Source organism: Arachis stenosperma, chromosome 9 (assembly GCF_014773155.1).
Source record: "Arachis stenosperma cultivar V10309 chromosome 9, arast.V10309.gnm1.PFL2, whole genome shotgun sequence".
Taxonomy (NCBI): domain Eukaryota; kingdom Viridiplantae; phylum Streptophyta; class Magnoliopsida; order Fabales; family Fabaceae; genus Arachis; species Arachis stenosperma.
The window spans coordinates 27,091,141-27,163,229 of record NC_080385.1 but is presented as its reverse complement, the minus strand read 5'-3'; the positions used below and the strand labels follow the sequence as shown (position 1 = coordinate 27,163,229).

The window sequence follows — 72,089 nt, the reverse complement described above, 5'->3', positions numbered from 1 at the left end:
TAGCGAGGAGCCTCTCGACCTGCATCTGAAAAACAACAATACAATATGGAATGAGAACCGGAGGTTCTCAGTATGGTAAAAGTGCCACGCGCATAAGAAATACGGTCCTGAGAATGCCATAGGCAATACTAGAACTCCGTTATTCAATTATCCAACTTAAGCACTAAAATAGAAGCCATAAACAAGGGTAGGTATTCTAAATCTGCCTAACTTACTCAAGTTCAAACTTAACCTAACAGCAAACCACTGAACCGAAAATCATACTTGCATTGAACCTAAATCACAATAGCCACTGAACCGAAATCACCACAACCACCGAACCTAAATCATAATAGCCACCGAACCGAAATCACCATAATCACCGAACCTAAATCATAATAGCCACCGAACCGAAATACGTTCATGTGGTTAATCCTTCATTTTCAATCCTAATCTAACACTCCCTTTCCTCCATCCCTCCATCATTCACAATGCAACAGAGACAAGCAACCAAACAAGGTCACGCACAAGTAATGAGCAGATAGCACAAATAGCAAGTATAACAGATAGCATGTAATATATATCAATTAGGCAAACCCAGGAAATGCATAGCAATCAAAACAAACAAATGCATATGATGCATGCCTGTCCTATGGCTGATGGGGCCCATCTGTCGGTTATCCAGCCAACCCGACAAGTCCGAAAACCTTAGACTGTCCCCCGTCGCGCATCCCCAAGAGTCTATGCATAGAGTTCACATTCATATTTCATAAAATCACTCAATGGGGGCTATCCATACCCGGGAAATTATGTGCGCCCGGTCGCCCTTACGACGTAGGGTTAACAGAGTATCGAGAATCAACCTGGAACACGTGGTGGCGAGCCACGGTTTTTACCCAGGGAAACTCGTATCTCAGATAACATCATTCATAAGCCATTTCATAATCATAATCATTATTCATAAGCCATGGCAATTATCATCAATACATCATCAAGTATCAAACCTTAACATTAAACTTCATTAACGCCTTTGTTTTCTTCATAAGAGCCACCATTTACAACTTTCTTACCTATAACACATACATTTGCTAACACCTCCATTTCTACCTCATCAACAGCCATTTCAAGCTATTTTTAACCAATCCAATAAGCCATACTCTTAGATTGCGTTTAGCATAAATCATATGTGAATATATATGAACAACACTTCACAATTACCATTCCACTTATGCAATATCAACCTTTCACACACAATATTCCATCAACCTATTACCAATCCATTAATGCCATCATCAACTCTCATACATGCATTAAACCATCAATCTATACCAACACCAACACAATCCATCATAAGCAAGTCCAAGGGCATAAAATTAATAACCTCAAGGCCTCCTATTCCCAATATATGATTACCAAAAATTATTCTAACAACAATACCAAGCTACTTATTAAATGCCATTAACAATTCAACTTATCCTATGGTTCTTCTAGCCTAAGTTTTCACAACACCGTAAATATTAAACGTGCGAAACTTAAACCATACCTTGGCCGATCACTTAATTCACCCAAGGCAGCTTCTCAACACAAAATTACAGCCTCTTCAAGCTCAAGTAAAACAGCCACAAACTAAGCTTTGATCACCAACAAGCCTCTAAATATTCCCAATGCATATATACCCACTTAATCTACACCTAATACATATACATATTCCAATTTCAGTTCTCCATTACTAAAACAAGATTGAGCTAGGGTTAGGGTGTTCTTACCATACCCATATGCTCAATAGCTTGAACCCACAAGTTCCGGAAGCTAACTTGAACCTAGAACACAAGAATTGAACAATTTTTAACTTAATTGTTCATAAATTTCCGAAATTAGGAGAAGCTGGCTGAGAAGGGAATAATGAGTTACCTACCAAATTGTTCCATGGGTTTCATAGAGCTCGTCACGGTGAACGCGTGGTCGCAAACGGTTCTTCAATCGGAGCTCCGGATCAAAAGTTACATGGATTTGAAATTAAAGTGAGGGTTAGGTTTTTGCTTGTGTTCTTCTTCCCCCTAAGAATGTTTCCCAGCGTGAATAATGAAGAAGAAGGGAAATAAGAAGCTGTGCCTCTTTAATGGATTGGGTTTGGTTGGGCCTTGGGCCCATTTTGGGTCCGGTTCAACCAGTTCGGCCCATCCGGCCCAATCTTGGGCCAAACTTTTCGAAATTGGTATCAAAATTCTCGTTTCAACAAGCTCTTTCCTATTTTGATATCAGTTTTGCGTATTTAATTTTCCTATTGAAAATTCGATTTATTGACTAATTATATACCGATTTTAGCGGGGTTTACAGATACTTTAATTATCAGTATATTATTACGAACAATGCTACGGATACACAAAATATCATCTACAAAATTAGTTATCAATATAAAATATATATTAAAATGTAAAATATTTAAAAATAAATAAACAGTACAATATACATAAATATATGGTGACTGATTTTTTGTGTACATATAAAATTTTTGTATTATTATAAAACACAAAAAATTCTAGTTTCAAATGGTCTTATCATCACTACTACATACTTAATTTTTACTAACATTTAAAAAATGTTACTAAATCATATTAAAATATTACCTATATATATTAGTAACATTTTAACAAATGTTAAATATACCCTATATTACTAAAGAGTTTTACTAACATTCTTTTAAAGATTTAATAACATTTAGTGAAAATATTACAAAAGATTTTCTATAGTAATAATATGAGAAATGTTGCAATAGACCATTCATAGTAATACTTAGAAAAATATTACACTAGATATTTTTATAATACTTAAAAAAATGTTACCATAGATAATTTTTGTAACACTTAGAAAATGTTACCATAGATTTTTTTTGTAACATTTAAAAAAATGTTATCATAGATATTTTCTGTAACACTTAAAAAAATATTACTATAAATTTTTTTGTAACACTTAGAAATATTAACATAGATATTCTATAGCAATACTCTAATAAATGTTACAAAAGATTTTTTTTTGCTAACAATAAAAAAATATTACAATAGATCTTTAGTAACATTTAAATGCACAAAATATTGAATTAAAATCTCTTTTTTCAATTACATATTCTACACCCACTTTACAAATTAAAATCAAAATATTTAGATATTAAAATTGGTATAATAAGTCAATTTTTCTATTTCTTTAATATGCTTGCATGATTAAATTCAAATATTTGAGACCATGAGTATATGTTTAAATTTAAAAAAAAAAGAAGTAATGGTGTTTGTCTTTCAACTATACAAGCAAGAGACACCAACAATTATAAACAAAATAATATCTCTATAACAAACATTTGATTAAAATGTTGCATCATGAAGAATGACAGAAAAATGGAAAGACAGAGCATTGAAGCACATGTTAACATTTAAAAATCTAATCATCAACTTAAAGGAACTTCCTATAAAATACCTGCTCCTTAGAACTCATTCCAACAACGTCTATTGCTCTCCTTGTAGTTATATATGTTCGTCAATTCCTTTTAACTCATAGCAATTTGATTGATTCATATAATGAAATATTTTTAGATGCCTTAACTTGTATTTTATAATCTCCTGTCAAAACAAAGTTCTATTATGCTAAATTTTTGTTACCCCATTCAAATTATCAGCTAGAGCTAATAGCAAGACCAATAATGAATAATGATGTGCTCTAAGCTTCTAAGCACTGAAAAAATGATCACAATAAATAACAACCGCATGCATTACCATAATTAAGCAAAATGGCATAATGTACAATAAACACTGTATACCTAACATGAAGACAATGATAGGAAAAGAAAATGATCTCTTATTCTCTATCGAACACTCTAGAAGTCCTATGTCGAGAATTTTTGTTTAATTATCGGTCACTCAAATGTGTGATTTCATCCAGAAACAAAATAGTGCAAGAAAAAGAATCCCACTACCTCCTACAATGTAGCGCAGAGCATGTAAAAACAGTGATAATTTTCTATATGGGTTTAACCGCTGGCAAACACGCGATCTTTCCAGTAAATATGTTCTGATAGCAGTTCTTGAAATTCTTCCCTTCTGATCAAATTGAATCTCCACAAACTTACCAAAACGACTGCAGAAGTCACAAATTATAGTAAGACAGTATGACATAAAAATAAAGGCATTTAGTGATGGTTCTAACTTTTAAATGCAAAAAATAGCAAAAATAAATAAATTTATATCACTTATGTACAAAATCTACAACATCAAAACAGTTATAGGATTCTCACAATTCAACAAAATAATTATTAATAAAGGGGATTAAGAGTATGAAATTACCTAGAAAGAAAAAAGTCATAGGGTTGACATATCTCTATGACTAAAATTAAGATTATCTTGAGACTCTTCTCCCATTGGTTGATTATCTAAGATGCATGTATCAATTGTTGCCACAGGTATATCATCCCTAGTGGATTAACATCATCTTCAACACTTGTAGATTGATAAAGCATAGAACTTGTTATTTGAGGACCATCTTTGAACTTTTCCATATTATCATTATCTAAGTCACCGTACATATCAAACAAACCCTTTGGAATGGTGTTGGTAATAACATACCAAGTATCACTTGGATCTTCTGTGTAATAAACTTGTCTCACTTGGGTTGCAAACAAGAATGAATCATTTTCATAAATTGGCTTTCTAACATTTACAAGTGTTAACCCAAAGTTGTCTTTTTTACTTTGAAACCAACCGTACTTAAATAGCACATATTTAGAATACCTCTGATAATCTAACTCAAGTATATCTTTTAGAACTCTATAATTAACAAAATATTTTTAAATATTGCTATAAAAATCTTTTCTCTCATAATTTCAGCCACAAAAAATCTTTTTAGGTGCTCATTGACAATGTCTTGCAAATCCAAGAATAATAATTAGACCAAAGAAGGATAAGAAATAAGTAAGCTGTCATTAACAGCATACTAACATGGTCTAGTGATGACAAGGGAGGAGCTGTGCTACATTTTGTAGCTAAAAGACACTATTTTATCTATTTGAGCCAGAGGATTGCAATTATGCAATATTTTCACAATAATAATTTGGATATAAAACTCTTCAGAAAACTTGAATGAGAATCATGTGTCAAGTTTTTCGACACATCCCCATATTGATGAAAATTAAGCTCACATTCCCATTTCCATTACATAGTATTTCCACACAAAATCAAATATATTAATGTATTATTATCTTCACAATCTTTGCATGCTCAAAGGCATCCCCAATAGCTCTAAAATCAAACCGAAAGAGTTTATTTTGAGACCCTTACCTGACCTTAAACCCGGTAAAATTGTAACGACCCAATTTTCAATATGTCTGGATCATACCGAAAACTGAGCGTCACCAACTTGTCTTCCTAATTATTATTTTTATTTAATTATATGAGCCTGATTCGTTGTTAAAAACGTAGTTATTTTGTGAGGTACTTTTTTTTGAAACATTTGTATTAATAAATAGAGTCATTCATAATCAATTCACAAATGATAACAGATACAACATTTATAAACAACCACACTTATATACATCTCAAGCAGTTAACAACATTCAGTTATCCAACCTTTATTAGTGTAAATATCTTTAGTTAGAACACCCCTAGATATAGCTAGATAATAACTATATACATATATATACATACAACATCCCAGGTCCTGACCTATTCAAGAAATCCCTAAGTTGGTGCCCAAGCTAGCCTAGACTCTATACTCACCTAGTCCCTCTAAACTACTAAAAAGAGGGAAGGTACGTTCTAGGTCTTCAAAACTCAAGTCAGGTAGAAAGTCGTCAAAAGGCAGAATATCGTCTACTACTCCTTTGCACGATCATACATCGTTAAAGAGCATCTCTCTGGTACTTCATTGAGTGGCCACAAAACAGCAACATCGTACGAAGGACTTACGCTAAAGTTCATAGATAAATGGGGTATAGATGTCGGGTGGTCTCATGGTATATACGTATAAACATAAAACGAATCTCGCTCTAGACTCAGTAGACTATCCAGAACAGAATCCTTTTGCAGAACGATCATCGATGGACTACGAAAGGATACTCTTGCTTCCATCTGGAGGGGGAAAGGAAAGAGAAGGGGTAAGAACTGGGGAGTTCTTAGTAGGGTCGGGGTTGTTAGTTAAGTTCATTAATTTGGTGTTAGTTAGCAGACAAATAGCAGAATACAGAGAAGCAGTAAACAGAAGATACAGATAAATAGAGAAAATAGAGAAAACAAAAAAATAGAACACAAATAGAAGAATACAAGAAAATAAAACACAGACATAGAGAATAGAATACAAACAAAGAAAACATACATTCATACAACAATCATAACAGAGAAAATGCAGAACCAAGTATGATGCATGTCTAGCCCTAGTGCAGGTAATAAGCTTATCTGTCGGTTACTAACCCACTTCCGACGTTACCCAACAACCTCTGTCTGAATAAGGCTTTCCTATTGGTAATACCCACTGTAAGCAACCTTTGTCTTGCAGGGCGGAACTTATTAGCCGATATACGCCCAACACACTCACTGTAAGCACCCTTTGTCTTACAGGAGCACACTGATCTTGATACCTCTGTAAGCAACCTCTGTCTTACAGCATAGCATTATAGCTAAGTATCTTAGGAAAGCATTCTCAGTAGTTGCACCACTATCTATCTGACTGCCTCAATGCAGCAGATGAACATACAAATACCTCTGGAGTTGCCCTAGTGCAACAAATGACCTTTCAACAGGCCCTCTGCTTATTCTTTAATCTCTTTATCATATTACTCTTTTCACTTTGTCTCTTTACTCTGCTCTGATTACTCTTTTCTCTTTGTCTCTTTACTCTGCTCTGGTTTTTCTGTTTAATGTATGTATTTATAGCTTATGTAAATTTTGGTATGAATAGTTAGCCTCTCCCAAGTATAGATTCATTAAGTCAATACTGAAACAGTTTAACTTTTCATATAATACTTGACCCTAGGTGACGAACGGATTCTTGCGTGGTCTAGAATTTTATAAATAAGCTCTCGTTGAAAGTATAGCTTCTAAACCAACAAAAATCCTTTTGTACAAAAAACTTGTTTGTCACTAAAGCAAACCCAATAAAATTTATAACCGAAGTATTTAAACCTCGGATCGTCTCTCAAGGAATTGCAGGGAGGTATAATTTATTATTGGTTATGAAAAAGTATCTTTTGGGTTTTTTGAAAGATTTGAACAAGGAATTTAGATGGCAAGAAAATAAATTAATAACTAGAAAAACTCTTGGCAAGGTATGAGAACTGGAAATCACATCCTAGTTATCCTTATCAGTTGTGATGAGAATTGTTTATTGCTCCCACTTAGTTAACCCTTACTAAATAAAGGAAAGTCAAGTGGACTAATCAGTTTGATTCCTCAAATCCTAGTCAACTCCTATGGAAAGACTAGCATTAGAGGAATCCAAATTAATCAGCAAATTCCAATTTTCAATCAGCACCGAGTTTGATAACTCAAGTGTCACCAATTACTCAACCAAAGCCAAAGGGGGAAAATCCAAAGTATTTATTATCATAAATAAAAGAAAGCAATCATAAATCTGAAATACCTCAAATTATATTAAATATAAAATCAAATCCAACATGAGAATTCATAAATCAAAGTAATAGAATAAATAAAAATAGAAGAGAAACCAAAGTAAAGGAACATTGAACCTGGAATGAAGAAGAAGTGAACCTAACCTAAGAGAAATCCTAAATCCTAAAAACTAATAGAGAGGAGAGAGCCTCTCTCTCTAAAAAAAAACTGCATCTAAAACTAAAATTGTGAATAATGAATGTTGTCTCAATGAATAGATGCATTCTCCCACTTTATAACCTCTAATCTGTATTTTTTAGGCCAAAAACTGGGTCAAAAATAGCCCAGAAATTTTTCTCAGCAATTTCTAATACGTCCAGCACGCGGCAAAGTCACGCGTACGCGTCGTCCACGCGTACGCATGGATTGAGTTTTCTCCAGGGCATGCGTGCGCGTGATCCACGCGTGCGTGTCGCCTATCTTCAGAGCAGCTATGACAAATTATATATCATTGCAAAGCCCCAGATGTTAGCTTTCCAAAACAACTAGAACCGTATTATTTGGATCTCTATAGCTCAAGTTATGGTTGATTTAGTACTAAGAGGTCAGGCTGGACAGCTTTAGCAGTTCCTTCAGTTTCTTGTATTCCTTCCACTTTTGCATGCTTCCTTTCCATTCTCTAAGTCATTCCTGCCCTGTAATTTCTGAAAACACTTAACACACATATCACAGCATCGAATGGTAATAAGAGGGGATTTAAACATAGCAAATTTAAGGCCAAAGAAGCATGTTTTCAATCATAGCACAAAGTTAGGAAGGAAAAATATAAAACCATGCAAATAGTATGAAGAAGTGTGCAAAGGCTTGATAAAAACTACTCAAATTAGCACAAGATAAACCATAAAATAGTGGTTTATCAATCTCCCCATATTTAAACATTAGCATGTCCTCATGCTAAGCTCAAGAAGACAAAAGGAATGAATGGGGGAAAGTAAGACTCATGAAATGCAACCTATATATGAATACAACTATATGCTAAGATGATTCTATCTACTTGGTCAAAAGTAAACAAGTTTTTCAAGACAAAAATAGATCAGATTCCACTAATTCAAATCATACAATAAAAGACAAGTAAACTTGTAAGAAGATATCTCATGAAAGCAGGGAATATAGAATTAAGCATTGAACCCTCACTGGTAGTGTATATGCACTCTAATCTCTCAAGTGTCTAGGGTTGATCACTCTACTCTTCTCTAGTCATGCTTTCTAAAACTTTGTTCTTCATATAACCAATCAACAAATATTTAGTATACCAATGCAAACATCATGAGGTCTTTTCAGGGTTGTAATGGGGCTAAGGTGAGGGTAAGGATATATGTATGGCTAAGTGAGCCAAAATATGAATCTTTGACTAACCTAAGCTTTCACCTAACACACACACACATATTCTATGTAACTCTAAAATCATACCTAGCTACCCATAATTTCCACTTTTGTATCACATACTCATGTACCAAATATTTCTTTTGATTTTATCACATATGCATTGACCTTTCATTAAACTTAACATTGGGGTAATTTTGTCCCCTATCTATTTATTTATTATATATATATACATACATATATATATATTTCTTTTTTTTCTTTTTTTTGTCTTTTTTTTTTTGAAAATATAAAAACAAACATAACATATCAATGCATATGGATTATTTTTTGGATTTTTCTGGTCTCACATGAGTAAGCACCCAAATTCCCAAAATTTAAATAAAGTAGAAACTTAACACATTTTCTATTAACCTAGGTTTCCCACAGTTTTCCCACACTTAGTTGACACACAATCTCTATCTTAAGCAAACCCAAGATTCAATGGGATAATTAATTATTTTTCTGTTTAAGCCTAGTGATATGGTAAAATACAGAACAAATGGGGATTAAAAGGCTCAAAGTGGCTAACAAAGGTAAGTGGAATGGTAGGCTATTTGGGATAAGTGAGCTAATAACAAATGATGGCATCAATCATATGCAAGCATGTAAATACACTAAACAATGGACATATAGAATGGAACAAAGCAAATATTATAATCATAGAGAAGGAAACACACAAGAATAAAATATTATAGTTAAATAATGTAACCATGTAATTAAGTTCAAATCTCACGGTTTGTGTGTTCTTTAGCTCTAAACCATGTTCCAAATACAATCTTCAAACAAGTTTAACACAAATTTTTCAATTTAAATTAGTGAAATATTATAAAAAGGGCCTTGAAAAGAAGCTCATTACTTTAACCAAGCAATGGTAAAATATGCACAAAATCAAGAAAATATGCAATCAAACATGTAAATGCAACAATGAACTAATAAAGAAAATAAGACATTAGTGTTGGGAAGAAAATAACTAACCCACGGAGATCGGTATCGACCTCCCCACACTTAAAGATTGCACCATCCTCGGTGCATGCTGAGATGTGCAAGTGGACGGGTTGCTATACTGATGCTTTTCTCCAAAGATTGTGCAGATGGAACTTGTTTGTTGCCCATGTAAAGGTTTTCCATTTCCCTTCCTCGGTGGCCATCCTGAAAGAAGAGGAAAAAGAAGAAAAGTAACCTAGGAATAAAGAGAAGAAAATAAATAAAGTATGGGTGGGTTAATGCCAAATAATGGGGTTTCAGTTACACGGTAGCTACAACATGCAAGTGAGAAAATAATAGAAGCACATGGCATACCAGTGGTGCAAAATTTGCAACAAAGGGGATGAGTGTGGGTAATGAAAGACAATGTAAGTTCATGTCAATGCAAAAGGAATACAGGTATCATAAAAGAATAGCATTGACTTATGAATAATAATACCCAATCAGAATAAAACAAGTCATGAAGCACCAAAATAATTCAAGAAAAAGATGTAACAGTTGAATAAGAAAATTTTAACACCAATTGAAAAATAATAAATTTAGAAAAAAATAAAAATATGCACAAAATTAAAATGCAATGAATGAAAGCATGCAAATAAATTAAGTAAAATAGAATGAAAGAAAAGAAGGATGAGAAGTTAAAGAGATGAAGAAACAGAAAGTGAGAAGGGAGGAAGAAAGAAGGAGAGAGGATAGAAGAAAAGAAAAAGGAATGAAAAACGGAACGTGACGCGCGCACGGGCATCACGCGGAAGCGTGAAAATTGAATTGGTCATTCGACGCGTAAGCGTCGCCCACGCGTACGCGTGGGTGGTCTGAAAGCGAAGTGGTGCGCACGCGTCAGGGACGCGTACGCGTGGGTTGATTTTGTGCCTCTAGCACAGTACCAGCCCCACACCATCAGAACTCTCTGCCTATACCTCCATTTATGCCGATTTCCTCATCCACGCGTACACGTGATCGACGCATACGCATGGAGCGCCAAAATTTTTGAGATATAAGCTTACCTCATAACCAGTATAATCAACCAAATATGATCTTGTATTAGTTTCCACGGGTCTAATTCCAAGGAAACGACATAAAATAACCCAAGAAACAAAAAAGTGAAGCCATTAATCATAAAGTGGATGATTAAGCAATTGTGTATACAGGTCTAGCTACTTATTTCTATATCATTTTTGTGAAGGTAGTAGATAATAGCTTCCACTATAGAGCCAAAGAACAATTCGATTTACATAGCAGAAGAGAAGAAAAGATCAAAATATGAAATATAACTATACATTAGACACGCCATAGATAATGATTAATCATGTGTGTATAAACTAAATGGGGTGCTCCATGCATCTAAGGGAAAGAAAAATATAAAACATGCCATTTAGTATATGAATCAATTGTCCTAATCGTAAAATAATTAAATTATACAAGTAAAAATGAAGAACAAGAGTTTGAATTTGACCTATATTCCTAAATAAGCAAGTATTGAAAATCGGACTTGGGATCCTCCGACTACAGCTATTTGCTTATATGCATCAACGATATGAATAAAACATAACTTTGGCAATCGATCCTTATGCTCATCTGAATGGTCAACAATAGGTGCAATCACCTTTGGCAGGACTACACGGGAAGGCAACACAACCGAAGTAGTGGTTGACGACACCAAGTTCAGTGGTGTAACTAAGTTCTATCTATAGATACTGATGTAACTAAGTTCAGTGGTGAACTTTGATCTAAACTAGTTGCTTGTTCATGATTAGTTTCTTCATGTTGAATTTCAAAGGAGGCCAATGAGGAAGCAGCCAAACTTTCTGAATAAGCATCACTACGACCAAAAGAATCCAGGCCAGGGTAAAAAAGATAAAATTACTATGCACTGAATCACATGAATTTATAACATGTTCTTCTTTCTGTAAAAAGATAAAACGCTAATCAACAATTGAAGAGCAATTCCCTTTAAAAAAGATATAACCATTAGCAATAAATCCTATACTAGTAAAACGGTTTCCTTTTAGTCACAAGTTAATATACCCTTCCCAATTCCCAAAGTCATTAATAATCCATGAATCTCTTTCTCTTGGTGTTGCTGTTTGGCCTTCATGTCTCCAAATTCACCCTTTAAAGAAATTACTATGATAGCATCCTAACTCTTCCTCTTAGTGCTGCTGTTTGGCCCCTGTGATGATGCTCATAGCCACCTCTCCTGTGATGTCGCTCACTATTGCCGGCATAAAGCTTTTCAGCGCTGCATTCACCCGCTGTCACTGCAACGAAGTCACCTTCTCCTTTTTTGTTTCGCCGCTGCCTCGACGTACCTTTGCCCAACGTCCTCCCCAATGCCACGTCCCTGCCCAGCGTGGTCGCTGCCGCAGCCTCGAATCAGTGCCAATTGTCCTCCCTGTCGCGCGTCTTCATTGGCTTAGCCCGACCTGGTTCGTCACTGTGCCACCAACCTCCCCACCGTGAGTCCCTATGTTTTTATCGCATTCGCACTTGTTTCTTTTTTCAAACCATACATTGGAGGGAGAAAAAATTGGAGATTTTCTTTGAGTGGTGTTTAATAATAAACATCCACATCTTAGTGAAAAAAATCATATGCATACATAGTAAAATGAACATTCTATGAAACATGTGCATGTATAATCAAGCAAATCAAGTAAAATACGAACGGTATATCCAAATAAACATCCACTTTAAAATGAAAAGAATCATCCACATACATAGTAAAATAAACATCTAATTTAGTTGATAAGAAACAAGTAACGAGATAGCAACTATCGGGGGCACCGGGGTCGCGATATAGCAACGGCGACAGTGGCACAAGATTGTGAGAGAGCAGATGTAGCAAAAAAAAAAGATTCAAAATTATGATTAAACCTAATTAATTCAAAATTTGATTTTTAAAACTAAAAATTAACTTTTCTTTTATTATGATTAAACCTAAATAATTTAAAATTTAATTTTTAAAATTAAAATTAATATTTTTTTAACTTATTGTTTACGTTGTTCAGAAAAACGTTGTTCTCCTATATGTTCTCTTAAAAAATTTCACCTAGCAACCCATACGGAGGCATTACATCAAAACCCAAGCCATATTCAAATCCCCCTCCCCCCATTTCACTCTTCATTTATTTCTTTGTAAAAATAAAACCCTAGCTGAGCCTCTGCAATTCACATCCTAAACTACAGTCATCCACTGTGCTCCGTCGATCTTTGCGCCAAGTCTCACTGTTGTTGAGTTTCATTCTTGCAAACGTACTCCCCAGTGAAATATTTAACGCGTTAGCTACAGCATTGCATGGGTCAATACGTGCAGTGCCTAGTATCCATCATTTACGGCTAAGACTACTAGGGTATCTAATCTCATTAGTTTCCCTAACTTTCGTCTCTTAGTGTCAGTATCGGCCCAACAGAATGCTTTTGCTATTGGTGTTATTTTCAATTTCAACGCATTTTACCACTCTACCGGAAATTTCTTTTGCCCCTAGCATACTTACTGTGTCCCTCTTTGCTACTTCTCACCGCAGCCCGCCATGCATGTAATTCATGGTTTTGAAAATTAGACCGAATCGATTTGTCAAACCGTGAACTGCCAGCATTAATGATTGAGTTAATCATGTCAAACCACTACTAATTAAAAAATCGCTAAGAAACTATTAAACCAGTCGAGAACTGATTGGTCGGACTAAAATTAAAACTGGCCCGTTTGAATAAAACTAAATCATTTTGAACTTTACCAAAAAAGAAAGGAAAAGTTTAAGGAGCCAGCAATTTTATTGAATTTTGGCCAGCATGTAACCAGCAGAGAAATGTGAGACATTAGATGAAATCTCACACCAATCTCACACCATTAAATCATCATTAATGGCTATTTGATGGCTACCAATCACAAAAGTTACTACCGTAGCATTGCTAAAAAAAAAAAAAAACTAGATTTTTTGGTTCACGCACGCGTGACCTTCCTTTCCCTTCCGTTTAGTCTTCACTCTAAACACCGAACAGCTTCTCCCCAAATCAATCAAAAAGGAAGTTGAAACATGAAGCCCTAGCTTCTCCACCACCTCAGGGACTGCCGCCGTCCGTCGCGCTCAGGCACTACCATCGTCGTATGGTCGTTCGTGTTTCTTCCTCCTTCAAGAATCGCAGCTTCTTCCTCGAGCTCGGCGCGTCAGTCCCTGGTCTTCATCTGCTCCGTCGCGCTCCTGCCGCTGTCCGTTGTGCTCCTGCCGACGTCCGTCGCGCGCTCAGGCATCACCGTCTTTGTCTGGTCGTGGTGCTCGAAGTCCACAACCCACCGATTGCAGCTTCTTCCTCGAGCTCGGCGTCTTTGAGTCTGCTCTTCGTTTGCTCAGCCGCAGGTTCTTCCAACCTACCACCGTCGTCTGCGTTTTTTATTTATGCCGTGTTTAATGATTATTTGATTACTGATTATTTGAATGTTTTTGTTTTAATTTTTTATTGAACGATTATTTGATTACCGATAAGCTCTGGTTCTGCTGTGTTGCTGCTTTTGTGTGTTGTGATTTTTTATTGAATGAGCTCTGGTTCTGCTGTGTTGCTGTTTTGTGTGTTTTTTATTTTTTATTAAATGATTATTTTACTGATTATTGATTATCGAAGGTCTTGTGATAATTGATTATTGAATGTCTTTTGATTATTGATTATGATTAGTGATGTGCTGCTGGTTTTGCTGTGTTGTGTTTTACTGTTTTGTGATTTAATTGTGATTTCCAAACTAGTCATACAAAGAAACTGTTCAATGCCGATTTGTTCATCTGCTCGAGTGAAATTCACACAACCGCATGCAAGTTACTACATAAGTTTATAATTATACAATCATATACGAACTAGTTCTTAAGCATTTCTACGAATTCTACCAGCAGCATACAAGAAATAAGCATCGATAGGTGACATGGATCTGAGTGATATTACCACTGTAAGTTATCTTAACTACTTGCCCTTTCTCTAGTCCATAGTATCTTGCAATTGCATCCGTTTGTAGAATGCGGGGTAGTTGACAACAACAAAGCTTCAAATCAGAATAATATAATAGTGTCTTGTAATGTGAACAATAATTCTGACTCTAAGATGGTCACAATAAAACTTTATGCACAAAAAACATGTAATGTGACACTGTAATGCATCATTTAAATTGGACATATTGTTTGTGCCGTAAATCATAATTTTTTAATACATTTCAGGCTGATGTAGAAGAAATTGTGCTTAGATTGTGATTGATAGAAGAAGAAAATATGAACTTATAATTGATTGAATATGAATCTAAATTCAATGAATTTTCACTTAAGTAGTTGTTATGTTTATCATTTAAATTCAATGAATTGTTGATTTATTATTTCATTTAGGTCATTGAATTGTTCTAAAAAAATTTGTTTCGTCCTTGAGCCATTGTGCTTGTTTTCATGGGATCAGAATTTTTTATCTTATTATTTCTTGATTGCATCTATAGGTCCGAATGGTTATGTTTGGTGGCTGGAAAGTTTGCCTCTGCTTTGTATGTTGCAGTAGTGAAAGCTAAGTCGCTGCTCTTCTCTTCTGCCGCCGGTCTGCTCCGCCTCCTTGTCGCCAGTTTGCTACCTTATGCTTCTGGTTCTTCTGCAGGGTGAGAAATTCACTGCATTGCCTCTCCCTCTTGTTTCATGTGAATGTAATCATGTTTGCTTATATCATTTTGATTTTTTGACAACACATGTATAACTATTACTAACTTATTACTGCTGCTGATTTTGCAATTTCATGAGTGCTTAACATTTAAAATTTATTTATATGATATTTGATCTTCATGTTGACTAGTGTATACTGTATAGTGTAATATGCATTTAATAATTAGAGAGAGAAATCGTAGAATTTACTTCTGACACCATATGAAACTAGAGATGGATTGAATGAAATGATTCGTTACGAAATGAATATGACAGCTGGGTGGATAACAGAAAATAACTAACTTAACTGGTTTCTAACTAACTCCAGCTGTTGACTAACTGATCAATCATTTAACTAACGGACTCGCTAATGTAATCCATAACATTTTGTTCATTTCATATCATGTGAAGCCATGAGCTAATATTCTATGTTCTTATCCAGAATTTGGTATTGCATTTCGAGGTTGAAGCAGTATATCCGAACAAGTAAAGAGATTTCTTGAATTCCAATGGAAGCTTCGGCAAAACCTCCAACAATTCACAATTGTACTTCTGATGGAGGATGGACAATTGTTTTACCCCGTCGTGGCAGACAAAGAAGTAAAGCTACCAAAGTTGGAGTTTCAGAAGAAAAACAAGAACCATGGGCTCCAACGGATTCTCAGACTGATCCAAGCCGAGAAACATCAATGATGCAGAAGATGGAAAGATGTATAAATAGGGTTGGGAGCTCCGAGTTCTATAGTACTATGAGATGTCAAATCCAAACATCACTTTCTGATTATGTCCATAGGGTGTTAGGCTCAGAGACAAAGATGGAAATGGTCGTTTATGGTATTGGCAGCATCGAATCGTACGAGCCCCCTCGATTGCAACTTAGCCTTGCAATATTGATGAGAAGAGATTTCAGTTGGATCGGAAACATAGAGGTGTATGATCCTGTTCTATCTCTATCTGAGTCTCGGGTTATAGAATCCCTCGGTTGTTCTGTCATGTCAGTAAATGAGCATGGGAGGCGAGAGGCACAAAAACCGACTATGTTCTTCATGCCTCATTGTGAGGCAGAGTTATATAATAACCTGTTGCAGGCGAATTGGAAACTGAATCTATTAAGAAACATGGTATTGTTTGGTAACAGCTTTGAAACATACAAGGAGCATGCTTCATTGTGTAAGAATTCACGTGTTAACTCAATGGAGCATATTTTGTCTGTTCGTAGGTTCACAACAGAGTTTAGAATCAAAACAGTTTCAGATGATTATTATAATGCATTTCATGATTCTAGTTGGCATTTTTTTAGCCCTGTCCTGGAGACTGAGCTGCAACTTTCAGATTCTTGATGGTGTATTTGATTGAGGTCAGCCTTGTCCGTTTTTTTAAATTATTATTATTATTATTATTATTATTATTATTATTATTATTATTATGACTTATTTACCACCCGCAATAGTGATTAATTAAGATGTTGCACTTATATGTCCTTTATTTCAAATAGAATGGCACGCAAACACCCTATGCACAATATTAGAACTCTGCACAATATATCAATGAAAACAACAGCAACAAATGTGATGGAAAACTGAAAATCAATACCAAAATTTCACGTCGAAAAATATTCCTCACTATGAGAGGTAAAAAAATCACAGGATGATAAAATGTTCCATTATAACCAAATCAAACATACAAAGTGTTTGAAAATATGCAATAATTGAGCATAGCAATACAGCTCTTTTGGATTATCAACTAACCACCAACAATAGTCCAAAGACATCAAGAAGTTGAAAAAAATAGAGTTCAAGAAATATTTTTTCATTCTCTCAAGTAAACCTGTCACCTAAATAATTTTCAATTAGCAGTAGATGTAGGCTTAAGTATAGTTAGTCACTTAAGCGTATACCAATCAAAATAAAAATTAGTTTAGTTTATTAATTATTTAATGTGGCTGTAATTAATTGTGGCAGGAGCATATAAGGTATGACCACTCAGTGGCAGTGCTTGAAGTAAATTTTTGGGGAGCCAACAATAATTTAAAAAAATATATATAGAGCCCGAATGATATATATTAAAAATTACAATATATACTTATTAAATATTTTAATGTTTTTTACTAGCAACAAAAAATTTAATTAAAGAACTAAGAAAATATAAAATAATATTAAATTAAATAAATAAAAAGTTATTCAACTTTTTAAAAATAATAAAAAAAATTATAATTGCTTAAAACTTGAAAGATTGACACGTTGGATATAATAGTATCAATAATGATTGAATATCTTAATTTTTGCGTAAAAAAAAATTTTTAAAAAATAAAACATAAAATAATATTAAATTAAATTGATAAAAAAAATTAGACAATTAAAAGAAGTCTATTAGTCGAACATACTAAGTTTAAACTAAAAGACTATTAAGTAAATGACTAATTGTTGTTCTGTACAAAGCTGATTTCTCAATTAGTTTAAAAGTTATAAATGACTATTAGTATTTCCTCAACTAATTAGTCGTAAAACTCCTATTTTGAAACTGGCATTCAGAAGAAGAAAAAAAGATGTGTGCCAAATAAAATTGAACCATAAAGTCTTTAGATCGAAACGAGCACTCAGGAGAAGAAAAACCAAAAAATGTGAATGAATCTATGGCCGAAAAGATAAATAGAATGAACTTGTAACTTAGTTTTCAATAAAAGCTTTCAACCAAATGAGCTAATCATTATCTATATAATGGAATTACTCATTCTTTTAAAAATTATTTGGGGCCATGACCCCCATTGCCTATGAAAAGCTCCACCAATGTGAGCACCTAATTAACAGTTCAGTTTTTCACTCTAATTTTTTAGAAATGAGAAGATTCCATTTTTCTGTCAATGCTTATTCTTCAACTTTTTTCTTTAGTTCATTAAAACCTTTAACATCACCGTTTGAACAAGCTCAGGACATGAGATTTCCTTCAAAACCATTCAATCAAGAGTCTTTGGTGAAGTTCTTTCACGTTGGATTTCATACTTTGCAATAACCATCAAATAGACCCAAATATTCATTGTCATTGTCGGTAGGAATGCATTTTAACCTTTTCCTCGTTTCTCAATACACACAACTTGCTCTTTGATCTTCAAAGTATAAACCACAATTTTCTGGAAACGTGATCAATGAATGTTAAAGGGTCAATGCTAGTGTGCTGAAGGCTTAAATATTCAGCATGTGCTATAATGAGGTGGAATTACTCGATGGAGGAAATGGTTGGTGCTCCACGCATAGACAGGAAGTTGACTTCTTGTAGTTTGTACCATACTTATTAGAGCCTAACTAATAATCAATTCGGTCATATGACTAGGTCACTGGATCACTGATTTAATTGATGAGTCACTAATTCATCCGATTAACCTAATCATAACTAAAAAAAGTATATGAATAAAATTAAAATAATGTCTTAAAAATTAAAATATAAGTCTTTACAAACATTAATAAATGCACTCATTATAGCTGCACTAATAAGACTAATCTGTTAATGGTGATTAGGTGGTTGGGTTGGACTTTTTTGTTGCAATGGGTTCTTTTGGCCATAAAAGTGGATTTTAGGTTTATTGAACTAATTTTATGAAGATTTCACTTGTTGGATTTTTGTGGATCCTATCAAAAAGAAGGTTGAGAACCAAAAAAAAAAAATGGTTTGAAAATTTTGAATGTACAAATAGCGGCTGAAAATGAGACGTGTAATGTATTTAATGTTTGAAATGTGCATGGTAGATTTTGATATGCCATTAAGTGTTAAGAAAACAAATAAGAGACAAATAACTAATGGTAAGGTATAGACTACCTTGTCATGAATATTTAGAAGAAAAGAAATTTCATTGCATTAATACCATGAAAAACATTTGATAGTATGAATCGTAGTAATGTTATGATAAAGCAAGAATTGTGTATATTTATTGTGTTTTTTATATTAAAAAAAGAGCATTTTTGCTATCTTTTTAATGAAAAATAAAGTTAATAATGTGAGAACATATAATAAGAGATGAGATATAATTATTTTGAATTGTGAATAGAAGGTAAAATGTCGAAAAAGGAAATAAATTTGCATTTATGAAGGTGTCCCGCGAGGTCGTCATTCATTGTCGAATACTCGTCTGCTCCACTTGCTCCTGCTCCTCTACCACCTTAAAAAGGCTTCTATCCATCAGAGCCCATCTTTATACCAAAAAAGCGCAACCCCAACAAAAGGACCAACCCAACTGTAACCAAAATTAAAAACTACTACATACTATTTGTGCCATTCTGCAACATAATTACACCTTCTCCATCCGACAACTTACTGCAACCCCTGCTTCGCCTCAGTTGCTGTTTCCTCTTCCAGCAGCAACACCTCCACGCATTGGATTTTCCGACTAGCTAACTCATTTCAACACTTGCTTAAAAAATCAAACTTCAGCACCATGGCACAGAACAGTCTTCATTGGGCCACAAACGTTCACAATGCATCAAATCAAGTATTTCTAACTTCCTTGAAGGTTGGTGACTTGGTGCAATGGTGACTCTTGAAAGAGACTCTATGTAAGAACATTTATGCAAATATGTATCTTTTAACACTAGACATTGACAATATAACATTTTTAGCTAACTCAGTCATGACATAACGTTTTGATTGTTCGTGTGTATGTTAAAATTCATTTTAAAAAAAACTTATAAAATTATTTTTTTTTTGGCAGAGCATGATAAATAAATTTAAAATAAGACCAACATAACATAAATTTTTAGACTTTGCTCGTGATTTACATAGTAGAAAAAAAAAAAAACTTAAGAGATAGCTCTTTCTCTTGAAATGGAGTGACCATTGAGATGCATAGAAGCACACCCAATGTTGGGAATTTTGTTTCGTCTAAGCGAGAAGGGATTGATCCCTGCCTTGTGAGAAGCAACAACTCCAATGGCCTCCCAATAATTTGAGACTTGCAGCTGAAGGAAGAAACAACAATTTCATTAACAAACACAGTTTCATTTCATTGCACAAGGTATAAGCATCGCCTCTAAAAGGAAAAGACAACTTGGTTTGAGAAAACATTTTTTGTTTCCATTTTTATTCTTCCCTGTTTTTCCGAATTTTGAAAAAGGGGATGAAAGAAAAATGAAAATACAAACCAAACACATCTTCATGACCTGACCACAATATTTATCACTTTAAAGAATTCTTTTTGGTTTAATATTCGTAATCCTCACAATTTAATGTAATGTTCATTGAGCACTATTGTTAAGTAGTAAGTACATTAATAAAGGTATTGTATTATTGATTTTGGATTTCTAATTAGCATGCAAATAACCAAAGTAACTGATATTATGAACATGAGGTAGTATTATATTATTTACTAGTTTATCCATATATATCATTTGTCTAGCATTTCCACCATTTTTTTTAACTCAAAAAGATTGCAAATATTTTAGCAAATTCATTTCTTGAGAATATTAATTCAAGTGGATAAAGTATTAGATGCTCAAAACAAAAGAAAAAACTGTACCGTTTCAAAACCAAGTTTATCTGCAGTATCATTGAGAACAGTATCATTTTCTTCCACTGAAATCATCAGAGGCTGCAAGAAAAAATATACCGTCATGTCGAAACAACATTGTAACAGAAATTGCTGGTTAGACAACTTTGAGCAAAAGAAAGATAAAAAAGTTATAAGGCAATAATCGTTGTTTCTTGTAAATAAAATTCATTGCTTTTTTCCGAAAACCAAATGCTTATATGTTTGAAATTATACCTTATTTTTTTCACTTCTTGCAAAAGCAAGAGTTCCATCACCTCCACAAGCATCTCTGGGAAGGATCACAGAATCGACATCGCTCACAGATATGAAATTCCTCTCCGTAGATTCAGAGGAGTTAACCAAGTATTGAGGAGCATTACTTAAGCCAGCAAGTACACATGGCAAGAAGGTGTAGCCAATCTATTAGACATGGACAAGTTATCTACCCAACCAAAATGCAAAGAAACGAGAAATAATTTTTACTGCAATAACACATTAATAAACCAAGTTCGCGCCAACTATATAAATAAAATTTTGCAATTGTATCCACTCAACAATTTCCATAGTCAATCCATACAGGTTGTATCTAAATAATTTCAATTATAAGAGCAAACACTTAAAATGCTCCTCTCAATTTTGCTCCAAACAAATTAGACCTTAACAAAAGGAAATGAAATTTTCAATACTAAACTAAAAATCATATTCTCCTAACCAGGTAAGGGAAATAGTTTAGTGAACACAACATATAGATGTCAACAACATAAGACGTGTTTGGATCTAATTTAGATGCTAATGGTCTATGCAACTAACTTAAGACACTAATACTTAATTAGTTAATTACAACAATATCTATTTGCTAAGGTATGCAAAAATCAGCATGAATCAATGAAACGGGTGGAAATATATTGATCATAAATTGCTAGAAAATTTTTCCAAATTGTACAAACCTGCAAACATGGCATCAATGAACACAGTGGCTAACTGAGATGTTTCTAAGATCCTACCTTCTGAAACACTGTAGCATTTTCATCACAATCCAGAATGTGCACATGAATGATATGGTGGATATTTCAATAAAGAAGAATACAGGTGTAAATACAAAAGTCAATATGCTAGTCTCATCCTTTTGAATTCCCATGCAGGAAATAGGTTACATGCTGCAGTAGAATAACAGCTAACTTTAGTGGAAAGTCCCTAGATCACCATATTCATAGGATATATTGATTTTGACAAAATATGCATACATATTTTTATGGAAGTTGTTATCATGACCCAATATCCACGGAATGCATAAGAAAAAAGAAAATATGGCATTTAGACCAAACCAGTTTTTACCAGGATCACTTTTATTTTTTTTTATTTTTTTGTTTACTTCTTCTACCTGATGCTTATTAAATTAATATTGAAAAAGAAAATGAAGCTACGTTAAGCAAAATTCAAATTTGATAAACTCCACTTGGACCAGCAAAGGTAGATGGTTGCATACTTGCAATCAGTTACCAAATTCTAATGTCATTGAACCACCAAAAATAAAGTTGTTTGCTATCCAGAGTTTACCAACCTCCTCTGCTGCTGATTTTGGACTAAGAGACAAACTCATGGTAAGTGGAGACATAGCAGGAGCATGAGCACAGGGAATTTTGAACTCCTTTACCACTAGATGGCTTATAACTGCCTCAACTCCTGCCAAAAGATCTACTCCCTGAGAAGTTCAGGTGGAGGAAGCAAATGTAAGTAAGCAAGGAATGAATGGGATAAGAATCGTTCCTGGAACACTTAACATACTCCAGCAGCAAAGGTATTAAAGAAAAAATTTCAGATCATCTAAAGACGATTGAAAATCTTTTAGCATAAAAATCAATCAAATGCAAATAGCAAAGAACCGATGACAATGATAAAAATGGAGAACTTAGAACAATGGCCCTAGAAAGTTAAAGAGTGAGATATCCTATGATTTTCTTTTAATCAAATTATATTCTTCGATATCTAGTGAAGTGTTATTTCATTTCAGTAATCATTAGCACCGTACCATTCCCAGCCGATAGTCATCTACATCATCAGTATCATCATCTGGAAAACGCCCAACAACAGCAATGGCATTCACTTTTGACCTATTCACTAAATTCCGTACAGCTCTAATCAAAGAATCAGGGTGCCTAATCCTCCCTGTTGATTTTCCAGTTTCTGGATCAATCCACTTCTCCACCTGTATAATTTACCGAATCAAGTACTAGAATCTCATAGGAAGACAACTATAAAGCTGACTTTGGTTATGCATTTTAAATTGTTGCAAGATCATAATCTTAGATGCTATAGACATGCATGAAGAATTCTTTTAATCCAACTTCAAAACAACAAATTCCATGAGGTGAGAACAAAATAAATACAACTATAAGAATATTATCTTGAAAATAGAGAGTAATAGAGAGATAAACAGCAGAGAAGACATTTATTTGAAAAATATATTACCATGACCTACCATTGTTAGGTCCAACTATAATATTTTTTTTTTCTTTAGAATCTTTCTAGTGCACAATATGACTTTTATGAAATGTTTACACTTAACAACTTAACTTCAATTTGCAATTTTCATAACATACTTTATCAATATGTAGGATAAAAGAAGAAAATTTCACCAATTATAATGCAACACAAGTGATTATGGCAAAGGCAAATTTGACAAATGGAGTATATGTGTGGGACATCATGAGCTTTATATAACTTCAGTGACATCAAATTTCTAATTATCAAATGAATCATTGCAATTCTATTAAAGAATCGAATCATGAGTTCTGCAGTCAGTTACTGTAGATAAAGGTCTGTCTGTTGCACAGAGAAAATTGTCTGAAAAAGCATGGTGGTTTACATTTTATAGGAAAATGTATGATATTGAATACCTCAAGGGGTGTGTCAGTGACAATATATTCTATGATGGGTAATCCAAGTGATGCCCTAGCAGCATCAGCTACTTGTAAATGGCGAAGTCGAAGGTCCTCCTCTATTCCAGCATCGAGAACTATTCCCACCTATTTAACACCCAAAATAAATAAACAAAGGAAAAAAAAATAGGCTGATGATGAGAGAACCATTAAAGTTTGCAACATTACATGAGATACACTCGTCATGATAGCCATGAGGATGTATTAATTGAGAGGAGTGGTAGGAGAGTTAAAGGTGCAAATTTGGGCCGTATATCCATGCACAGATGGGAAGGGTACTAGAAGATCACAAGACCACTTAAGAAAGTCACATAACTTTATCTTCTGATCTTGACCATTCGTGCAGCGTGCGAGGGTCCAAATTTCATGCTTTCACTCTCCTATAAGACCACTCCTTTCGCTAGATACTTCTCATTAGAGCCATACTCTATTTTGGTGAACAGGTTGTAAAGCCCACAACCCTTCTGCAAAGCGGTCAAGCGCATAACCTTCAACGTATAATGTATTTGGCATGGGCCAGTATAGCATTGCTGCATTAAGAACCTGCAGAATTTAAAAAATCAAACAACCAAGAAAATCAACTGCCCATTTCTTCATGATAATCATTTATCATATAACTGAACAGCATAGTAACATGCAACCATCCCATTTTGTGATATTCATGCTTAAATTACATAAAAACAATATAGGATTTATATCATCCATGCCGGTTCAATATGTTAACACAAACAAGCAATATCAGTACTTCACTGTTTTGCCTTTTTAATGATAAGATCTTTCTTAGAAAAATGTATTGAAAATTCTTAACAATATATGATAGATTGAGTTAAGTAGCGAAAGGTATAATAGATATACATGTATTTCTTTGTAGATCCCAAAACAATGTGGTGATCTACAAAGGTACAAATATGGCAGGAAGTTCAAGATTCCTGCCAGCCTCGCCTCCCTGTAATTCTACTACTAACTACACACCTTTCCCTCCAAGTCTCCTTGTATTTCACTCTAGCACCTTCTCTTCTTTTATCTAAAGACCATTTTGTTGTTCATATATCAGAATTTACAAAAAACTTGTAATGAGATCAGCTTTAAAATAAATAATTAATAAATAGCAAATGATCACATATTGAAGAAAAACTAGAAACAACAACCTTTTATAGAACTTAAAAATACCGATAATTAATCAATTCATACTTCATAGTATATATTAATGATCAGTTATTTATGCGCCAATCAGAGATATAAAGGATGTGTGCAAAAGGATTATGAACTATTATACTAACTAAAAAACAAAATTTAAAAGAAAAACAAGTGCATTTGAATGCCAAGAGTCCATGTACAGCCAGAGATTGAAGAAAGAATGGCCAAAAGTCCTACTAACGTGCCTACTAAGTTTCCTCACCCAAATGTCTCTAATCCGCAGCTCGAAAATATTTGTCCTAGAGCAATGCTACATGACCAACAAAATTTATCACATTTTGGCCAACATTCTATACCCTAAGTACTAAATTATAAACCCTAAACAATAGACCCTAAATTCTAATAATATAAAAATAAAGTGTTGGCTAAAAGTGCTAGGTAACAATGATAAAATGCGTTGTCCCTAACATTTCTCAATGTCTTAGAGACAGAATCCAAATACAGCCTCAGAGTTAAAAAGGAGCAGCGATGAGTGATAAGAAAGTAGCAGCAGCATTAATACATATACACATACATTTGGATGAGTGATAAGACAATCAACGACGGTGGAGAGAGCACGAGCAACGGGCAACGCATCTCCAGCGTAACCACCAATAGCAGCTCCAATCCCTGTAGGCACTATCATCACGCTCGTGTACTGCCTTTTAAACTGCACACACACACACACAAGGTCACACCTAAGGAAAACAATTTTGTTTATCCCTGAAATTTGTTTGATGGAGTGACAACTAACCTTGAAGGAATGGGAGCAGCAGGAAATGGTTGGTTTGGAGCGTTGAGTGAGGAAGCGGCGAAAGAAAGGAGTCGGAGACATGAGAGCTGCGGCCATTGATGTGCCTGTTAATCCACCTTTGAAATATAACGAATATAAGAATAAGGTGACGTATGTGGTGGCCAGACCAAAACAATGGCTAAGGTGGCCAAGGAACACGTGGCACTTTTGAAGAGAGTAGACCAGAGGAGTTGATTGGGTCAAACACGGCGAGAGATTGCTAAGAGAGAAACACGGCGAGGAGAGATCAAACGACCGCGACTCCGACAAGAGGAACGCGAGTCCGCGACGGAGTTGAGGTTCGCCGGCAAAAAAAGGCGGTCAGCATGGCTTACATTAACCTGAGCGACGCCAATGGGAGAATTGAAGTGGGAGGAAAAGGTTAGGCTAGTCCGGCGGCTACAGTACCGTATGGCCGACCGAGAGTACCTGGGCGATGGAGAACGTAGGTTTCACTGTTTCAGTAGCTGATAGGGTTCAGTGTGGGTCTGTCTTTAGTTTTTTCTGACGTACGGACAATGTGGGTCTGTGTATTTTGAAATTGGTTTCAAACTTCCTTTGCTAGCAAAGGAATACCAAACAAAAGGATGAAAACTATGGTTCAAGGGAATATGGGGAAAAAAAATCGGAAAAAAAAATGGGTGAAAAATTAAATTTTCTTCCGTTTGGATCACTAAAAAAAATTAAGAGGTAATGAAAAAAGTGAAGTGATGTACAGTTAATTTTTTTTACATATTTGTTTTAAACCAAAATTTTTCATTTTACTTTTTTTAAATTTAAAAATATATTTTCTGTCTTTTCTCTATTTTTATTGTCACCCGTGTCATCGAAATTTTATTGTCGTTGTTTACAATGTTATTGCGACATTATTATCACTGTCACAGGTCCATCACAAATACATCTCTTTTTCATTAATATAAAAGTGTGTTTTTTTTATCATTTTCGTCCTTTCTCCTAAATTTAATAATTTTTTTCAATCAATACTTTGCTTCTTCAATTGAAATTATAGAGATTTTCTATTCATTTTCTAGTTTTTGTAATTATAAATTTTTTAAATTTGAGTTTGCTTAAATGGATAGTCGTAGCAAGCGGTAATGCAAGCACGTTTTTGTTTTTTGGAATACAATTTTTCTGATTCCTTTAAGTTGGTTCATTGTTTTTGACGCGTGTGAGAGAGGTCTTTATTAAGTTCAATTCATGTTGCAACTGCTTTTGGGTGCAAAAAATGAATTCCCTCAATGATGTGAAATATGGCAAATTGATAACGGTTGTGTACAATATTGCAGTGGTTGTTCTATGATTGAATTAATTCATGATTAAATTAATTGATGATACATACTAATGATTACTTGAGATAATGTTGGACTATTTGTTATATATGATGCAATAAATTGATGATAATATATGTGAATTATTTGAGTGATTTGTGATTGGATTGCTATGTTGAGTAATACATAAATTTTTTATTTTATATGAGCATGCTTAAATGTAAAAGTAACCAAAAATGATAATTTATTAATCCTGAGTATTTGGGGTTGATTTAATATTTTAAATAAGTCACAATAGGTGAAAGAAAGTTAGAATGTAAGGTTAGAGTGAATGAAAAGTTAGGAATCAATTTTTGACCTCTCAAAATCTAAGGTTACATGTTGTAGTGTTGTAGAATTATGCAGTTTCAAACAGTAATTTGTGAATAAAACTGAGAACAACCTAACCACTCAAAATGAGTGAAATTATTTTTCTACGAAACTTTGAAATGTCTAAATTATTCCTCTAAAATTTTAAAATTTTTCTATGTGTAATTTGGAAGATATGATTTTTAGAAAATAATCATTTTTTACATAAAGAATGCTATCCGAATTGAACAGCAACTTCAAGACCACATATCTCCAAACTCTAAAACTCTTTGAAGGTGCAACCAAAGAGGTGTAAAATATTACTGTATCACTTTTGCAACTTCTTATTATTAAATCCTGTATCAGTTTTGCAATTTTAATTTAATCATAAATTGTTGCAGAATTTGCACTTTTTAAAATTAAAAAAAATATATTACAAAATAAGTTTCTAACATCATTGTTACATTTTAATTATTAAAAAATATTATTAAAATGATTTGATTTTCATATCTCTTTTTACCAATTAATTTAAAGCTTATTGTTTGTGAAATACAATAAAAAACAGGTAATATGAGATTTATTTCCCTTATGAATCAATATTTTTAAAGGAAAAAAGTTGATAATAAAATAATAAAATAATAAATTAATTATTCTTAAATTAAGAATAAAATATATATTTTATAAAAATTATAAAATTAATGATAATTAGCTTTTTATTTTATTAATTTTTTATTTTAAATATTTAAATTTTTTATATATAAAACATTTATTATTTTCAAAAAAATTACAACGGAAGGTGAATTAGTGTTTTTTGTAATTAAATCCAAATTTACTTATAATTAATATCAAAAAAATTTGTACTAACATGCTTTTTTTTTTTGTAAGTTTTTCAATTTAAATCTTAAAGAATCAGTTTGGTTTTTTTAAATTTTATGATTAAAGGAATCTATTAATTTAATCCTAAAATGAATAAAAGTCTCTTTCTTTATCTTTTTTGTTTTTCCTTTACATTGCCCTGTCCACCTTAGTTTTTAACTTTTTATTTTTCATTCATTTCTAAAAATCAAATTTTATTTTTGTCCAACTCATTTTTTAGACATTTTACCATTTTTTTAAATAAGTATTTTTCTCTACTCACACTTTAGTCAGCCCATATCACACCTTTTTTTTTCTATTAAGTCAAAATTCTCTCTTTGTCCCTGCAGTAAACCTCACAAATTTACTGCACTCAACACCAAGAGATCCTTTTGATGTAGGGATGATGCACTCATGGGTAAGATTCACCACTTGTCACATATCAGCATGTTATTGGTCAGTTAAACATCAGCCACATTTAGCCACGTAAAATCATGCTACCGAAATATCCACCTAAGAATAATATTTAATTAGTTATATATGGATTATCAAAAGTTAAAATAGTATAAGCAAACATGAGTATGAAGCAGAGACAGAGTCAGTTTAGTAAATTTCTCACCTTTGACTTCAAATCCCTTTCTCTTCTCCCTTTTTCAGGCTAGCCATCAGAACGGGTAAGGAGAAAGCTTCTACAACGAGCAACAGCTGAGGAATCACAATATCCGTCCACCTGTACTTCTCAACATGCATCGAGGACGATGCAATCTTTAAGTGTGGGGAGGTCGATACCAATCTCCATGGGTTAGTACTTTCTTGTCTCAACACCAATGTTTAAATTTTCTTTGTAGATTAGTTGTTGCATTTGCATGTTTAATTATTTTTGTGCATATTTTACTACTTGGTTAAAGTAATATTCTTCTTTTTCAAGAAATTTTTATAGTATTTCACTAATTTGAATAAAACTTTTTGAAAAACTTGTTTGAAAAAATATTATTTTGGAACATAGTTTAGAGCTCGAACACAAAACCAGTGAGATTTTGAGCCTATTTGATTGGTTGCATTTTATCAATCAATATTTTATTTTTGGTGTGTGTTTTTCTCTCTAAAAGTGTGATCTCTGTCTTGCTTAATTCTATATTTCTATTATTTGATGTATGCATGCACTTACATGATTGAGGCATTTGTTTCACTGAGCTTACATACCCATATGGCCTTACCTTTCATTATCCCTTGCAAACCAATGTTGAGCCTATTTTACCCCTTTATTCTTTACTTTAGCACATCATTAACTCTAAGCGAAAAACAATAATGTCCTTAATTTGAATCCTTGGTTAGCTTAGATTAGTGAGAATGCTTATGAATTAAGTGTGGGGAAGAGTGGGTTTGAAAACATCTGGTTTGAGAATTGAGTATGTTAGAATTTTCTAAAAATATGAAAGAAATGTTTAGGACATGTTCATGCATTCAATAAATTAATCATATGCATTGAGAAAAACAAAAGAAAAAAAATATATATACATATAAAAAAAAGAGCAAAATAAGTGAAAGGGGACAAAATGTCCCAAAGTAAGTGAAAGCAATGTATATGAGTTATACTTGAAATTAGAATGCATGAATATGTGGAAAACATGGTTAATGGATGGTTAGATGTTGTATTATGATTACATGGATTGTTTAAGTTAGATGGGAAATTTTAAGTTAATTAAGGATTCAGATTTTAGTCCACTTGGCCAAATACAATCCTACCTTGACCCTAACCCCATTACAACCCTTAAAAGACCTCTTGATATGTGTATTTATGCATTAAATTTATGTTGATTGTTAGATGAAGAGCAAGCCTTAGAAAGCAAGGTTAGTAAAGAATTGAGAGAATCGAACCTAAAACACTTGAGTGATTAGAGTGATATACACTACTAAGTGAGGGTTCAATACTCGATTCTTTATTCCCGGCTTTCATGAGCTATTTTCTTCTACAAGTCTATTTGTACTTCATTTTTATGATTTGAATTAGTGAAATCCAGTTCATATTTATTCTTGGGGATTTATTTGCTTTTAACCAAGTAAGTAGAAACATTTTTCATTTAGTTGCATTCATAGGTTGCATCTCATACATTCTATCATTCCTCTTCATCTTTATAGTTTCTCTTGAGCTTAGCATGAGGACATGCTAATGTTTAAGTGTGGGGAGGTTGATAAACACATATTTCATGGTTTATCTTGTGCTCAATTGAGTGATTTTTATCTACTCTTTACCCACTTATTCATACTATTTGCATGTTTTACATTTTTCTCCCTAATTATGTGCTTTGATTGAAAACATGTTTTTTTGATCTTATATTTGCTTATTATTAATCCTCTCTTATTACCATTAGATGTCTTGATATGTGTGTTAAGTGTTTTCAGAGATTATAGGGCAGGAATGGCTCAGAGGATGGAAAGGAAGCATGCAAAAGTGGAAGGAATACAATAAGTTGGAGAAATTGCTAAGCTATCCAGCCTGACCTCTTCGCACTCAAACGGCTATAACTTTAGCTACAGAGGTCCAAATGACGCGGTTCTAGTTGCATTGAAAAGCTAACGTCCGGGGCTTCGATTTGATATATAATATACTATAGTTGCTCTGACGCTAGGCGACGCGACCGCGTGATCCATGCGGCTGCGTCACAATGACGGAAATCCAGCGTGGCAAAATTCGAAACCAGCGAATTCTGGGCTGTTTTTGACCCAGTTTGCAGCCCAGAAAACACAGATTAGAGGCTATAAAGTGGGGGAATGCATCCATTCATGAGGAGGCTTTTCATAATTCACTTTTTATAATTTAGATGTAGTTTTCAGAGAGAGAGGTTCTCTCCTCTCTCTTAGGATTAGGATTAGGATTAGAGATTAGGATTTTTAGAAACTAGGATTTAAGATTTCTCTTGGTTTTTAAGAGTGACTCTCAATCCCAGGTTCAATATTCCTTTTACTATTTAATTTCTCTTCTATTTTCGTTTACTCTAATGCTTTTACTTGTATCTGATTTATGTTGGGGCTTGTGAACCTTTCATGTTATGATTTTCTTTGAATTAATATTATTTGAGGTATTTCAGTTATTATTGCTTTCTTTTATTTACATGATTATTGCTTCCCATCTGAAGATATTGTTATTCCAGTAGACTTAGTTTCCTTCCTTTTGGTTTTGGGTAAGAAATCAGTAACTCAGGAAGTTATCCAACTCAACAGCATAAATGATAATTGTTATCTCCTCTAATTGAATTGAACCTCAATACTCCCAATCTTTTCTTAGGAATTAACTCGGATTTGAAGATCAAACTAATTAGTCACTTGACCTTCCTCTGCTTTAAGCAAAGGTTAACTAAGTGAAATTAAGATTCAATTGTTATTATCATTGATAAGGATAATTCGGTCTGGACTTCCAATTTCTCTCATCTTGCCAAAAGTTTATTTTACAGTTATTTATTTATTTTAATTGCAATTTAAATTACTTACTCCCTATTCTCAAAACCCCAAATTTACAATCTCCATAACCAATAATAAGAACATACTTCCCTGCAATTCCTTGAGAAGACGACCCAAGGTTTAATACTCGATTATCAATTTTAAAGGGTTTGTTACTTGTGACAACTAAAACGTTTGTACGAAGGGATTTCTGTCGGTTTAGAGACTATATCTACAACGCGACTGTATTTATGAACTTCTTTACTGGCAAAAATCCCGACGTCAATTTTCAACAACACTTTCACTCCTACCTCCAACTATAACCCTAATTCTACTTTAATATGTAACATCAACTCAAGTCCCAAATTTAAAACTACTTTTTTAAGTTAGACAAGAACCGTATTATATTCACCACTTCTAAATGTAGCATGAAATTAATTTCAAATTCTAACCTTAATTCCAATCCCAACCACAAAGTTAACCCCAACCCAAATTTAAAATTGACTCCCAAGCCTAAGAGCAATCCAAGCTTAATTCAAAGCCCAATCCCAACCCTAATCTCAAGTCCAATTCCAAGGAGAATACCAAGCTTACTTCAACTATTAACACCAAGTCTAATCCAAAATTCAATTTTGTTTTAGAACTTAAATATTATTAAACTATTTTTCTACATTAGCCAATGACAACAATAGAGAAGTCTCGTGACCCACAAATTCAGATAGTCATTTTTGCAAACATAAAAAATTAGACCAGGGATAACCACAAATTCAGGCCATAATGACTACTCTATGAATGATAGTTATTTCCTGTTAGAACAGGGATAACCAAGGCTGATGTTGGATTTTTACTTGGATGGATGTAATAAAGATTGGTTTGATTCTGAGCTAAATTGAAAAATTGATTATTCATTATGGGAGGAGGTTGAAAAAAAAAAACAGGATGATTTCTCACCGAAAAGAGGATAGCTTATGTATCCTCTTCAAGGAGGATACCAAGACTCTTAAGACATCAATTATATTTTATATATGTAATCAAGCCATTGGATACTTGTATCTAACATACTTGAACAATGGCCAACTATAATTTTCTACTTTTCTTATATGCCTATTTCATCATGAAATCCTTAGTAAGTAGTGCTAATGATGCTAATAAGAATCTTTACATTGTATACATGGGATCACTCCCAAGGCATAATTATTCTCCAACATCTCACCATCTTAGTATGCTGCAACAAACTACTAATGATAACGATGCAACAAATCACATGGTTAAAAGTTATTATAAGAGCTTTAATGGTTTTGCTGCAATGATCACTAACCAAGAAAGAGAGAAGCTGAAAAAGATGGAAGGAGTGGTTTCTATTTCTCCCAGCAGAACACTGAAACTACAAACTACAAGGTCTTGGGACTTCATGGGGTTCAAAAAATTTACATAGAAACAAAACTGGTGAGAGTGATGTTATAATCGGAGTTATAGACACCGAAATCTGGCCAGAGTCAGAGAGCTTCAACGATCATGGTTTCGGTCTAATTCCTAAAAAGTGGAAAGGTGCATGCAAAGATGCTAAAAATTTTAGATGCAATAAAAAAAATCGGTGCAAGACACTATCTAAAAGGTCAACCTTCAGCAAGAGACATTGTTGGACATGAAACTCTCACAGTATCAATTGTAGCAGTGAATGAAGTAGTTGGAACAAGCTTCTATGGAATTGCCGAAGGAGTTGCAAGAGGAGGTATCCCATCAGCAAGAATTGCTGCTTATAGTGTGTAGTGAACGAGAGTGCAGAGCTGATGCCATATTGGTTACTTTTGATGATGCCATTGTCGATGGTGTGGATCTTATCACAATTTCGATTGGGGCAGATAAGCAAATGACCTTTGATGAAGACATCATAGCAATTGGATCTTTTCAAGCAACAAAAAAAGGGATCCTAGGACACACTAAAAGCTGTTACAAGAAATTTGAATATAGCAAAATATATGAGTGTTGGTGACTAATTCAGGAGTAAAAATTTGGATGTTGGATTGAGAGTTCTAACACATGACAATGAGTCAAGAGAAATGTATTTTTATGTACAAAGGACCAATAAAATTGTTGATGTTTATTATGAGTTTGAAATGTCAACACTAAAAATTTTATCATTGAAAGAAGTTGGGGTATGTGTTGATCATGAATAAAGGTTCGTGAGGAAGACTTAAAGAGCAAGCCATGTACAACTTCCAATCCTAACCCCGTGCCAACACTTCTCAGAATACTAAAATTATTTCCAACAACACTTTCACTCCTACCTCAAACTATAACCCTAATTCTATTTTAATATGTAACATCAACTTAAGTGCCAAATTTAAAACTACTTTTAAGTTAGACAAGAACCGTATTATATTCACCACTTCTAAATGCAGCATGAAACTAATTTCAAATTCTAACCCTAATTCCAATCTCAATCCCAAAGTTAACCCCAACCCAAATTTAAAGTTGACTTCCAGGCCTAAGAGCAATTCAAGCTTAATTCAAAGCCCAATCCCAACCCTAATCTCAAGCCCAATTCCAAGGAGAACACCAAGCTTGCTTCAACTTTCAACACCAAGTCTAATCCAAATTCCAATTTTGTTTTAGAACTTATAAATGATTAAACTATTTTTCTACATTAGCCCATGACAACAATAAAGAAGTCTCGTGACTCACAAATTCAGATAATCATTTTTGCAAACATAAAAAATTAGACCAGTGCTAACCACAAATTCAGGTCATAGTGACTATTCAATAAATGATAGTTGTTTCCTGTTAAAACATGATCACCAAGGCTGATGTTAGATTTTTACTTGGATGGATGTAATAGAGATTGGTTTGATTATGAGCTAAATTGAAAAATTGATTATTCATTATGGGAGGAGGTTGAAAAAGAAGCAGGATGATTTCTCACCGGAAAAATGATAGCTTATGTATCCTCTTCAACAGGGACGGACCCAGTAACAAAGAAGAGGGGGCACTTGCCCCCACAATATTTTTAATTTTTTTAAAAAATATAGTTATATATAATATGCCCCCACTTCAAATTTTAAATGACCTCATTATAAATAAATTAAACTCAATTAGCTAAAGTTTCAAATTCACTTTTTTTATTTCTCTATCATTTTGATTATTATTTAACCTAATCAAATTTTTTTCTTGTGTCGTTACTCCTTTATTCCCTTAAACCCTCTTTTTATTTTTATATTTTCCACTTTTTTTCCTATTCCCTGTCTAGTGGTCATCTTCTCTTCATCAAAAAATAAATTTTAAATTTTTTTATGTTTTTTATATAGTTCTCTATGACCCTATGTATCTTTCAATTTCATTGTTTCTCTTTTTGATATTTTCAATTGCAAATTTTAATTCAAACAATTGTAGTTTAGGTATTAATCTAATATTTTATTTTTTTCGTGACTTTATATATTTTATTTTATTTTCGATTTATTCATTTTTATTACTTATTTTTTATCTTTTGTTCTATTATATGTACCTATCTTGCCTATAAAATTTTAAAATAAATTGATTAATTTACTAATTTAGAATATATTTTTTATTTTTAGAAATAGTAATAGAAAAATATATTAATTATAATACATAATTAAACAGATGTATAAAATCTTTCATCTAACATTATATCAGAATTAAATTAAAAAATATATAACAAATTTAATTATTTTAAAAAGAAAGAAAGAAAAAATTGTGAATTATGTTTCTGTTATTTTATATAAACATACTTTTCGGATACAGATTTAATTTTTTTAGTATTTATATATAATTCTAGTTTCAAATTATAAATATTAGTGTATCATTGTACCAATTAATTCAGTCTTTTATTATTAAATATGTATAAAAAATTAGTTAGGATAATAAGGTATTTATAATTTAATTAAAATATTTTAAGTTCAAGTTTTAGAAATAAAAAATATTTTTTTATAAATTATATATAATGAATAGTATTTTAAGAATGAAAGTGTTCACTAACTCTTTAATTTTTATATCTCTATATAATTAATAATATTTAACAAAATTTATTTTAGTATATATATTTTTGTCCCCACTCTTAAAATTTTCTGGGTCCGTCACTACTTTTCAAGGAGGATACCAAGACTCTTAAGACATCAATTATATTTTATATATGTAATCAAGCCATTGGATACATGTATCTAACATACTTGAATAATGGCCAACTATAATAAAATCCTTAGTAAATAGTGCTAATGATGCTAATAAGAATCTTCACATTGTATACATGGGATCACTCCCAAAGCATAGTTATTCTCCAACATCCCACCATCTTAGTATGCTGCAACAAACTACTAATGATAACGATGCAACAAATCACATGGTTAAAAGTTATTATAAGAGCTTTAATGATTTTACTGCAATGATCACTAACCAAGAAAGAGAGAAGCTGAAAAAGATGGTAGGAGTGGTTTCTGTTTCTCTAAGCAGAACACTGAAACTACAAACTACAAGGTCTTGGGACTTCATGGGGTTCAAAGAATTGATACGTAGAAACAAAACTGGTGAGAGTGATGTTATAATCGGAGTTATAGACACCAGAATCAGAGAGCTTCAATGATCATGGTTTCGGTCTAATTCTCAAAAAGTGAAAAGGTGCATGCAAAGGTGCTAAAAACTTTAGATGCAACAAAAAAATAATCGATGCAAGACACTATCTAAAAGGCAAACCTTCAGCAAGAGACGTTGTTGGGCATGAAACTCACACAGTATCAATTGCAGCAGGGAATAAAGTAGTGGGAGCAAGCTTTTATGGAATCGTCGAAGGAGTTGCAAGAGGAGGTATCCCATCAGAAAGAATTGCTGCTTATAGTGTGTGCAGTAAACGAGAGTGTAGAGCTGATGCCATATTGGTTGCTTTTTATTATGCCATTGCCGATGGTGTGGATCTTATCACAATTTTAATTGGCTGCTTACTCACTTCTTGCACCACCTTCTCAGGATAAAACAGATAAAAGATCTGTGAAATACAACATACTCTCTGGAACCTCAAAGTCATGCCCCCATGTTGCTGGTGCAGTTGTATATATTAAGACTTTTCATCCTGATTGGTCTCTGCAGCTATAAAGTCTTCTCTTATGACCACTGCAAAACCAATGAATGAAAGTGAACTCGCAGAATTCTCCTATGGATCAGGGTTTTTGGACTCAGTTAGAGCCATAAATCCTAGTCTAGTTTTTGATGTTTCCAAAAATGACTATGTGAATTTGTGGACCATGAGACTTCTTTATTGTTGTCATGGGTTAAGGTAGAAGAGTAGTTTAATAAAAATAACCCCTCCCAAAATTAGACACAAACCAACTACCAAGTCCAAGAAAAATACTATTTTATAATCTAAACACAATCTAATCTAAAAGAATATCACATCTCAAGCTATTAGACTTTGTACAATATTTGTTACTAAAGACAAAAATTTAGCAAGAACAATGACCTAATGATAATTCCAGTAATGATGATAGTTTAAAAGATAGCTCCTACAAATTAGGACAAAAATACAAGTCTAGTGAAAACTGAAATTTAAGAAATTCTCTGCGTCAATCTTTGCAAAGGAAAAAAAGATACTGGAAGGTGAGGATGCTTAGGTTGAGGAGGTTTTAGATACAGAGGTGGATTAGGGATTTTAGAAGTCATAGGGCAAGGCAAGGTATAATGGATGAAACATTAGACCCAGATGACGAGTCTAATGGTGCTAACTCTTATCACTAAGAAAAGATGAAAACTCCTTCTAATTTTGAGAATGAAGAAGAATCTAACGATTTTTTAATTTTTAGAGATGATGTAAGGTTTGGTGAGTTTCAACTTCAGGTGGGAATAAAAGTTAACACTAAATATGAATTTAGAGAGGCTATGAGAGAGTTTAAATAATTCAAGAGGGTAAGAGAATAAGATTAAAAAAGAATGATAGCATTAGGTGTTACATTATTTGCAAAGTTAAATGGTATAATTTAATAGTATATGCCTCAAGGAAACATGAAGATTTTTATTGGCAAATGAATATATTTAATGATGATTATACATGTCTAAGAAAAAACTCCAATAAAGCTACAAATAGGGCTTGATTGGCTAGTGAGTTAGTTAAAAAGATTAGGAGGTACCATAATTTCAAATAATATATAGTTGTTGTTTACTTCAAACCAAAATGTGATCTAATTCTAAATAGAAATTCAATTTCAAAAACTTTGATAAATGTTAAAAATGTTTTGTATGGGATGAGAAAGTTTAATATGCCATGGTAAGGGACTATCATAAAACTTTATTAAATAATATTTTGGAAGATGGGTTCAGTCGTTCAGTTCTTCAGGAAGCCAGGAAAGACGAACTCACGAAGGAGAATGGGGGAGAATAGCAAGGTGAAGCTGAGATTGAAGGAGACAAGAATAGGGGAGAGTCTCAGTCTCTCTGAACTCTGAAGGAAAAGAGAATGGGGGAGTAGTGCTAGGGTTTTGTTTGGATGGGGTCTCTTTTCTTTTTAATTTTTTCAATTTGAACCGGCCTGGATTTTAAAACCTAACCGGTTCACCGATTTTCTACCAAATCGATCCTCACTAGTTTTCTTTCTTATTCGGCTGTATGCATCATCTAGAGTCTCAGATCAGTCATATGGCCGATTCACCAATTTTTGGTTCGTTAGTCAGTTTGGTTCGATTTTGACAACTATGCTTGAGATTGCGAGAGCCAGTAAATAAGAGATCAGAGAGTTTTAGCTTCAATGAGAAAGAAAGAGAAAGAAGATGTTGACTCGTTGAGGATTAGGGTATTTTTTTTGTCTGAGTGAGAGATTAATGAGAGATTGGGTTAGGGTTAAAGTGTTTCTTTTTTTGGTCTAAGAAATTAGTGAGAGATTGGGCTAGAGTTAGGGTATTTTTTCTTGTCAAAGTGAGAGATTGGACTAGGGTTAGAATTTTTATTTTTGGGTAGAGTGAGAGATTGGACTAGGGCTAGGGTGTTTCTTTTTTTGGTCAAAGTGAGAGATTAGTGAGAGATTGAACTAGGGTTACGATGATTTTTTGGGTCAAAGTGAGAGATTGGGCTAGAGCTAGTGTGTGTGTGTATTTTTTTTTTTTTGTCAGGGGATTAATAGCATTTTCAAATCTTCAAGACTTAAATATCTGCAGGATAAAAAGTCAGGAATTTATTTATTTGTTTCAAAAAAATTTAAGCACTTGGTTCAAATTATGTAAATCAATCAGATCAAATCGTTCTAATAATTATAATATGGACAATTGAGTTTATTATTGCTGCTATAATAAATCGATTTTGTTATGGTTTATTAAGAAATAAATTGACTAGTTTAATAAATATGTCCAATTAAATTGTGACATCTAAACATTTTTATAAAAAGACGTTTTTGGACATATTTATTTGAATGTCTTCTAAGTGCTAATTGCAAAAGAAGAACCACCAATAGATAAATAATATTTTTTCGAGTCGATTTTTAAGAAAGAACACTAATTTCATTTAACTTTGAGAATTATCATTATAATGCATATCTAATATGAAGTTCTCAAATTGACTATCAAGTATTAAAATAAGATTGAGTAAAAATTTATTGTCAGGTTAAATTTAATAATCTAATAGAGACAAAAAAATATTATTATCATGTATTATTCAAAAAAATTTTAAATTGTAGTAGGAGCACTTGCCTCTACACCAAAAAAAAGGGTGGTGAAGAGAGTTGAGAGGAAAGAAGATGAAGAGAGTTTTTTTTTTAAATAGACTTATTAGTCCTTCTTTTTAAAAATTATTTATATGTTAATATACACATGATATTCATATTTGATACATCAGTATATCACTGTTTGACAACTAATTTTAGAATTTGTGTAGACTAATTTTTTAGATGATTGAAAACGGATTAAAAATTTTCAAACTGTAGAAGGATACTTTATCGTTCGGACAAATAGTCAAATATTAAAAAAGTTATTTACTCACTTTTAATTCATTTCAACTCTATTAATATTATTATAATTTTTTCAGTGCATAAATTAGAATTGTGTTTCGATTATGTACATGAATAATACATTTTTTAGCATATTCTTATAATTTTGCAAAAACCATCTACAAAAGTGACTAATATTTATAATTTTAAATACAATCATTTATTTCTATAATATTTGAGATATGTTTCGAGATATTTGTATATAATTATTGTGATATATAATACGTTCAACTATCTTATAAGTAAGAAAGTAGTCTTAAGTCAATTATCTTATAATTTTTAATTAAAATTTTTCATATATAATAATTTTCAATTAAATTTTTTTGTTAAAGTAAAAAAACCAAACTCCCACTAAATGTCATTTAATTTCGTTTTTGATGGTCTTCAATAACCAATAAAGAGTCAGATGCTACACTTATTTCACAGATTTTGTAGATGACATTAATAGTTTGTGTTGTTGTTCTTGCTGAGTTTGGTCGGTGTATAGCTCGTCCGTCGATGAATGTCTTCGAGCTTCTCGTCGGGAGGAGTTATACGTCGGCAAGGAGAGAACAAAGGGGTGGGTACCTGCAAAAGACACTCCGACGCTCAAGTCAGTAAGTGTTTAAGAGGTATATAATAATTCTATGAATATAGAATGTAAGACATGAAATGAAAGTTATCATGTGTTATATTGTGTTTATAATAATTCTATGAATATAGAATGTCTTGTTTATAATAATTTTATGAATATAGAATGTATTACATGATATAGAACTTATCATGTTACTCCTTGAGATTAGATATAGAAGATTTCTTTTATAGGCATAGAATTGATGAATAGAATTGATGTTATGACCGTTTCGTCATTAAGATAGAAATGATGGTCATTAAGTCGGTAATGAAGGTGTCAGTTACAAGCAAAAGAATGAATGATAGTTAATGCCGAGTTATAACTCATAATGCATAATAAAGACTGAGTTATAAGGTGATGGATCAGTTGTTATTTTATTCTAAAATATCCACTCATTTTTACTCAACTCAATACTTAAAATAACATTAAAATAAATAAATAAACTATTTTTTAACATTTTTTTTTTATTGATACAACTATTCAATTCTTAAAATGTTGTTTCATTGTGTTTGGAAATGACCAAACACCATCAAAGTTCTTGAGCCATGCACAGGACAAAAAAAATCTCACATGTAATGTAACGAACAAATACTCGATAGATTTCTATATGAAATAATCAATTTTGTATCATCCATACTTGAATATGGTTTACTCATGAATGTATTATACATAATACCACTTAAGCATGCGAATATGCTAGTATTATAATCAGTGATAGGCTCAAAAAATTTATGTTGGAGGTAAAAATAATACACATTACTATTAAATGATATATTAATTTAAAATAAAAAAATTAAAAGTGCACATTGGTTATTCAATTACAAAAAAATTACATTAGTCACAAATTTTCTTCTTTTCAAAATTTGAAGGTACTTTTCTTCTTATTTTCATATTTTTAAAAATGTTGAATAAGTGTTTTATTATCAACTTGATTGAATGTCTCTCTTTCTATATATGTAACTAAACAATCATTCAACCACTTGTCTCTTATTCGATTATGAAGTCGACTCTTTATTATATTCATAGCAGAAAATGTTCTTTCAACTGATGCCATTGTCACGGATAGAATAAAAGCTAATTTCAACAGAAAAAACACCAATGAATAAACAATATATTTTTTTTGTCTCAACTAACGTTTAAGATAATCCACCAATTCTATTTATATTTGAGAGTTGATCATCAAGACACATATCCAATATAAAATTCTCAAGTTAACTATCAAGTGCCAAAAATTGAGTAGAAGAGAATTCATATAGATAAAATTCAACTAAACAAATTAACTTCTTCTTATCAAATGCAAAAAATGAGTAATTGAGCTTAGTTTATTTGTAGCAGGGTCATTTAAAATTTAGAATGGGAGTATATTATATATAGGTATAATTTAAAAAAAATGAAATTTCAGTGGGAGCAAGTGCTCCCTCCCCACTTTTTCCTGTGTCAGTTCGTGCCTGATTGTAGTGAACAATTTATGCTAATTAATGATAATCTAAGCCAACTAAGTTAGGTTGGTTTATTGGTTAACTCACTAAACCGCTTAAACAAGACTTTTTTACACATGGACATTTAAGTCCCTCACATTTAAGAACGCATGACAATTATACTCCTATGTGAAGTTGGGGTTAAAAACGTAACGGAAAATATTGATCTGAAGGAGAGAATGGTGATGTGTCCGTTACGATGATGATGTGGATGGTTGGCAAAAAGTTAAGGGACCAATAGGTCCCTGTGCATCAAAACGATGCATTTGGACGTTGAACCCCATTGAGCCCTACTCGCGTTCCTCCTCCGATCAGTAGCTCAAGTTCCTTCTCAACCTACCAACCTCCTCCATCCTTTGCCGTCAAGTCTCAAAAACCATATTCTGGCACCTTTCTTGGGGGCCCGATCCCAAGACCCGACCCGGATCACATGCTCTACGTGGCGCATGTTGAATCAGGCTCCGCAGCTCATCCCTATTTACTGGCATTGTTACATCCCTGTATCACCAAACGAGATGAAAAATGTTAATATCATACAGTCTGGATATTTTTCCTGGATCTTTGAGATGAGAAGGGTTCCCATGCCTGAGCCAATACCACCTCCCAAAAAATGGTGGTATGAAACCCCTACAAGCTAAGCAATTGCAATTTTTGGCCTCCTTCTTAAAAACATCCAAGATAGAGTCGATGAGCTCAGCTCTCTCCATGTAGTAACCTTTGGCCTAATTGTTACCCGCATCGGACTGCCTAAACACAAAATAATCGGGGTAGAAGATCTGCCTAATCGGATCGGATCTAATTTAATCTATGGTTCCAGGCTCCAAATCCATCAAGACGACGCGTGGCACGTACTTTCTGTCGCTGGCCTCATGGTAATAGACATTGATGCGCTCGAGCTAGAGCTCTGAATCTGTAACGACCCAATATCCAGTAAGTCATGATCATACCAGAAATCAAGTGTCACCAACTTGTTCACATGAAACCTTTACTATGTATTATTAAGCCTGTAATCGGATTAGCGTACTATCGAGTTTTGGATAAACTTTTATAGAAAACTTGCAAGGACAACTAAATTAAACATACACAAGCATAAGCATACAGGTATTGTCGTACATATATGTATGTATATATATATATATATATATATATATATATATATATATATATATATATATATATATATATATATCCTGAGTTAGCATACAACCCTTCAGAAATACTACTATGTACAACTCAACACTCCAGGCCCTGGTCCATATAGAAAACCCCTAAACTGGCACCCGAACTAGCCTAGTCCACTATGTACACCCTACTCTCTCAGTGAGTCTGACCAAAAGTGAGAGATTAACACAAAGGCTAGGCTAACACAAAAAAAAATATATCAAAAGGCACAACCGCAGCTCCCAGGACTCAGCTGTCATCGTCAGAAGAGATCACAACCACATCAGAACACTCCTCAGGATCCTCGTCTTCATCATCGGAAATCTCTATAATCTCGGGAGGGGCACTGGCACTCGTGCTACTGGTCTGACCAGCACTCGCCGGTCCACTAATAGAGGCGGTGAGCGGCTCCTCGGAAGATGGCTCGGATGAAGATACTGAGATCTGCTCCACGGGGATGTCCTCCTCCGGTACAGGCTCTGGAAAATGCTCCTCCATGGGCTCAGGCTCAGGGTCCGCCTGATCCGCAGGCTGATCAGGATGCTGGTGAGGCACCGGCCCATCATGAAACGGGTGAAATGGAGCATCCGGGTGGAGCCACTGCAGTGGGAACTCATAGGGCATGTCGGGGTTAAACTATGGAGTGTCAATCGGGTGATGGAAAGGATGATCACGCAGAATGTACATACGAGTCCTAATCTCCGCAGCTACTACATAAAACCTATTGATGAGCGGATAATTTATACGCTTTTTAGCATTGTTTTTAGGTAGTTTTTAGTAAGTTCAAGCTACTTTTAGGGATGTTTTCATTAGTTTTTATGTTAAATTCACATTTCTGGACTTTACTATGAGTTTGTGTGTTTTTCTATGATTTCAGGTAATTTCTGGCTGAAATTGAGGGACTTGAGCAAAACTCTGAAAAAGGCTGACAAAAGGACTGCTGATGCGGTTGGAATCAGACCTCCCTGCACTCGAAATGGATTTTCTGGAGCTACAGAACTCCAAATGGTGCGCTCTTAACGGCGTTGAAAAGTAGACATCCAGAGCTTTCCAGCAATATATAATAGTCCATACTTTATTCGGAAATTGACGACGTAACTTAGCATTGAACGCCAAGTACATGCTGCTGTCTGGAGTTAAACGCCAGAAACACGTCATGATCCAGAGTTGAACGCCCAAAACACGTTATAACTTGGAGTTCAACTCCAAGAAAAGCCTCAGCTCGTGGATAGATCAAGCTCAGCCCAAGCATACACCAAGTGGGCCCCGGAAGTGGATTTATGCATCAATTACTTACTCATGTAAACCCTAGTAGCTAGTCTAGTATATATAGGGCATTTAACTATTGTATTAGACATCTTTTGATCACTTTAGATCTAAGGAACATCTGGGGGCGCATAGTTCTCAGATCATGGGGGCTGGCCATTCGGCCATGCCTGAACCTTTCACTTATGTATTTTCAACGGTGGAGTTTCTGCACACCATAGATTAAGGGTGTGGAGCTCTGCTGTACCTCAAGTTTCAATACAATTACCATTACTTTATGTTCAATTCTCTTTTATTCTTATTCCAAGATATACGTTGCACTTCAACTTGATGAATGTGATGATCCGTGACACTCATCATCATTCTCACCTATGAACGCGCGTGACTGACAACCACTTCCGTTCTACCTTAGGCCGGGCGCATATCTCTTAGATTCCCCAACAGAATCTTCGTGGTATAAGTTAGATAGATGGCGGCATTCATGAGGATCCGGAAAGTCTAAATCTTGTATATGGTATTCTGAGTAGGATTCTAGGATTGAATGACTGTGACGAGCTTCAAACTCCTGAAGGCTGGGCGTGATGACAAACGCAAAAGAATCAAGGGATTCTATTCCAACCTGATTGAGAACCGACAGATGATTAGCCGTGCTGTGACAGAGCATAGGAACGTTTTCACTGAGAGGATGGGATGTAGCCATTGACAACAGTGATGCCCTACATACAGCTTGCCATGGAAAGGAGTAAGAATGATTGGATGAAAGCAATGAGAAAGTAGAGATTCAAGAGGAGTACAGCATCTCCATACGCCTATCTGAAATTCCCACTATTAATTTACATAAGTATTTCTATCCCTTTTTATTTTCTATTTATTATTAATTTTCGAAACCCATAACCATTTAATCTGCCTAACTGAGATTTACAAGGTGACCATAGCTTGCTTCATACCAACAATCTCTGTGGGATCGACCCTTACTCACGTAAGATATTACTTGGATGACCCAGTACACTTGCTGGTTAAGTTGAACGGAGTTGTGTCCACACATAGGTGCCATAATAATGATCCCATACAACAACAAAGAATACTACATTGATGTGATCACAATTTCGTCCACCAAGTTTTTGGCGCCGTTGCCGGGGATTGTTCGAGTTTGGACAACTGGCGGTTTATCTTGTTGCTCAGATTAGGTAATTTTCTTTTCAAAAACTTTTTCAAAATTTTTCTTTTCTTTTTCGTTTTTCCAAAAATAATTTCGAAAAAAAATTAATAAAAATCCAAAAAAATTAGAAAATCATAAAAATAAAAAATATTTTGTGTTTCTTGTTTGAGTCTTGAGTCAATTTTTAAGTTTGGTGTCAATTGCATGCTTTAAAAATTTTTCTTGCATTTTTCAAAAATTCCATGCATTCATAGTGTTCTTCATGATCTTCAAGTTGTTCTTGATAAGTCCTCTTGTTTGATCTTGATGTTTTCTTGCTTTGTGTTGTTTGTTGTTTTTCTTATGCATTTTTTGTTTGCTAGTATCCATGTATTAAAGATTTCTAAGTTTGGTGTCTTGCATGTTTTATTTGCATCAAAAATTTTTTAAAATTATGTTCTTGATGTTCATCATGATCTTCAAAGTGTTCTTGGTGTTCATCTTGACATTCATAGCATTCTTGCATGCATTCATTGTTTTGATCTAAAAATTTCATGCATTGAGTATTTTTGTTGTTTTTCTCTCTCATAATCAAAAATTCAAAAAAAATCAAAAAATATCTTTTCCTTATTTCCCTCCAAATTTTCGAAATTTTGGGTTGACTTGGTCAAAAATTTTTAAAATTAGTTGTTTCTTACAAGTCAAGTCAAATTTTCAAAAATTTAAAAATCTTATCTTTTCAAAATCTTTTTTTAAAAATCATATCTTTTCCAATTTTTCCTCTTTTTCGAAAATTTCAAAAATCTTTTTCAAAAATCTTTTTCTTATCTTTATATCAAATTTTCGAAAATATGCTAACAATTAATGTGATTGATTCAAAAATTTGAAGTTTGTTACTTTCTTGTTAAGAAAGGTTCAATCTTTAAATTCTAGAATCTTATCTTGTAGTTTCTTGTTAGTTAAGTCATTCTAAAAATTAAATCTTTTTCAAAATATCTTTTTATTAAAATTTTTATCTTATCTTTTTATCTTATCCTTCTCAAAATTTTATCTTTTTCAAAATTTGATTTCAAAATATCTTATCTAACTTCTTATCTTCTTATCTTTTTAAAATTTAATTTCAAATCTTTTTCAATCAACTAACTAACTTTGTGTTTGTTTCTTATCTTTTTCAAAACCACCTAACTACTTTTCCCTCTCTGATTTTCGAAAATATCTCACCTCTTTTTCAAAAATTCTTTTTGTTCTAAATTTTAATTTTAATTATATTTTATCTTTAATTTTCGAAAATAACTAACCCATTTTTAAAAAAATTATTTTCGAAATTCTCCCTCTCTTTTCTTATTCTATTTAATTATTTAATTACTAACACTTCTCTTCACCTCTCTCATTCTAAATATCTGAATCCCCTCTTCTACATTCTTCTCCCCTTTCTTTTTCTACTAACATAAAGGAATCTCTATACTGTGACATAGAGGATTCCTCTTTCTTTTCTTATTTTCTTCTCTTTCATATGAGCAGGAACAGGGAAAAAGGCACTCTTGTTGAAATTGATCCTGAACCTGAAAGGACTCTGAAAAGGAAACTAAGAGAAACTAAATTACAACAATCCAGAAACAACCTTTCAGAAATTTTCGAACAAGAGAAGGAGATGGCAGCCGAAAATAATAATAATGCAAGGAGAATGCTTGGTGACTTCACAAAGCCAACGTCCAAGTTTGATGGAAGAAGCATCTCCATTCCTGCCATTGGAGCCAATAACTTTGAGCTGAAACCTCAGCTAGTTGCCTTAATGCAACAAAACTGCAAGTTTTATGGACTTCCATCTGAAGATCCTTATCAGTTTTTAACTGAGTTCTTGCAGATCTGTGAGACTGTAAAGACGAATGGAGTTGATCCTGAAGTCTACAGACTCATGCTTTTCCCTTTTGCTGTAAGAGACAGAGCTAGAATATGGTTGGATTCACAACCCAAGGATAGCCTGGACTCCTGGGATAAGCTGGTCACAGCCTTCTTGGATAAATTCTTTCCTCCTCAAAAACTGAGCAAGCTAAGAGTGGATGTTCAAACCTTCAAACAAAAAGATGGTGAATCCCTCTATGAAGCTTGGGAAAGATACAAGCAGCTGACCAAAAGGTGTCCATCTGACATGTTTTCAGAATGGACCATATTAGATATATTCTATTATGGTCTGTCTGAATTTTTGAAAATGTCATTGGACCATTCTGTAGGTGGATCTATTCACCTAAAGAAAACGCCTGAAGAGGCTCAAGAACTCATTGACATGGTTGCAAACAACCAATTCATGTACACTTCTGAGAGGAATTCCGTGAATAATGGGATACCTCAGAAGAAAGAAGTTCTTGAAATTGATACTCTGAATGCCATATTGGCTCAGAACAAAGTGTTGACTCAACAGGTCAACATGATCTCTCAAAATCTGAATGGATGGCAACATGCATCCAACAGTACTAAAGAGGCAGCTTCTGAAGAAGCTTATGATCCTGAGAACCCTGCCATGGCAGAGGTTAATTACATGGGTGAACCTTATGGAAACACCTATAACTCATCATGGAGAAATCATACAAATTTCTCATGGAAGGATCAACAAAAGCCTCAACAAGGCTTTAACAATGGTGGACGCAACAGGCTGAGCAATAGCAAGCCTTTCCCATTATCTTCTCAGCAACAGACAGAGAATTCTGAACAAAACACTTCTAATTTAGCCAATCTAGTCTCTGATCTGTCAAAGGCCACTTTCAGTTTCATGAGTGAAACAAGATCCTCCATCAGAAATCTGGAGGCACAAGTGGGCTAGCTGAGTAAGAAAGTCATTGAAACTCCTCCCAGTATTCTCCCAAGCAATACAGAAGAGAATCCAAAAGGAGAATGCAAGGCCATTGATATAATCAATATGGCCGAATGCACAAGGGAGGAGGAGGACGAAAATCCTAGTGAGGAAGACCTCCTGGGACGTCCCTCAAGTAAGAAGGAGTTTCCTATTAAGGATCCAAGGGAATCTGAGGCTCATATAGAGACCATAGAGATTCCATTAAATCTCCTTCTGCCATTCATGAGCTCTGAAGACTATTCTTCCTCTAAAGAGGATGAAGATGTACTTAGAGAGCAAGTTGCTCAATATTTAGGAGCTATCATGAAGCTGAAAGCCAAGTTGTTTGGTAATAAGACTTGGGAAAGTGAACCTCCCTTGCTCATTAGTGAACTAGATACCTGGATTCAGCAAATTTTACCTCAAAAGAGACAAGATCCTGGCAAGTTCTTAATACCTTGTACCATAGGTACCATGACCTTTGAGAAAGCTCTGTGTGATTTGGGGTCAGGAATAAATCTTATGCCACTCTCTATGGAGAAGCTGGGGATCATTGAGGTACAACCTGCCTTATTCTCATTACAATTGGCAGATAAGTCATTGAGACAAGCTTATGGAATAGTAGAGGACGTGCTAGTAAAGGTTGAAGGCCTTTACATCCCTGCTGATTTCATAATCTTAGACACTAGGAAGGAAGAGGATGATTGCATCATCCTTGGAAGACCTTTCCTAGCCACAGCAGGAGCTGTGATAGATGTCAACAGAGGAGAATTAGTCCTTCAATTGAATGGAGACTACCTTGTGTTTAAGGCACATGGCCATCCCTCTGTGACAAAAGAGAGTAAGCATGAAGAGCTTCTCTCAGTTCAGAGTCAAGAAGAGCCCCCACAGTCAAACTCTAAGTTTGGTGTTGGAAGGCCACAACCAAACTCTAAGTTTGGTGTCAAGACCCCATATCCAAACTCTAAGTTTGGTGTTGGGACTATGCAACATTGACCTGATCACCTTGTGGCTCCATGAGAGCCACTGTCAAGCTATTGACATTAAAGAAGCGCTTGTTGGGAGGCAACCCAATTTTATTTATCTAATTTTTATTTTATTTTATTTTATTGTTATTTTGTGTTTTCTTAGGTACATGATCATAAGGAGTCACGAAAAAATCATAAAAATTAAAAACAGAATCAAAAACAGTAGAAGAAAAAAAATCACACCCTGGAGTAAGCATAGGCTGGCGTTCAACGCCAGTAAGATGCATCTGGCCGGCATTCAACGCCAGAACAGAGCATCATTCTGGCGCTGAACGCCAGAAATAAGCAACATTCTGGCGCTGAACGCCAGGAATGTGCCTAGAGAAGAAAAGCTGGCGCTGAACGCCAGTAACAAGCATGAAACTGGCGTTCAACGCCAGAAACATGCTTTACATGGGCGTTGAACGCCCAGAATGTGCACCACACGGCGTTTAAACGCCAGAATGGTGTGCAAAGGTAATTTACATGCATATTTGGTGCAGGGATGGAATTCCTTGACACCTCAGGATCTGTGGACCCCACAGGATCCCTACCTACTATATTCCCACCTTACCTCCTAATCCTATTTTTGTGATTTGTATTCCCCATGTCACACTTCCCAACACTCTTCACTAATCACCTCAATTCCTCTTCTCAATCACCCCCTTCACCACTCACATCCATCCACTCTTCCCCATAAACCCCACCTACCTTCAAAATTCAAAAACATTTTCCCACCCAATCCCACCCTAAATGGCCGAAACTTCACTCTCCCCTCTCCCTATATATACCCTTCCATTCTACTTCATTTTCACACAACACAACCCCCTCCTCCATACCTTGATCAAACCTACACTTCCCCTTCTCCTCCATATTCTCTTCTTCTTCTTCTTCTCTTCTTTCTTCTATTGCTCGAGGGCGAGCAATATTTTAAGTTTGGTGTGGTAAAATCATAAGCTTTTTTTGTTTTTCCATTACCATCAATGGCACCTAAGGCCGGAGTATCCTCTAGAAAAGGAAAAAGGAAGACAAAAGCTTCCACCTCCGAGTCATGGGAGATGGAAAGATTCATCTCCAAGAGCCATCAAGACCACTTCTATGATGTTGTGGCAAAGAAGAAGGTGATCCCTGAGGTCCCTTTCAAGCTCAAGAAAAATGAGTATCCGGAGATCCGACATGAAATTCGAAGAAGAGGTTGGGAAGTCCTAACCAACCTCATGCAACAAGTCGGAATCTTAATGGTTCAAGAGTTCTATGCCAATGCATGGATTACTAAGAACCATGATCAAAGTATGAACCCGAGTCCAAAGAACTATCTCACAATGGTTCGGGGGAAATACTTAGATTTTAGTCCGGAAAACGTGAGATTGGCATTCCACTTGCCCATGATGCAGGGAGATGAACGCCCCTACACTAGAAGGGTCAACTTTAATCAAAGGTTGGACCAAGTCCTAATGGACATATGTGTGGAAGGAGCTCAATGGAAGAGAGACTCCAAAGGCAAGCCAGTCCAACTAAGAAGACTGGACCTCAAGCCTGTGGCTAGAGGATGGTTGGAGTTCATTCAACGCTCCATCATTCCTACTAGCAACCGATCTGAAGTTACTGTGGATCGGGCCATTGATGAGCGGATATTTTGTACGCTCTTTGGGGGTAATTTCATGTAGATTTTAGCATGTTTCAGTTAGTTTTTAGTAAAATAATATTAGTTTCTAGGCAAAAATCATATTTCTGGACTTTACTATGAGTTTGTGTGTTTTTCTGTGATTTCAGGTATTTTCTGGCTGAAATTGAGGGAGCTGAGCAAAAATCTGACTTAGGCTGAAAAAGGACTGCTGATGCTGTTGGATCCTGACCTCCCTGCACTCGAAATGGATTTTCTGGAGCTACAGGAGTCCAATTGGCGCGCTCTCAACGGCGTTGGAAAGTAGACATCCAGGGCTTTCCAGCAATATATAATAGTCCATACTTTGCGCGAAGATTGACGACGTAACTTGGCGTTGAACGCCAAGTACACGCTGCTGTCTGGAGTTAAACGCCAGAAAAACGTCATGATCCGGAGTTGAACGCCCAAAACACGTCAAAACCTGGAGTTTGACGCCAAGAAAGGCCTCCACACGTGGAAAGCATTAGTCTCAGCCCCAGCACACACCAAGTGGGCCCCAGAAGTGGATTTCTGCACCAATCATCTTAGTTTATCCATTTTCTGTAAACCTAGGTTACTAGTTTACTATTTAAACAACTTTTACAGACTTATCTTATACCTCATGACATTTTCAGATCTGAATTACATACTTTTGACGGCATGAGTCTCTAAACTCCATTGTTGGGGGTGAGGAGCTCTGCAGCGTCTCGATGATTTAATACAATTCCTTTGTTTTCCATTCAAACACGCTTGTTCTTATCTAAGATGTTTATTCGCGCTTAACTGTGGAGAAGGTGATGATCCGTGACACTCATCACCTTCCTCAATCCATGAACGTGTGCCTGACAACCACCTCCGTTCTACATCAGATTGAATGAATATCTCTTAGATTCCCCAACAGAATCTTCGTGGAATAGGCCGGATTGATGGCGGCATTCATGAGAATCCGGAAAGTCTAAACCTTGTCTGTGGTATTCCGAGTAGGATTCCGGGATTGAATGACTGTGACGTGCTTCAAACTTTAACCTGCTGGGCGTTAGTGACAGACGCAAAAGAGGGATTCTATTCCAGTAGGAGCGGGAACCAACCGGTGATTGGCAGTACTGTGACAGAGTGCGTGCATTAGCTTTCACTGCGAGGATGGGAAGTAGCCATTGACAACGGTGACACCCTACATAGAGCTTGCCATGGAAGGAACCAGGCGTGTGAGAAGAGGACTTCAAGGAAAAGTAGAAATTCAAGGAACAAAGCATCTCCAAAACTCCAACATGTTCTCCATTACTGCACAACAAGTAACACTGTTATTCCCTTTTATTCTTATAATCAAATCTTGTAATTTCACTTTTTAAATCCTATTGGCTTCCTGACTAAGATTAATAAAATAAACATTGATTGCTTCAAACCAATAATCTCTGTGGATTCGACCCTTACTCACGTAAGGTACTACTTGGACGACCCAGTACACTTGCTGGTTAGTTGAGCGGAATTGTGCCCACTCGTACCAAAAATCCTAAGTTCTACAATTCTACAATAAATATATTAATGCTATATTGATGTGATCACAATTTCGTCCACCAAGTTTTTGGCGCCGTTGCCGGGGATTATTGAGTTTGAACAATTGAAGGCTTATTTTATTTCTTAGATTAGGAATAATTTATTTTTGTCACAGAGTCATTAAATTTTGATAGGATAGTTTCTTTTCAAAAATTTCTTTTCAAAAATATTATTTTTCTTAATTAACTGTTAAATTTTCGTGAGTTTAGTGTCTTGTTCTAAGTTTGGTGTCACTTGCATATTTTATAATTTTTCTTTGAAATTTTCGTGTTATTGTTCTTTGTTTTTCCATAATCTTCAAGTTGTTCTTGTCTATTTTTCTTGTTTGATCTTTAATTTTTCTTGTTTTGTGGCTTTTCTTGTTTTTCTTATACTAATCCAAAGTATTAGTCTTCTAAGAGGAATATACCCATTCATAACAATTTGTTACCTTTTTTGGCCATTTGGCTAGAATAGAAGGGTCATATTCTTGATAAGGGAGCACCAATACTTTTGAGAATCTTTTTCAAAAATAATTTTTCTTGATTTAATCTTGTGCCAAACTCTAAGTTTGGTGTTTTATTGTTAATCTTTTTATAATTTTCGAAAATTTACTTTGATTTTCTAAAAATTTTAAGTTTGGTGTTCTTTCTTTTGTTCTTGGTGTTCTTGTGAATCTTCAAAGTGTTCTTGAGTTTTTCTTGTGTCTTGATCTTAAAATTTTTAAGTTTGGTGTTCCTTGGTGTTTTTCCCTCCAAAAATTTTCGAAAATAAGGAGCATTAGATCTAAAAATTTTAAGTCTTGTGTCTTTTGTGTGTTTTTCTCTTTCATCATAAAATTCAAAATTCAAAAATTTTTATTTTTTTTCTAACTAATTTTGAACTATCTTTTTTCGAAAATCTTTTATAAAAAAAATTCAAATTTCAATTTCAAAATATTTCTAATTTCTTTTATTTATTTCGTTTATTTTATTTTTAATTCGAAAAAAAAATATATATTTTCACAAAATATTTTCAAAAAAAAAAAAATATTTTTATATATTTCTTCTTTTTTTTATTTATTTTATTTATTCCACAACTATAAAATAAATAATTATCAACATATAAATTATCCCTTGTGATCTAGTATGGAAGCAAGTGGGAATGAACAGTCCAAGAGGACTCTGGGGTCATATGCTAACCCCACTACTGCTTCATATGGGAGTAGTATTTGTATACCCTCCATTGGAGTTAGTAGCTTTGAGCTGAATCCTCAGCTCATTATCATGGTGCAGCAAAACTGCTAGTATTCCGGTCTTCCACATGAAGAACCTACAGAGTTTCTGGCACAATTTCTGCAAATTGCTGATATAGTACATAATAAGGAAGTGGATCAGGATGTCTACAGATTACTACTGTTTCCATTTGCTGTAAAAGATCAAGCTAAGAGGTGGTTAAATAACCAGCCTAAGAACAGCATAAAAACATGGAAACAGCTGTCAGAAAAATTCCTGAATCACTATTTCCCTCCAAAAAGGATGACACAGCTAAGGCTAAGCATCCAAGGCTTCAAACAAGGAGATAATGAATCTCTTTATGATGCCTGGGAGAGATACAGAGAGTTGCTAAGAAAATGCCCCTCTGAAATGTTTTCGGAATGGGTGCAATTAGACATCTTCTACTATGGGCTTACAGAAAAAGCTCAGATTTCTCTAGACCACTCAGCTGGTGGATCTATACATATGAGAAAAACAATTGAAGAGGCTCAAGAGCTTATTGATACAGTTGCCAGAAATCAACATCTGTACTTAAGCAATGAGTCTTTCATGAAAGAAGAAGCTAAAACAGTAACTGCAGAACTCAGTCCAGTGGATCAGGCTAATGAATTCAATCAGCAATTGGACTTTCTAACTCAACAGCTAGCCGAATTCAAGGAAATATTACAGGAAACAAGAATGGCTAACAGGAACATGGAAATACAATTAAAGCAGACAGAAAAACAACTGTCAAGACAAATAACAGAAGAATGTCAAGCAGTTCAATTAAGAAGTGGGAAAACATTAAATACCTCACTTCAAAGCAGCAGGAAACCAAGAAATGAACAAGTGGATACTCAAAATCCTCCTGAAGACAGTCCGAGCCCAGAAAGGGACAAAGCTGGCATTCAAACGCCAGTAACAAACAAGGAGGGGGCGTCTAACGCCACTCCAGCTCCCACTACTGGCATTCAAATACCAGTGGGGAATCAGTCACATACAAGTGCTGATAACAACCCTTCTAAAAAGGCTTCCCAACCCACTTCTGTAGGTAATAAACCTGCAGCAACTAAGGTTGAGGAATACAAAGCCAAAATGCCTTATCCTCAAAAACTCCGCCAAGCGGAACAGGATAAGCAATTTGCCCGCTTTGCAGATTACCTCAGGACTCTTGAAATAAAGATTCCGTTTGCAGAAGCACTTGAGCAAATACCCTCTTATGCTAAGTTCATGAAAGAGATCTTAAGTCATAAGAAGGATTGGAGGGAAACTGAAAAAGTTTACCTCACTGAAGAATGCAGTGCAGTCATTCTGAAAAGCTTACCTGAGAAGCTTAAAGATCCTGGGAGCTTTATGATACCATGCACATTAGAGGGCACTTGCACCAAGCAAGCTTTATGTGATCTTGGAGCAAGTATCAACCTAATGCCTGCATCTACTATCAGAAAGCTTGGTTTAACTGAAGAAATCAAACCAACCAGGATATGTCTTCAACTTGCTGATGGCTCCATTAAATACCCATCAGGCGTGATTGAGGACATGATAGTCAAGGTTGGGCCATTTGCCTTTCCTACTGACTTTGTGGTGCTGGAAATGGAGGAGCACAAGAGTGCAACTCTCATTCTAGGAAGACCTTTCCTAGCAACTGGCCGAACCCTCATTGATGTCCAAAAAGGGGAAGTAACCTTGAGAGTCAATGAGGAAGAGTTCAAGCTGAATGTTGTTAAAGCCATGCAACATCCAGACACCCCAAATGACTGCATGAGTGTTGATATAATTGACTCTCTGGTAAGAGAGGTCAATATGGCTGAAAGTCTCGAATCAGAGCTAGAGGAATTTAGACTCAATGCTTTCGAAAATGCAAAGATTTACAAAGAGAAAGCGAAAAGATGGCATGATAAGAAATTGTCATCCAGAGTCTTTGATCCGGGGCAAAAAGTTCCGCTATTCAATTCTAGGCTCAAATTATTCCCTGGGGAATTAAAATCCCGGTGGAGAGGTCCATATGTCATTACAAACGTATCACCATATGGATACATAGAGCTTCAGGATAATGACTCTAACAAAAAGTTCATTGTTAATGGACAAAGAGTCAAACATTATCTTGAAGGCAATTTTGAGCAAGAATGCTCAAAACTGAGACTTGATTAAAACTCAGTCCAGCTAAAAGACATTAAAGAAGCGCTTGCTGGGAGGCAACCCAGCCAATCACAAAATTTAATTTTATTCGTATTGATTTTCTTTACAGGTTTGAGTCCAAGTATCTTCAAAAGGTGAAATAGCAATTGGTTGAAGTCACAGAGTTACAGGGAAATTTGGAAGCTTACTGGCATGAAAAAGCCAGTAAGAAATACTTTGGGCGTTAAACGCCCAAAAGAAGCTCCCACTGGGCGTTTAACGCCAGTAAGGGTAGCCATCTGGGCGTTAAACGCCAGAAAGGAGCATCTTCTGGGCGTTAAACGCCAGAAAGATGCACCTTCTGGGCGTTTAACGCCAGTTTGCTAGCATCCTGGGCGTTTAACGCCAGGATGGTGGGGAGGAGGTAAAATTCGTTTTTCTTCATATTTTTTTAAATTTTTTTTTATGTTTCAATTCATGATTTCTTGCATAAACATATTCCAAATTATTATTTTCAATTCCAAAAGTTGTGGATCCTAATTTCTAAAATCCAATTTTACAAATGTTTTAGATATATCTTAACCCAAAAAAAACAAATGGCTTTCAAATCCAATCCATCATCTCTTCAAATTTGTTTTCAAAACTTAATTATTTCTTTTAAAATCTTTTTCAAAAGTAAATTTAAAATTTTATCTTTTAAATTATTATTAATATAAAAATTATATCTTTTTCTGATCATATCTTTTTAAAATCATATCTTCTATCTTATCTCTTTTTCCAATCCAATTCTTTTTCAATTATTTTTAATATCTTTTTCAACTCATCTTATCTTTTTATGAAAATACCTCTCCTTCTACTCCTCTCCTTTCCTTTCTTTTGCTTGAGGACAAGCAAACCTCTAAGTTTGGTGTGATTTGCCATGATCACTGAGCTAAAACTCATTAAGATCATGGCACCTAAGAGAACAGGAAGAGCAAGGATGTGAACTTAAGGGAGCTGAAGCGTCAGAAATTTATTCTTGAAGGCACCCCACAGACTAGAGGAACATCCACTTCCCAAAATACAGGTTGTTAAGTTCTAATTCCAGCTTTAACTCTGTGATAGTATTATAGGATTTTACCTTAGGAGATATTTAGTTTGTCTATTTTGATTTTATTCCCAATTAAAGCTATAATTTATTTTTCTCATCATCATCAGGCATGAATAAAGTAGTAGAATTTTTTTTAGAATAAAGAAGTAATCTATATTTATGAGTTCTTAGTAATAAAGACTATAATTAATTATATGTGGTGGCAATACTTGTTGTTCTCTGAATGAATGCTTGAACAGTGCATAGATTGTACTTTGAATTTGATGAATATTGGCTCCTGAAAGGATGAGGAACACGAAAAATATTATGGATGATCTGAAAAATCATGAAATTGATTCTTGAAGCAAGAAAAAGCAGTGAAAAAGAAAGCTTGCGAAAAAAACAAAAAAAAAATGGCGAAAAAAAAATATAGAAAAAAAAAAGAAGGAGCAGTAGAAAAAGCCAATAGCCCTTAAAACCAAAAGGCAAGGGTAAAAAGGATCCAAGGCTTTGAGCATCAATGGATAGGAGGGCCTAAGGAAATTAAAATCCAGGCCTAAGCGGCTAAATCAAGCTGTCCCTAACCATGTGCTTGTGTCATGAAGGTCCAAGTGAAAAGCTTGAGACTGAGTGGTTAAAGTCGTGATCCAAAGCAAAAGAGTGTGCTTAAGAGCTCTGGACACCACTGACTGGGGACTCTAGCAAAGCTGAGTCACAATCTGAAAAGGTTCGCCCAGTTATGTGTCTGTGGCATTTATGTATCCGGTGGTAATACTGGAAGACAAAGTGCTTAGGGCCACGGCCAAGACTCATAAGTAGCTGTGTTCAAGAATCAACATACTATACTAGGAGAGTCAATAATACTATCTGAATTCTGAGTTCCTAAGGATGCCAATTATTCTGAAATTCTAAAGATACAGGGAGATGCCAAAACTGTTCAGAGACAAAAAGCTACAAGCCCCGCTCATCTAATAAGAATCTGAGCTTCATTTAAAACTCTAAAATATATATTACTTCTTAATTTCTGTTAGAACCTATTTTATTCATCTAGTTGCTTGAGGACAAGCAACAGTTTAAGTTTGGTGTTGTGATGAGCGGATATTTTGTACGCTCTTTGGGGGTAATTTCATGTAGATTTTAGCATGTTTCAGTTAGTTTTTAGTAAAATAATATTAGTTTCTAGGCAAAAATCATATTTCTGGACTTTACTATGAGTTTGTGTGTTTTTCTGTGATTTCAGGTATTTTCTGGCTGAAATTGAGGGAGCTGAGCAAAAATCTGACTTAGGCTGAAAAAGGACTGCTGATGCTGTTGGATCCTGACCTCCCTGCACTCGAAATGGATTTTCTGGAGCTACAGGAGTCCAATTGGCGCGCTCTCAACGGCGTTGGAAAGTAGACATCCAGGGCTTTCCAGCAATATATAATAGTCCATACTTTGCACGAAGATTGACGACGTAACTTGGCGTTGAACGCCAAGTACACGCTGCTGTCTGGAGTTAAACGCCAGAAAAACGTCATGATCCGGAGTTGAACGCCCAAAACACGTCAAAACCTGGAGTTTGACGCCAAGAAAGGCCTCCACACGTGGAAAGCATTAGTCTCAGCCCCAGCACACACCAAGTGGGCCCCAGAAGTGGATTTCTGCACCAATCATCTTAGTTTATCCATTTTCTATAAACCTAGGTTACTAGTTTACTATTTAAACAACTTTTACAGACTTATCTTATACCTCATGACATTTTCAGATCTGAATTACATACTTTTGACGGCATGAGTCTCTAAACTCCATTGTTGGGGGTGAGGAGCTCTGCAGCGTCTCGATGATTTAATACAATTCCTTTGTTTTCCATTCAAACACGCTTGTTCTTATCTAAGATGTTTATTCGCGCTTAACTGTGGAGAAGGTGATGATCCGTGACACTCATCACCTTCCTCAATCCATGAACGTGTGCCTGACAACCACCTCCGTTCTACATCAGATTGAATGAATATCTCTTAGATTCCCCAACAGAATCTTCGTGGAATAGGCCGGATTGATGGCGGCATTCATGAGAATCCGGAAAGTCTAAACCTTGTCTGTGGTATTCCGAGTAGGATTCCGGGATTGAATGACTGTGACGTGCTTTAAACTTTAACCTGCTGGGCGTTAGTGACAGACGCAAAAGAGGGATTCTATTCCAGTAGGAGCGGGAACCAACCGGTGATTGGCAGTACTGTGACAGAGTGCGTGCATTAGCTTTCACTGCGAGGATGGGAAGTAGCCATTGACAACGGTGACACCCTACATAGAGCTTGCCATGGAAGGAACCAGGCGTGTGAGAAGAGGACTTCAAGGAAAAGTAGAAATTCAAGGAACAAAGCATCTCCAAAACTCCAACATGTTCTCCATTACTGCACAACAAGTAACACTGTTATTCCCTTTTATTCTTATAATCAAATCTTGTAATTTCACTTTTTAAATCCTATTGGCTTCCTGACTAAGATTAATAAAATAAACATTGATTGCTTCAAACCAATAATCTCTGTGGATTCGACCCTTACTCACGTAAGGTACTACTTGGACGACCCAGTACACTTGCTGGTTAGTTGAGCGGAATTGTGCCCACTCGTACCAAAAATCCTAAGTTCTACAATTCTACAATAAATATATTAATGCTATATTGATGTGATCACAATTTCGTCCACCAGCCATCATGATTCATAGCATCATGATTGGAGAGGAAGTAGAAGTTCATGAGGTCATCTCCAATGAAATCTACAAAATAGCCGACAAGCCCTCCACCATGGCACGGCTAGCTTTTCCTCACCTTATTTGCCATCTGTGTTACTCAGCTGGAGTTATCATAGAAGGAGACATCCTCATTGAAGAGGATAAGCCCATCACCAAGAAGAGGATGGAGCAAGCAAGAGAGACCCTTCACGGTTCTCAAGAGATGCATGAGGAAGCTCATCATCAAGAAATCCCTGAGATGCCTCAAGGGATGCACTTTCCTCCCAACAACTATTGGGAACAACTCAACACTTCCTTAGAAGATTTGAGCCACAATGTGGAACAATTAAGGGTGGAACATCATGAGCACTCCATCATTCTCCAAGAGATAAGAGAAGATCAAAGAGCAATGAGGGAGGAGCAACAAAGGCAAGGAAGGGACATAGAAGAGCTTAAGAACATCATTGGTCCTTCAAGAAGAAGACGCCACTAAAGGTGGATTCATTCCTTGTTCTTATTTCTTTCTGCTTTACGGTTTTTATGTTGTATGCTTATCTATGTTTTGTGTCTCTACTTCATGATCATTAGTATGTAGTAACCATGTCTTAAAGCTATGAATAAATTCCATTAATCCTTCACCACTCTTAAATGAAAAATATTTTAATTCAAAAGAACAAGAAGTACATGAATTTCGAATTTATCCTTGAATTTAGTTTAATTATATTGATGTGGTGACAATACTTTTTGTTTTCTGAATGAATGCTTAAACAGTGCATATTTTTGATCTTGTTGTTTATGAATGTTAAAACTGTTGGCTCTTGAAAGAATGATGAACAAAGAGAAATGTTATTGATGATCTGAAAAATCATGAAATTGATTCTTGAAGCAAGAAAAAGCAGTGAAAAGTAAAAAGCTTGCAAAAAAAAAAATTTGGCGAAAAAAAAATAAAAAGAAAAAGAAAAAGCAAGCAGAAAAAGCCAATAGCCCTTAAAACCAAAAGGCAAGGGTAAAAAGGATCCAAGGCTTTGAGCATCAATGGATAGGAGGGCCCAAGGAAATAAAATCCAGGCCTAAGCGGCTAAATCAAGCTGTCCCTAACCATGTGCTTGTGTCATGAAGGTCCAAGTGAAAAGCTTGAGACTGAGTGGTTAAAGTCGTGATCCAAAGCAAAAAGAGTGTGCTTAAGAGCTCTGGACACCTCTAACTGGGGACTTTAGCAAAGCTAAGTCACAATCTGAAAAGGTTCACCCAGTTATGTGTCTGTGGCATTTATGTATCTGGTGGTAATACTGGAAAACAAAGTGCTTAGGGCCACGGCCAAGACTCATAAGTAGTTGTGTTCAAGAATCAACATGCTTAACTAGGAAAGTCAATAACACTATCCAAAATTCTAAGTTCCTAGAGAAGCCAATCATTCTAAACTTCAAAGGAAAAAGTGAGATGCCAAAACTGTTCAGAAGCAAAAAGCTACAAGTCCCGCTCATCTAATTATAATTAATATTCATTGATATTTTGGAATTTATAGTATATTCTCTTCTTTTTATCCTATTTGATTTTCAGTTGCTTGGGGACAAGCAACAATTTAAGTTTGGTGTTGTGATGAGCGGATAATTTATACGCTTTTTAGCATTGTTTTTAGGTAGTTTTTAGTAAGTTCAAGCTACTTTTAGGGATGTTTTCATTAGTTTTTATGTTAAATTCACATTTCTGGACTTTACTATGAGTTTGTGTGTTTTTCTGTGATTTCAGGTAATTTCTGGCTGAAATTGAGGGACTTGAGCAAAACTCTGAAAAAGGCTGACAAAAGGACTGCTGATGCGGTTGGAATCTGACCTCCCTGTACTCGAAATAGATTTTCTGGAGCTACAGAACTCCAAATGGCGCTCTCTCAATGGCGTTGGAAAGTAGACATTCAGAGCTTTCCAGCAATATATAATAGTCTATACTTTATTTGGAAATTGATGACGTAACTTGGCGTTGAACGCCAAGTACATGCTGCTGTCTGGAGTTAAACGCCAGAAACACGTCATGATCCGGAGTTGAACGCCCAAAACACGTTATAACTTGGAGTTCAACTCCAAGAAAAGTCTCAGCTCGTGGATAGATCAAGCTCAGCCCAAGCATACACCAAGTGGGCCCCGGAAGTGGATTTATGCATCAATTACTTACTCATGTAAACCCTAGTAGCTAGTCTAGTATATATAGAACATTTAACTATTGTATTAGACATCTTTTGATCACTTTAGATCTAAGGAACATCTGGGGGCGCATAGTTCTCAGATCATGGGGGCTGGCCATTCGGTCATGCCTGAACCTTTCACTTATGTATTTTCAACGGTGGAGTTTCTGCACACCACAGATTAAGGGTGTGGAGCTCTGCTATACCTCAAGTTTCAATACAATTACCATTACTTTATGTTCAATTCTCTTTTATTCTTATTCCAAGATATACGTTGCACTTCCACTTGATGAATGTGATGATCCGTGACACTTATCATCATTCTCACCTATGAACGCGCGTGACTGACAACCACTTCCGTTCTACCTTAGGCCGGGCGCATATCTCTTAGATTCCCCAACAGAATCTTCGTGGTATAAGTTAGATAGATGGCGGCATTCATGAGGATCCGGAAAGTCTAAACCTTGTCTATGGTATTCCGAGTAGGATTCTAGGATTGAATGACTGTGACGAGCTTCAAACTCCTGAAGGCTGGGCGTGATGACAAACGCAAAAGAATCAAGGGATTCTATTCCAACCTGATTGAGAACCGACAGATGATTAGCCGTGCTGTGACAGAGCATAGGAACGTTTTCACTGAGAGGATGGGATGTAGCCATTGACAACGGTGATGCCCTACATACAGCTTGCCATGGAAAGGAGTAAGAAGGATTGGATGAAAGCAATGAGAAAGTAGAGATTCAAGAGGAGCACAGCATCTCCATACGCCTATCTGAAATTCCCACTATTAATTTACATAAGTATTTCTATCCCTTTTTATTTTCTATTTATTATTAATTTTCGAAACCCATAACCATTTAATCTGCCTAACTGAGATTTACAAGGTGACCATAGCTTGCTTCATACCAACAATCTCTGTGGGATCGACCCTTACTCACGTAAGGTATTACTTGGATGACCCAGTACACTTGCTGGTTAAGTTGAACGGAGTTGTGTCCACACATAGGTGCCATAATAATGATCCCATACAACAACAAAGAATACTACATTGATGTGATCACAATTTCGTCCACCACCTATGCTGTACAATATCCTCGTATATATAGGGAGGGTCCATCTCGTAAAATATAACTCCGGTCTCCATCTGAAGGGGAGGAAGAGAAGGGGTAAGAACTGGAGGGTTCTTAGTAGGTCGAGGGTGGTTAGTTTAGTCAGGATTACCACAGTTCAAGTAATTCACAACGAAATATCTAGTCACCACAATTCAGAATAACATTAAAGAATGTATAAACACGAGAAGACAATCACAAACAATTTCACAATGTCAAGTAAAATGCAAATGCGCAACAAGAATGATGCATGTCTATTCCTAACGCAGGCCATGAGCTCATGTGTCAGTTGCCTACCCGCTCTCGACATTACCCGGGCACGAGTCCCAGATATGGTTTTTCAGATGCATCAGTGTGCTTATAAGTCGTACGGCTAGACCGCATACAATGTGACTATTCAAATCAACAAGCGTACATCTGGAAAACAGTTCTTAGTGTGTGGGCGTCCCCACTTTACATTTGGCACTAAGGCCCAAACAATGTCACATCTGCTCTCCTGTGGCAGTAATTTTTGAATAAAAACTCAAAATAGCATTTTTCTTTCAAAACTTAGTTTATAATAATAAACATAACCTCAGTCTTTTTATAAAAATATAATGACATCCTTTAAAATAAAATTTCCAAACTAATATCTTGTCCTTCAACGAGACCGAAAACCTGTTTTATTTTTATCAAAATATTAACTTAAAAATTTGTCCATTCTCGAGCTGACTAAACACAACTTCATCAAAATATCAATATATATCAACAAAATTCAATATGAAACGCAATCAAATTTCAATAACACTCAATCCAAACATCAATTTACTTTCAAATATCATTTAGTCGGTGAAAATTTATCAAAACCCTACCTTCGTACATAATCGAAATACTCGAAACTCTAGAGAAACTTTCTGACCGTGCTGCTGAAGGGAAAAACGTATGGAATCCTCCGTGCCTCCTAGAACTCCAGTTGGCCAAGCTCAAGGGGTAGGGAAGCTACGTCACCATCGATTTCCACCAGACAAAAGTAACTCCAACACGTAGAGAAGGAAGATACGAACACTTTTACCGGATTAGATTTTTTATTGGAGTTGCGGATCGCAAGTAATCGAAGTTGGAAACTCACGGTTCCATGGTTTCGTTCTCTTCTCTCTCTCACGGTGTTTCTCTCTCTTTTTTTTTTCGTTCATTCGGTGATATGAAAGAGATGAATGTGATTAAAGGCTAAGGGTATTGAATGAGAATTTTGTGATACTAAAACTCATTAGGTGTCAAAGTGTTATATATATACAAGCCACGTTTTCTTTCTTTTTGTTTCTTAATTGACTTGTTCATGATTTAAAAGAAAGAATGGATTAGTGCTGAAGCATTTATTAAGAAAAGGGTTAGGTATGTCATGAAAAAGGACATACCTCATTGGTTATATATATATATATATATATATATATATATATATATATATATATATAAAAGAAAGAAGTAACTAATAATAATAATAATAATAATAATAATAATAATAACAACTATAAAAGATTAACTTAATTTTTGCCTATCAAAATAGTTTTTAATAAATAGTTCAAACTAATAAAATAAGTTATATTTAAATTAAACTTTAATAATCATATAAGTTTATTTAATTATCTTTGTTAAAAAAATAGATTTCTTAAAAACAAAATCTCAATATAATATGATAACTTATAAATAACTAATTACTTAATTTTCAAAAAAAAATCCGAGATGTTATATCCTACCCACCTTACAAAAATTTTCGTCCTCGAAAATTGCTATAAACGAAAATTTGCATCCTAAAAGGAAATTTTGCCCTCAACATTTCCTTTACCTGTAAGCAGGTGCGAGTAAACGGTTCTTATCTTATTTTCTAGTCCTCAGGTATGTTGTGTGTCCTCATCTCGTCTCAACTTACGTATAGCAGTTAAAGAAATACAAGATTGTGACGCACCAGAAACATAAAGTGCAGTTAAGGAGCGAGTCTTAACACAATACTGACCTTGGATCAGAGAGTTCGAGTACGAGCATCTTCAGTCATCATTGTAAATACTCTTCCTGGCTGCTGAGATTTAGCTGAATCTTGAGCAATCTTCTTCTCACAATTCCTCGCTATGTGTCCAGACATACCACAAAAATAACAAACGCTCGAACCCAATCGACATGGATTCCTACCATGGTTCTTCCCACACTGATTACAAATAAGGTTTGTTAGTGCTGGCTGTGGTCGCTTTCCAGTATCTCGTCCTTGCCTATCGATATTGTCACGAGCAGGAAGATTACTAACTTGCTGATTCCCATAAGAAAGTGTCCTATTCATTTTAAAGTTCCTTCCCTGAGGGGCTATATACCGATTAAAATTTTTCGGAGGTAATTCTTGACGACTCATCTTTGCTGCCGCCACCTTCTTGGTACAGTCTTCCACCAACTGACTCCTATTGACAAGCTCTGCAAAATTTCGTATTTGCAGTGGTACCAACGAGTGCATTAGTTCTTCGCAGAGTCCTCCTTCGTACTTCAAACACTTTCATTCCTCAAAATCATCTGGGTTTCCCTAACAGATCTTAGAGAATCAGCACAAATCCTCAAATTTCCGAGTATATTCTGCTACTGACATATTCCCCTGCGTCAACTGCATCAGTTCCATTTCTTTTGCATCACGAACAGTTCTAGGAAAGTACTTTTTGTAAAATTCCTCCTTAAAAGTATCCCAGTCAATCTCTTCCACCACCTGCCTTAACAAGCGTTGCACTCCATGCCACCAGTGTTCAGCTTCTCCCTCCAGCATATAGGTTGCAAATTCCACGTACGGTCTTTCTGGTACATGTTGCGCTCGCAATGACTTCTCAATACCACGAAACCAATTGTCAGCTTCAATTGCAACAAGCGTCCCCTTAAACTTGGGGCGGATTTACCTTCAGAAAGGTTGCCAGTGTCATAGGGTTATCGTGGTTTCCGGCACCTTCATTATCATTACCGTCTCCACCACGCTCACCATTGCGTCCTCCGTTACGATCTCCGTTCCTCTCCCCTAACGGTCAATTGCTCGCGTAGTAGCAGTTGCCGTTTCACGCACAGCCTCAGCCATGGTGTTCATTGCAGCTATAAAAGCATCTGCACCCCTCATCGGTTCCTCTGCATGGTTTGCACCACGCCTACCACGTCCTCGTCCCCGTGCAGTCATCAAGATTCTGTGCATACCCAACATGTAATATTAAGGTGATCAGTCTTAACATTTTAGGCAAAGTGTGAATAGTCTCTAAAATGGAAACACAGTGACAATCATGCAATTCATATCACAATGATATCCTATGTGCATGAGACACAACTCAGAGAATGCAATGAAGCATGATTCAGTCCATAACCCCAGGCTTTAATAGGAACGAACTGCTCTGATACCAAGTTGTAACGACCCGATTCCCAGTAAGTCATGATCATACCAGAAATCAAGTGTCACCAACTTGTTCACATGAAACCTTTACTATGTATTATTAAGCCTGTAATCGGGTTAGCGTACTATCGAGTTTTGGATAAACTTTTATAAGAAAACTTGCAAGGACAACTAATTAAACATACACAAGCATAAGCATACAGGTACTGTCGTACATATATATATATATATATATATATATATATATATATATATATATATATATATATATCCTGAGTTAGCATACAACCCTTCAGAAATACTACTATGTACAACCCAACACTCTGGGTCCTGGTCCATATAGAAAACCCCTAAACTGGCACCCGAACTAGCCTAGTCCACTATGTACACCCTACTCTCTCAGTGAGTCTGACCAAAAGTGAGAGATTAACACAAAGGTAGGCTAACACAAAAAAAAAACTATCAAAAGGCACAACCGCAGCTCCCAAGACTCAGCTGTCATCGTCAGAGGAGATCACAACCACATCAGAACACTCCTCAGGATCCTCGTCCTCGTCATCGGAAATCTCTATAATCTCGGGAGGGGCACTGGCACTCGTGCTACTGGTCTGACCAGCACTCGCTGGTCCACTAATAGAGGCAGTGAGCGGCTCCTCGGAAGATGGCTCAGATGAAGATACTGAGATCTGTTCCACGGGGATGTCCTCCTCCGGTACAGGCTCTGGAAAATGCTCCTCCATGGGCTCAGGCTCAGGGTCTGCCTGATCCGCAGGTTGATCGGGATGCTAGTGAGGCACCGACCCATCATGAAATGGGTGAAATGGAGCATCCAGGTGGAGCCACTGCAGTGGGAACTCATAAGGCATGTCGGGGTTAAACTGTGGAGTGTCAATCGGGTGATGGAAAGGATGATCACGCAGAATGTACATACGAGTCCTAATCTCCGCAGCTACTACATAAAACCTATGCTGTACAATATCCTCGTATATATAGGGAGGGTCCATCTCGTAAAATATAACTCCGGTCTCCATCTGAAGGGGAGGAAGAGAAGGGGTAAGAACTGGAGGGTTCTTAGTAGGTCGAGGGTGGTTAGTTTAGTCAGGATTACCACAGTTCAAGTAATTCACAACGAAATATCTAGTCACCACAATTCAGAATAACATTAAAGAATGTATAAACACGAGAAGACAATCACAAACAATTTCACAATGTCAAGTAAAATGCAAATGCACAACAAGAATGATGCATGTCTATTCCTAACGCAGGCCATGAGCTCATGTGTCGGTTGCCTACCCGGTCCTGACATTACCCGGGCACGAGTCCCAGATATGATTTTTCAGATGCATCAATGTGCTTATAAGTCGTACGGCTAGGCCGCATACAGTGTGACTTTCCAAATCAATAAGCGTACATCTGAAAAACAGTTCTCAGTGTGTGGGCGTCCCCACTTTACATTTGGCACTAAGGCCCAAACAATGTCACATCTGCTCTCCTGTGGCAGTAATTTTTGAATAAAAACTCAAAATAGCATTTTCCTTTCAAAACTTAGTTTATAATAATAAACATAACCTCAGTCTTTTTATAAAAATATAATGACATCCTTTAAAATAAAATTTCCAAACTAATATCTTGTCCTTCAACGAGACCGAAAACCTGTTTTATTTTTATCAAAATATTAACTTAAAAATTTGTCCATTCTCGAGCTGACTAAACACAACTTCATCAAAATATCAATATATATCAACAAAATTCAATATGAAACGCAATCAAATTTCAATAACACTCAATCCAAACATCAATTTACTTTCAAATATCATTTAGTCCGTGAAAATTTATCAAAACCCTACCTTCATACGTAATCGAAATACTCGAAACTCTAGAGAAACTTTCTGACCGTGCTGCTGAAGGGAAAAACGTCCAGAATCCTCCGTACCTCTTAGAACTCCAGTTGGCCAAGCTCAAGGGGTAGGGGAGCTACGTCACCGTCGATTTCCACCGGACAAAAGTAACGCCAACACGTAGAGGAGGAAGATACGAACACTTTTACCGGATTAGATTTTTTATTGGAGTTGCAGATCGCAAGTAATCGAAGTTGGAAACTCACGGTTCCATGGTTTCGTTCTCTTCTCTCTCTCACGGTGTTTCTCTCTCTTTTTTTTTTCTTTCGTTCATTCGGTGATATGAAAGAAATGAATGTGATTAAAGACTAAGGGTATTGAATGAGAATTTTGTGATACTAAAACTCATTAGGTGTCAAAGTGTTATATATATACAAGCTACGTTTCCTTTCTTTTTGTTTCTTAATTGACTTGTTCATGATTTAAAAGAAAGAATGGATTAGTGCTGAAGCATTTATTAAGAAAAGGGTTAGGTGTCATGAAAAAGGACATATCTCATTGGTTTATATATATATATATATATATATATATATATATATATATAAAAGAAAGAAGTAACTAATAATAATAATAATAATAATAATAATAATAATAATAATAATAATAATAACTATAAAAGGTTAACTTAATTTTTGTCTATCAAAATAGTTTTTAATAAATAGTTCAAACTAATAAAATAAGTTATATTTAAATTAAACTTCAATAATCATAAAATTTTATTTAATTATCTTTGTTAAAAAAATAGATTTCTTAAAAACAAAATCTCAATATAATATGATAACTTATAAATAACTAATTACTTAATTTTCAAAAAAAATCCGAGATGTTATAGAATCACTATTATACTTTCTGGTGTGATCGATGCCATGCTCGTCGTAGATCACTTCCCAAAATTCGGCACCAATCTGGTTGCCGCATTGGCCACCCTAGATGTGCAAGATTTCTCTAATTTTCTCGAGAAAGTGACCAAAGTGGAGGGTAAAGAGAGATGATAAATAACGAAAGGTAGTTTTTTTTTTTTTGTCGGAGATGATGAAAAAGGTGATGGAAGGGAATATGGCAAATAAGTGGTGGTAGAGAAGGTTTAAAGGGGAGATCGGTGGGTGCATGGAAGGGCCGGTCTGGAAGTTGAGAAGCGGAGGGTGGAGGGTGGAGGGAGGAAGAGATTCGCAACATGATAATGGTTATGGATGACGATAGTGATGCACAGAGACCTATTTGTTTCTTACTTTTTTTCCAATTATTTACGTTATTACTGTAATAGACACATCATTATTTTTTCTCCAAATTGACATGTTTCATTATATTTTTTAATCTCAATTCTATGGAGAGATATAATTATCTTGCAATCTTAAAGGTGAAGAACTTAAATGTATTATTTAATCTTAAATATCTACGTATAAAAAGATCAAAAATCTATTTATCTCTTTCTATAAAAAAAAAATAATTTAAGTCTTCTAAAGGCTTTTTCACATCTCAAGTATGATACAATAATTTAATAGCATAATTTTCGGTGAATTTAGTGGAAGAAAGAATAAAATGCAACTTTTGCACAGAATCAATTTCGCAATAAGTAGACAGAGCAAAACTAGTGCTTTATTGAATTGCTTTTTAACCCTGGGCCTACTTTAGGTGAAACTCAAAATTCGTACATGGGCATGCAAAATTGGACAATTCAACTTGAAATTCACGGCATTTACATATGCTACTTGGTTCCTTTTCTAATTGTATTAACGTCTTTGAGTTATTATATACACCAGCTCATCAGCTACTGTTGTGAAAATTCGTTTACGTCTTTCTTATCATCCAAAAAAAACAGAGTATCATTCAAAAGTCAAAACATCCAATACTATAAATGATTTATTTTTCTCTCATTTATAAAAATTATGAAGTGATGAGGAAGTAAAGTATTAAATTGTAATATGGGCATCTATTTCCTCCCAGAGAAAATTGTTGTTGCATACGTTTGAATAGAACGAATGTGTTACGTTGATCTTTAATATCTTTCCTTTGATTAACTGGAATAGATATTCTAAATTTGTAATAATTAGAATTCTATGACGAGTGACGATTTTTTTTTATCCATATGATTTTTTTCAATGGCGGATTGATATGTGTACATGCTTATATATAAATGAGAAATGCTATTTATCTTTTAAATTTTTAATTTTAGTCAATTTTTTATTTAAATAATATTATTTAATTAATTTAACTATTCACTTTTATAAAAAGTTATTTATTTTTTAGTTTTTTTTTAAACTGAATAATAAATAATTTTTAAAAGATATTTAGTTACACTGTATATAAATTCTTGTTTATTTTTTATTTATTATTAAATATATAATTTGAATTATTTATTTATCATATTCTTAATTTTGATCATTTAAATGTCTTTAGACATATATAATTTTAATTTAACTATAATAATATATTTATAGTACAAATTAGTCATCCAATTAATTATTCGTATAAAATATATTTTAAAATATAAAAATATATATTAAAAATAAATTAAATACTTTATATATTTATAGACAAATACATATATAGTAATTATTTTTTTCCCGGCCCATAACAATTTTTTCTCATTATTAAAACTCTCCTAATTATCTTGTTGATATTTTAAAAAGTTAGCAAGAATATATTAGAAATAAATTTTTACTAAACTTGCGTCTCAACTCTTTTAAATTAGAGGATATTATAATCAATTAAAATACATTTAAAAAGAGTGTCTCTAGTACATATTTAACCTACAGTGTAGAGACATTGTCATAGATACGAGATATATATACGCCATGATACAAAACAGATACAAAAATTTTTAATTTTTATAAAATGTAAAAATATGACATATATATAAAATATAAAATATTTTTTTAGATAAATTATAATAATATTTTATTAATATTAAAATATAAATTAATTTTTTAGTTATTTTTATTATTTTTTTAATATATAAAATATTTAATATATTTTTTATTTTAATAAATAATAATATGTATAATTTCTAAACTCCTTTTAAGAATATATATTAAAAATAAAATTGGATATGCTGACACATAATGATGTTTAGGTTTGTTTAAATATATTTTAAAAAAATTATTTTTTTATAAAAATATGATTGTACAAAAAAAATATGTCTGTTAGATAAATATTAATGGATGTGTATCTAAAATATAGACGATACACGAATATACAACTCAATAAAATGTTCATGTTTGATAATATCTAAAAAATTACGATACATGTTTGATAGCATGATAGTGTAACTTGAAAAAAGAAATTAAATAGTCAAGGTAAACATTTTAAGAGAAATATAATGGATGTTGTCATTTCTACTCAATTACCACTTTATCAATTTTTTCTAAAATATCTCTTTTTTTATATATAAACATTAAATACTTTTTCTCCCCCAGTAAAAACATTAAAAGCTTATTAGTATAATATAAAGGAGAGGCTATTATTGTCACACCATTTTGGCATTTTCATTTGATTTTTATATGTTTTTCTTAGTGTATTCCTTCTTACACAAATGAATAACTCAAATTAAAGAAGCAGTTATTTAATACATTTTTATATTTTTATTATAACATTTTTATTGTTGAAAAGTCAATAAATAATATTTAAATTCATATTTAATCTGAATACTATAAAAATATTATTATTTAAATCTTTAAAGAAGGATAACTAAAAGATTTAAATACATAATTAAAAAAATTGCAATAAAAAAACTAAAATATTATAATATCCAATATTATACCACCTAGTGTTTAATTATAACATT

General features: G+C 34.5%; 3 protein-coding genes and 2 pseudogenes across 7 annotated transcripts; 3 read left to right on the top strand and 2 right to left on the bottom strand.

Moving 5' to 3' along the window:
• Positions 1-13,957: 13,957 nt before the first annotated feature.
• LOC130951523 (protein SENSITIVITY TO RED LIGHT REDUCED 1) lies at positions 13,958-17,071 on the top strand. 5 transcript variants are annotated; one of them, XM_057880195.1, is made up of 4 exons: positions 13,958-14,329; positions 14,855-14,907; positions 15,439-15,591; positions 16,074-17,071. In XM_057880195.1, exon 4 carries the CDS (start codon positions 16,141-16,143, stop codon positions 16,969-16,971), a length of 831 nt encoding a protein of 276 aa, XP_057736178.1. In that variant the 5' UTR covers positions 13,958-14,329; positions 14,855-14,907; positions 15,439-15,591; positions 16,074-16,140; the 3' UTR covers positions 16,972-17,071. The 5 variants fall into 5 exon arrangements, with proteins under 5 accessions (XP_057736178.1, XP_057736177.1, XP_057736180.1 ...); XM_057880194.1 differs by having other exon boundaries at positions 14,852-14,907; XM_057880197.1 differs by lacking the exon at positions 14,855-14,907 and having other exon boundaries at positions 16,105-17,071.
• A 3,210-nt stretch (positions 17,072-20,281) lies between these two features.
• Positions 20,282-26,605, bottom strand: LOC130947975 (uncharacterized). Its single transcript, XM_057876690.1, has 9 exons — positions 26,016-26,605; positions 25,797-25,931; positions 24,512-24,628; positions 24,044-24,172; positions 23,176-23,352; positions 22,708-22,848; positions 21,381-21,566; positions 21,135-21,206; positions 20,282-20,577 (listed from the first exon to the last, which is right to left on the bottom strand). Exons 1-9 carry the CDS (start codon positions 26,109-26,111, stop codon positions 20,419-20,421), a joined length of 1,212 nt encoding a protein of 403 aa, XP_057732673.1. The 5' UTR covers positions 26,112-26,605; the 3' UTR covers positions 20,282-20,418.
• A 6,427-nt stretch (positions 26,606-33,032) lies between these two features.
• On the top strand, positions 33,033-33,956 carry LOC130949307 (subtilisin-like protease SBT4.9; annotated as a pseudogene).
• Positions 33,957-34,132: 176 nt separating this feature from the next.
• LOC130949306 (subtilisin-like protease SBT4.13) lies at positions 34,133-36,942 on the top strand (annotated as a pseudogene).
• A 28,646-nt stretch (positions 36,943-65,588) lies between these two features.
• LOC130949305 (uncharacterized) lies at positions 65,589-66,448 on the bottom strand. The gene is made up of 4 exons (XM_057878064.1): positions 66,405-66,448; positions 66,089-66,207; positions 65,932-66,047; positions 65,589-65,858 (listed from the first exon to the last, which is right to left on the bottom strand). Exons 1-4 carry the CDS (start codon positions 66,446-66,448, stop codon positions 65,589-65,591), a joined length of 549 nt encoding a protein of 182 aa, XP_057734047.1.
• Positions 66,449-72,089: the final 5,641 nt, after the last annotated feature.

Bases quoted from the DNA above. Each gene is read 5' to 3' on its own strand.
- LOC130947975 (XM_057876690.1), bottom strand. From the start codon at position 26,111: ATGGCCGCAGCTCTCATGTCTCCGACTCCTTTCTTTCGCCGCTTCCTC. The intron at 25,932-26,015 runs GTTAGTTGTCAC...GTGTGTGTGCAG, and splicing joins GCTGCTCCCATTCCTTCAAG to TTTAAAAGGCAGTACACGAG. The intron at 21,567-22,707 runs GTTGGTAAACTC...CATGTCTAATAG, and splicing joins CAAAATCAGCAGCAGAGGAG to ATTGGCTACACCTTCTTGCC.
- LOC130951523 (XM_057880197.1), top strand. From the start codon at position 16,141: ATGGAAGCTTCGGCAAAACCTCCAACAATTCACAATTGTACTTCTGAT.
- LOC130949305 (XM_057878064.1), bottom strand. From the start codon at position 66,448: ATGACTTACTGGGAATCGGGTCGTTACAACTTGGTATCAGAGCA. The intron at 66,208-66,404 runs GTTCGTTCCTAT...GGGTATGCACAG, and splicing joins TACAACTTGGTATCAGAGCA to AATCTTGATGACTGCACGGG. The intron at 65,859-65,931 runs GTAAATCCGCCC...GGTATTGAGAAG, and splicing joins CACTGGCAACCTTTCTGAAG to TCATTGCGAGCGCAACATGT.